The 71735-nt window shown below is 42.6% G+C and overlaps 2 protein-coding genes and 2 long non-coding RNA genes across 4 annotated transcripts in view; 2 read left to right on the top strand and 2 right to left on the bottom strand.

Moving 5' to 3' along the window:
- Positions 1 to 1786: 1786 nt before the first annotated feature.
- Positions 1787 to 7603, bottom strand: LOC148715747 (uncharacterized). Its single transcript, XM_088746527.1, has 5 exons — positions 7479 to 7603; positions 6848 to 6916; positions 4774 to 5459; positions 3745 to 4526; positions 1787 to 3531 (listed from the first exon to the last, which is right to left on the bottom strand). Exons 1-5 carry the CDS (start codon positions 7601 to 7603, stop codon positions 2788 to 2790), a joined length of 2406 nt encoding a protein of 801 aa, XP_088602653.1. The 3' UTR covers positions 1787 to 2787.
- Positions 7604 to 42802: 35199 nt separating this feature from the next.
- On the bottom strand, positions 42803 to 44602 carry LOC148715748 (uncharacterized). Its single transcript, XM_088746537.1, has one exon. The coding sequence runs from the start codon at positions 44512 to 44514 to the stop codon at positions 43804 to 43806; it is 711 nt and encodes a 236-aa protein (XP_088602663.1). The 5' UTR covers positions 44515 to 44602; the 3' UTR covers positions 42803 to 43803.
- A 21057-nt stretch (positions 44603 to 65659) lies between these two features.
- On the top strand, positions 65660 to 70417 carry LOC148715749 (uncharacterized). Its single transcript, XR_015995860.1, has 2 exons — positions 65660 to 65801; positions 70124 to 70417. It is a non-coding gene; the product is annotated as an uncharacterized LOC148715749 (long non-coding RNA).
- A 276-nt stretch (positions 70418 to 70693) lies between these two features.
- The window catches only part of LOC148715750 (uncharacterized), a 5522-nt gene continuing 4480 nt past the window's right edge, over positions 70694 to 71735 (top strand). The window contains exon 1 of the long non-coding RNA XR_015995866.1: positions 70694 to 71735. This exon is cut by the window's right edge and continues 18 nt beyond it. This is a non-coding gene — a long non-coding RNA (uncharacterized LOC148715750).

A 71735-nucleotide genomic window follows, 5' to 3' on the forward strand; every position in this document is an offset into this window, starting at 1 on the left:
GTGAGGGGGGCTTCAAATGCAACTCTCGGCCCGACCGGTTCTAAATGACAAGCAAAACTCGCCTGCGAGAACGGGAGACGAGGAAAAGGTGCTGATGACGCGCTCTTGACCCCGAAACTCCCAAGATGTGATTGTCAAGTGTCCCCTCTAGCTGCCAGACATTTCCTTGTAGACAGGTTATGGGAATTGGGTGCTCGATCGAGGCGACATCATCTACCTGACGAGTTTGAGTATTCTCATTAGCTGTTTGTTGGATCGTGCATGAATATTATAGGGAGAAGTAACAGTTCAATCACTTCTGGCAGTTTAATTAGAGAGGAGGTTGAGATATGCTTGGCCTCCAAGTTCCGTGTTCGATAGAAGATGTATGGTTCGATTACTTTTTAATTTTTATTTTTATTTTTCGGCTGTCCTCCCTCGCGTGGGTTCGGGTAGATTCTTGGGAAATGTGCGCTTGCCCAAAGTCCATCATCTCTCCACCACGAGAGTCCAGCCATGGAAATCCTCCAAATATGGTCAACCATTGTTCCGGCGCAGAATTCTGCGCCAGAACAATGGGACGATAGCTAGACTAGAGAACTGGACCGAGAAAATGGCGGCCAACCAGCCAGGAACCTTTCATTTTTCGCTGAGAATAGCTTTTTTTATTTCTTAACCAGTATGCGACTCCAACTGCAAAGTCGGACGGGCATTCCGAGGAATTTCTGGACTCATTGTTGTACTTGTGGATGAAACGAGGTGTTTCAAGAAAAGCTTGAAAGGTGAGTAACTGCTGGTTCATTGTTGGGCCGGGAAGGCTTTTTGGTAGCATGTCCAGCATGGACATGGTAATGATTTTTGTAGGTACGGCAAAGCCGACAGAGTAGACCTGTTAAGGGATTTTTTCCAATGCCCTATGAAGCAATCTTTTTTTTCCTCGATGTTCAAGAGTGTTTTGCAAGTTTTGCACCTCGAGACAGGGGCACTGGTTTTTAAATCCTTGCAAATGACTTTTAAGGGTAGTGATGATCGATGGTGATGATCTCAGCAATGGCCCCAACAAGTTTAATAATAGTGATGGAAAAAGCGAGGGGAAAAAAAAAAAAAACAAAAACAAAAACAAAACAAAACAAAACAGTCCTTGGACTTTGGAAAGTGCCCACGATGCAGACTAGTACTAATGAGAGCACTATTTGCCACAAAAACACAAACTCGTTTTATTGCCTTTCCACTTACGAGTTATTGTACAGCTGCCACGAAATCTAGAACTTGTTGAGTTAGAAGTCTTTGCCTGACAAAATCACTACCCAAATGTCAACAGTCGATAAAAGAGAGCCAAATTCCTTTTTGCTACCTCTAAGGCCTCTTTTTCCAATTTCTGTCGGTGTGGGAAGAATATTTTCCTCTAATATCAAACATTGCAACTACAGTAAAAACCCGCGTGTAAGAATGTCTGGCAAGACAGGTTCTTAAAATATCTTCAATGAAAATGCCATTAAATAGTTATAGTGTACAAAATCAAAATCTAGAACCTGTTGAGTTAGAAGTCTTAAAATATCTTAAATGAAAGTGCCATTAAATAATTATACAGTACAAAATCCAAATCTAGAACTTGTTGAGTTAGAAGTCTTTGCCTGACAAAAACCCTACCCAAATGTCAACAGTTGATAGAAGAGAGCCAATTTCCTTTTTTGCTTCTTCTAAGACCTCTTTTTCCAATTTCTGTCGGTGTCGGAAAAATATATTTTCCTCTAATATCAAACATTGCAACTACAGTAGAAACCCGCGTGTAAGAATGTCTGGCAAAACAGGTTCTTAAAATATCGTCAATGAAAATGCCATTAAATAATTATACTGTACCATACAATGTGTACTGAACAATGTACTTAATTGTACAGTTTAGAAGTTTACAGCCAGGAGTGCATTTTTTTTTTTTTTTTTTCTTTTTTTAAACTTGCTTTGATACATGACTGGGAGCCATGAATACAGTGGGGGAACTGTATTGTTTTTTACACATGTTTTACAGAAGTATCAGATGTATAGAAAACATTTGTTTTATGGTTAGAGACATATTTTGCTACGACATTGTTGAATCGTTATCCAGAATGACTCTTCTTATAAGAGCCATGCGGGTTTTGCTGAATAAACAGGTTCTGACATTTTTGGGTATCGACATCCAAAATTTCTGCCAAAAAAGGCTCTTAATTACTAGGTTCTTACACGCGGGTTTTAGCTGTATTCCAAAAACACTTGAACTTCAATTGCAGTTTTTTTTTTTTTTTTCTTTCTTTCTTTCTCTTTTTGTGTGTGTCTCTAGTTTTTGTTTGTTTTCAGAACCTTGTGAATTTCGAATCGGCTTTTTTTTTTTCTTTTCTTTTTCCTTTTTTTTTTTTTAAAACCTGAAACGTTTGCACTTGCGAGAGTCATTGCCCGGCAAAAACGCGACTCGAATGTCGGCACTTGACGAGCAAAAGACGCAGCAGAAACGTTCTTGTTTACAGCCTAGCCGCCAAGCGGTCTACAGTTCGCTCCTGTCGGTGTTCGAACGCAGTGTCTTTTTTTACTCTCCGATCAAACCCTTTACACCCTGACGACGACGGTATCCGAATCTCTCTATACGTTTCTTTTGGCACCGGCAAGGAGAGTCGGTTTCCCTAGCAGAGTTAGTTTTCAGGGTTGGCAATCGTTTCCTACCTTCTCGTGATGTTCTGGAATGACTCGGCTCTACCACCTTGGGGAGAAATCGGATGCTCGTCGCTCTCAGGGTTGGAAAGGGTTCGAATGTGCACGGTCTGCTGAGGTCGGCTCTCAGGTGGCAGTCTGCTCAGAAAAGCAGCCAGCGAAGACCTGGGCGAGAATTCTCTGTTGCTCCTCGGGGTCGTCCGGCTGCAAATACCACAACCATCTCTGGTCCTCGCCACGAACACATCTTCGAAGGAGAAAGACGAGGGCGGCCAGCTGGCTCTGGCGGTCCTCGTGGTGACCGATGGCCGTGCCCAGCTTGGACAGGTGACTCCAGACATCTCCCCAGCCTCTCTCGAGTTGCAAGTGCTTCAGCCGCGGACACAGCATGCAGAGGAAACCCGCGTTGGCCACGCTTCGAAGCTTGGTCGAGGAACAGCCAAGAAGCTCGCGCAATGCGTTGACAAGGGACGGCCTTCTCTCCTCGGGGGTTTCGCCAGAGTTCAGCAGACGTGCGATGGAGGGCGCAAGTTCCAGCATGGCAGCCAAGCGCTGGTTGCGCTTCAGGCCGAGTCCCACTAGTGTGGGTCGGTCCAATTTGTTCATGAACTGGCACACGAGGCAGTCCTGGTTTAAGCACTGTTCCGCGACTCGCTCGACGTCCCCGCCTTCCTCGTCGCACAGACAGTACGGGCAGTTTTGATCTTCTTCGCCTTGCGAGGGGCGCACTGCCGGTTCTCCCAGGCATGTGCAGTTTCGTTTCCAAGTGGTCCACAACGAGCAGACTTTGGCTGCGACCATCTGATCGCGTACCTCTCGGTAGCTCTCCTCTGCCATACTCTGCCTCTCCTCCTTGGCGGCTCGTGCGACCTACCACAGGAGAAAGAGAGAAACGAAATGAAAACATGGGTCCATCTAGTCTCCCAGTGACTCGGTCTAGCCACAAACCCCCTCTAGACCCAAGATCTCGCCCATAAATTCTCCTTACTCTCTGACGTACAGTTCCCCATCACGAATTTGGTGTCGTGTGTCATATCATGATTCCTTCAGTGACTCGTTTCTTTTATTCTCATTACAGCTTACCGGTGTGGGGTCACAGGGCTGGTTGGCTCTCAAGAACCGTTCAAGCCTGTCCAGGGATTCCTCACTGGGAAGGCGCGAAGCACGGATTCCTGGCAGGGCTAGCAGGGCTCGTCGAGGATCTCCTGCAGGGGGCGGCGGAGGGCTGGCCTCTCCTGGCTCTTGGCCGCTGACACGCGAGGTGCTCGTCTCCTGGGGAAGCACGGTCCGCCGCCGAGCCGTCGGTCTCCTACTCTGTCGATAGCCGGAGCTGCCGCTCTGCGGGCCCTGCCGGCTCTGCCGGCCTCGCCGGCTCTGCCGCTGCGGCTCTGTTCCTGGCCCTGGCCCAGCCCCGACGCCGAGCTCTTCGATGACAGTGGTGGTAGACACAAAGCGCCGAAGCAGACTCTCCATGTGCTGCCTGACGGCGGTGTCGTGCCCCTCTGTACCCGGTCCGCCCGGCGGCAAGGTCTGCGATTCTCCAGCAGTGTCCCAGCCCACCGACAATTGGGACTCTGTGCCAGAACTGCTTCCTGCCTCGTCTTCCTCTGACGTTGGTGGAGACTGGAGCAGGAGTTGCTGCCAGCGATCTGTGGAGGTCCTCCTCAGGCCTTGTGCCTGCTCAGCCGTCAGTGCTGTTAGGGTCAAGAAGTCTATGCCGAATCGCGTCATCAGATCGACCAGGCGGGCCGGTTTGTCGCGTCTGCCAGCGTGTTTTATCGCACTGGTGCGAGCCAACATCAGTTCGGATGTGGTCAGCCCCAGCCCCTCGATCATCGTTCGCGAAGTGAAGGCAGCTATGTCTCCTGCAAGATTGAAGCAAGAAAAAGAATGAAAAATGAAAATCAAAGCAAGACGCAACGAGACAAGAGAGAGAGAGAGAGAGAGACAGAGACAGAGAGAGAGAGAGAGAGAGAGAGAGAGAGAGAGAGAGAGAGAGAAAACAACAGAAAAAAAAAACAAAAAAAAAAACAGAAAAAATCAGAAAAATCGAAAAAACCGCGGGAAAAACACACAGAAAAACGTAAAAACCACTGTTTTTGTTTGTCTCACCTGTAGACATGCTACGCACTGCCTGATTGGAGATGCGCGCTGCAACCACAACGTTTCCTGGCAGCAGACCCCCGTGAGAGTGGGCTATCAGCCGACGTGGGAAGCCGTGCGTGAATTGCGCGGAGATGTCGCTCCAGTGAGGGGCCCGGAGGTGCATGACGTTGCCGAAATCGTCCACGCGCAGATCTTCCAAATGACGGTCGAACCACTCGTTGCCCGTTCTCATTTTATCGCTCAGGGCACGGCCCGCCTGGTGGAACATGGTCTCTTTGGAGAGCTCGCCCCTCATCTCCTGGCTTCTGTCGGTGGAGCGCGGCTGTTGCTCGCACCATTCTTCTCGGCCTGCCACGTAGCGGGCGCAATAGTCCCGGCACTGGTCTAGGTCTCCGAATTGGACCTGTTCGTCAACATCCTCTGGGAAAAGCCCCCGTGGCAGCCTTAAGCTGTCGAAGAGGAACAGCTGGAAGTTGAATGCCGTGGGTTCTTCTGGAGATACGGCAAGACCAACTGGGAAGTACGGTCCGATCAGCCGGCTGGTAGACGGGCGTTCCTGCCTTGCTCTAATGCTGTTGTCGAGGGCCATGTGGGTGGCCGGTGAATCCCCCTCCACGATCGAACTGTCGTCAAGAAACTCTTGGCTGTGGGTGAGAATAAACAAAATCAGCGCTAGGGTACCCCGCTGGTGACTATTGTTAGTAGATTCTTAGTTGCTTGTCTCGTTTTTGTGTTTCCTTCGGGCTTTTTTAATACGCTGTCGGTCGTTCGCACGCGTAACGAGTCTCTCCTTGTTGAAAATCCATGAACCCTTCCGCTCCCACGATGTCTGTCTGCTCAACAATTCTCACGGCGTCGGCGCGGCCAGCAGAAAATGTCTACTCTTAGATCGATTTTAGAATGACGTGGCTGATCCACAGATTGTTATTAGGAACCGTCACTAGTACTGTTGTTGCTATCACCATCGTCACTGGAGTGAAAGGGTTCATTCTAACTCCAGAAACGCAGTGGGTTTCTGTGAGCGTCAAGTTTATCGAGCCAAGTTAGCCTTCAAATGCCTCGGACATCCCTCGCTAGCAACTAAACGACTGCCTGAATTAGCCCTTGGACTCTCCCAGAGGTGATTTGCATTGAACTTCTCCCTATAGTATCCCATACATTTATCCCGTTAACCCAGCTGGTGAGAATACTGCAATGAATTAAGGTTGGGTTCCCTTGATTGAGCGCCAAATTCTCGTCACCAATTGACAAGGAAATGTGTCGCAGCTAGAGGGGAGAATTAACAATCAGATCTGGAGAGTCCAAGGGTTGGGGTGCATTTCTGCGGTGACAGTTCATAAATAAAAGTTCTGACGTATCACAAACTGAAATACAGTGATGTGAATACTCTAACTTCTAGTGGCGAGTCAAACTGGTCGGCGACAGGACCGACTGACCCGGTGACTAAGGGGCCGACCATTTAACTTCTGAGCTGGGGGGAGATTTTGAAAACAAATTTCCTGCAAGCGCTTGTTGGAATAAAGAAAAAAGACATTTCATGCAGCCCAAATGTAACAGAAAAAACATGTAGCCAAAAATCGGGAAAAAAACAAAACAAAAAAACACTATCCTGCACAGCAGATTGCTTGAAAAAAAGGGGGGAGAAAAAAAACAAAACAAAAATTCTTGATGACCCCGCCCCCCTCAACAGTTAAATGGTCGGCCCCTAAAGGTGTCATGAACGAACAGGGCTGGGTTGTTCAAAGGCGGGTTAAAATAACCAAGGATTAGTTTGAAATTTGATTTCAGATCTGAAAGCTTTAAAAAGAAAACTTCCGTTTAATTCCATTTGTCTACAGTTTGATAATTGAATGCTCTAATAAAATGGGAAAAATCAGCCCGAAACCACTTTTGAACAGAGAAATATAGAAACCTGGATTAAATTTTAAACCTGGGTTAGCACTAATCAGCCTTCGAACAACTGGGCCCAGTTCTTCACCAACGCGTCATTACCGCCAAATTCGCTCCACTGTTGTCGAATGGCGCTTTGTGTCCATGGAATTGCGCATTAAAAAAAATTATTTCAAATGGTAAAATGTACCTTGCTTCTCCCATGACATCATCATCTGGCCCCTCCTTGTCACTATCGCGCCGAGTCGCACGGCCGCTGCTGTAAGAGAAGACAGGAGTGCTGTTTGAGATCGACCTACATCATATTTTGATGTTCCACTCGTCTCCAGTGCCGAATTAAATTTGGTAAGCAAATCAAAGGAGTCGGTGCCGGGAATCAAAAGCGAGAGCCATCGAGTCGTTGAAAAGAAAAACAACACAACAAAACAAAAATGTTTGAAAAATGAGATAAGAAAAAAAAAAAAAAAGAAAAGGTGATTTGGAATTGAAATGCTTTTGATTTCAGTTTTTGCCCTTGCCTCCGCTTCTCCCTTGAGCACAAGTCATCCGAGAATTAAGTTAAGATCGGCACGAACACGCCAATTACCACGGATTAATACAGAACGTTTTAAGAATTGCCATTTGAATGGAATCAGGCTAAGTAACATTCTACATCCTATGTTTTCATTGATTTTATATCATTATTGTAAACGATCTTTACTCTCTGTAACGTTCGTCGTGTATTTTAACGAGCGAACTAAAGACACATCAACATCAACATTACCATTACAATTACAATGACAATTAATGGCACAAGAAGAAAATCGAGGCTCAATCCTAACCTTGTGGCCTCGGTAGCTTCTGTCTGCAGGAAATCGGCGCCGGAGTAGGTGGCTCTTTGGCTTCTTGGAGTCGCAGACGCACTTTCGCCCCTCGATGTCTTTGTCCGTTTGCTTCTTGGGGGCATGTGGAAATCTTCTTGCTCCCTTGGAGCGCACTTGGCAATAGGAACTCTTGATCGCGCAGCTTATTGACCTCACTCGGAGCGTACGATCTCTCGTAGTCGAGAACACAATTATTTGCACTACGCGACAGTGAGCGTGCAAGGTATTTACAGTCCTTCACCTGTCGCGCATAACTGTATCGCGTGTCGAATGACAGGAAACGAGCTCAGATATGCGGAAGGAAGCAAATGCGCTCTTAGCTGGAAAGGAAACACGGTCTCAAAACAAAAGCAAACGCGCCATTGGCACCGGAAGACAGATTCTGCCCCGGTGTTTCTTCCAGTTTCGTTTGTGTTTTCTGCCTGTCTGCCTGCCTGCCTGCCTGTTTTGTTTGTCTGTTTGTTTGTTTGTTTGTTTTGTTGGTTTGTTTTTCTTTCTTTGAAACCCAGGTCTGTTCCCCTCTTTTAATTTCCTTTTAAACGCAGCTTCTTTGGTTGTGTTTACTTCACTTTTGAAACTCGATCCGATTAATTTTAAAACAGGAAGGCCAATATGCGCTCTTGGACAGGCAGGAAGTGAAAAGAAAAATAGCAGGATCTGCATTTCAAAATGAATCTGCCGTATTTACCTAGTTACAAATGTGTTCTTAGTAGCGTAGATGTAGATGTTACGCTCAACTCGAAGCGTCTGTCTAAAAATTGCTGCAGGACATAAACTTCCGCGTACAAACAATTAAACCACAAACAGGAAGCCAATACGGTCTTCAATAGGAAGTGAACGTGGCCGCTTGTTATTCATTCATTTTTTTGTTTTTTGTTTTTTTTTTTTGTTCTCTTCAAAAGGCAACCTTTTCAAGGAGATTTAGGAGGTCAGAGGTCAGGTTTTCTCGTACATTCTCTGTCGAGTTTCGATGAATGTTGGACCTCACGGGATCAAGTTGAAACTTGGACACATCTCTCTGGTTATATTCGGGCTAAAGAAATCATTTCGGTAGTATATTACAAAACTAAGATACTGCGGCATGTAGGAAAAATAAATTCCCATAGCTGCCTTTGAAGCTTTTTTCTTTTTTTTTTTTTTTTTTCCCTTCTCCTTCTTAATCTTCTTCTTCAAGTTCGACACTGGCAAAATTAGAATGCACGATTTCAACAAAAATGCGGGAAACTACATGTATAGTTGATGCTTAAGAATTCATATCTCTCGTTAGCAAGTCAAGGCTAGAGAAGTGATGTTGGTACAATGAAAAAGCTAAAAGAATTCTACCTGTAGAAAAAGATTAATGGAAAAGGCTGCTTTGAAAGGATTCATTTGTTTTTAAGACATCCTTGAAGTTCATGAATGGCAACGCTATTTAATGGAAACGGCGCAGAAACATCATTTATGCTCGATGCAAGAAAACTCACATCTCTCGTTATATCGAGGCTAGAGAAACGATTTCCATATCCTTACAAAGCTAAATTAGTGCTGCACTTAGGAAAAATACATTGCAACGCTCGCGTTGGATCAGTCACATCAAAAACGGGCCATTTCAAAGACCACGGGAGATTTGCAGGCTAGAGTAGGGTCGGGGAGCGGGGAGGAGGTGGGGCGACTGGTAACCAGCCAGACCACCAACCCCTTCACGCTACATGAAGCTGATTGTTAAGTGGTGAGGTTCACCGTGCTTTGCTTGCTCTAAGAAATTTAATTTGCTTCGGGCCAAGGTTAGCGTTCTCTGTCTCCGCTCAAGCTCCCGCATCCAGAACGACCAGGGGGACAAAACACGCACGCACGGTGGAGGAACTCCTCCAGGCCCTCGCGCGGTGGCTGACTTGGTGAGTGCCATTAGATTGCCACTGAAAGCCCCATTAGTGTGATTTAAAGAAAGCCTTGGGCCCCTCTCGCTATATGCGCATTCCATTCCATTCCATTCCATTCCATTCCGTCGTGTATGGAAAGCCATACTGGACAAAAGTGGGCGAGAATAGTTTTGTTGGCCGAGAAATCATTTTGTCACGCGATCAAGAAAAACATTTCAGTGCCCGGTGATCGACCCCATTTAATATGGCCTTTCATAATTATAGTACCTGTCCAATCGATCTACGCACTGCTCGCAAAGAGCAATAGATATAGCTTCCCCCGCGGATTCATGAAAACTACTTTTACAGCAACAAATTAAATACCAAACTGGAGAGCCAACTCGAGAGCCAGTTCAAATCCTGCAAGCCTAGTTACTCTTCATTCAAGGCTCACTGATTCAGAAATTCTCAAAATGCATTGACCAAATCGCTTTTGGCACAACCTCTACTCCAACCAATAAATGTATCGATGAATTGATATATTGTTAACGTTCACTTTATTAGCTGTCATCGTGATTGGTCTCCCCTAGACCTTTCATTTGCATAATTATTATTGATATCATTGTATTTATTCATACAGTCATTTCATGCTAATGTCTTTATTTATGTATTATCTGTATTTATAACCATTTTATATTAGGATATATTTTTAAATGTAAGTGTATTATAGTCTACTAAGTAGATAGCAGGTCCACATCAGCAACTGATGCCATCTACTCAACCTGCTTTAACAAATCAAGAATGTATGTCTGTGTGTAACCAATTTTTTATCATATTTCATTCTCATTGCATTGCTTGCTCACCAACTCCAAATCCTCTTCAGCCCTAATTGAAACCCACAACTCCATCAACAAACTGCATGTCTTATGTGACCATGGCTAGCTGCTAAAGATACTCCTTGTTATACAGCTAGGCTATCCTTAAAAATTCATCCATAAACAGAGCAGTTCTTAACTCCATTCTGCTGCTGACTAACCCATAGCCCAGAAACTATCACAAGGCTTCTCTGGTCAGTGGTCTTAGGCCACAAATAGTCTGCAAGTAGGTCTATTTCCACTGCAAATTCAACCTTTCATCTATAATTATCATCACAGTGACCCTCACTCCTCCTCCATAAATGCTAAAACCAAAGCAATCCTCTAATATTTTGGACGCGCGAGCACAAAGAGCGCCGCCCTGCGATACTCACAAACAGTCTCCGACCTGTCCTCGTGCCTTCTCAGGCGCGTCCTGCCCAAAACCCTCTGCCAACCCCTTACTCTTTCCATCTCTATATTCTTATAAGCAATTCCCACTTCCTCAGGCCTGGGACCAAAGCAATCCTCTAATATTTTGGACGCGCGAGCACAAAGAGCCCCTCCCTGCGATACTCACAAACAGTCTCCGACCTGTCCTCGTGCCTTCTCAGGCCCGTCCTGCCCAAAACCCTCTGCCAACCCTTACTCTTTCCATCTCTATATTCTTATAAGCAATTCCCACTCCCTCAGGCCTGGGACCAAAGCAATCCTCTAATATTTTGGACGCGCGAGCACAAAGAGCCCCTCCCTGCGATACTCACAAACAGTCTCCGACCTGTCCTCGTGCCTTCTCAGGCCCGTCCTGCCCAAAACCCTCTGCCAACCCCTTACTCTTTCCATCTCTATATTCTTATAAGCAATTCCCACTCCCTCAGGCCTGGGACCAAAGCAATCCTCTAATATTTTGGACGCGCGAGCACAAAGAGCGCCGCCCTGCGATACTCACAAACAGTCTCCGACCTGTCCTCGTGCCTTCTCAGGCCCGTCCTGCCCAAAACCCTCTGCCAACCCCTTACTCTTTCCATCTCTATATTCTTATAAGCAATTCCCACTCCCTCAGGCCTGGGACCAAAGCAATCCTCTAATATTTTGGACGCGCGAGCACAAAGAGCGCCGCCCTGCGATACTCACAAACAGTCTCCGACATGTCCTCGTGCCTTCTCAGGCGCGTCCTGCCCAAAACCCTCTGCCAACCCCTTACTCTTTCCATCTCTATATTCTTATAAGCAATTCCCACTCCCTCAGGCCTGGGACCAAAGCAATCCTCTAATATTTTGGACGCGCGAGCACAAAGAGCGCCGCCCTGCGATACTCACAAACAGTCTCCGACCTGTCCTCGTGCCTTCTCAGGCCCGTCCTGCCCAAAACCCTCTGCCAACCCCTTACTCTTTCCATCTCTATATTCTTATAAGCAATTCCCACTCCCTCAGGCCTGGGACCAAAGCAATCCTCTAATATTTTGGACGCGCGAGCACAAAGAGCGCCGCCCTGCGATACTCACAAACAGTCTCCGACCTGTCCTCGTGCCTTCTCAGGCCCGTCCTGCCCAAAACCCTCTGCCAACCCCTTACTCTTTCCATCTCTATATTCTTATAAGCAATTCCCACTCCCTCAGGCCTGGGACCAAAGCAATCCTCTAATATTTTGGACGCGCGAGCACAAAGAGCGCCGCCCTGCGATACTCACAAACAGTCTCCGACATGTCCTCGTGCCTTCTCAGGCGCGTCCTGCCCAAAACCCTCTGCCAACCCCTTACTCTTTCCATCTCTATATTGTTATAAGCAATTCCCACTCTCTCAGGCCTGGGACCAAAGCAATCCTCTAATATTTTGGACGCGCGAGCACAAAGAGCGCCGCCCTGCGATACTCACAAACAGTCTCCGACCTGTCCTCGTGCCTTCTCAGGCCCGTCCTGCCCAAAACCCTCTGCCAACCCCTTACTCTTTCCATCTCTATATTCTTATAAGCAATTCCCACTCCCTCAGGCCTGGGACCAAAGCAATCCTCTAATATTTTGGACGCGCGAGCACAAAGAGCCCCTCCCTGGGATACCTACAGACAGTCTGCGGTATCTCCTGGCATCTCGCCAGATGAGTCCTGGCAAAAAACCTGTATCCTATTCTGTTCTGTCCTAACATACCAAACTGCTACTGTGTCACTGCCGAGATGCCCTTGGTGATTCTCCCTACTCTGTTTATTTTTCATGTAACAATGATTGTTTTTTTTGAATTATGTCAAAGGGTACAAATAAAGTTGTTGGTGCTTGATATTGTAAGGAGGATTTCTGCCTTGGTCGCTTCTGGGAGTTAGAGGGTTCACCATGTTATCACATTCTATATGACATGAATTATCTGGTACATCTTTCATCTTTCATCTTTTTTTGTTTACAGGACTTTATTTCAGAGGACCAGAATCAGAAGTTATTACAAGAGCATGAAGGTATGCATAATACTGAATTAGTGGAATTATATCTCTTGAGTTTTCCCAAAATTCCCAGTAATTCTTAAGCCTTTCACTGCCAAGATCTCATTAGTAATTCTTCTTTCTGTCTGCCATACAATCTTTTTCATGTAAGTTTGGAAAATTTGCTATTGGATCCACTAAAAATCCCCTTGACTTGCCTGCTTCAAATGGACTTGATATCATGAGCAGGAAATTCTGTCTTGGTCACTCATGGCAGTGAAATGGTTGATAAATTTCAGTTTGCGGGATCTACAAGAACACTGAAACAGTATACAGTAACATAAAAATATGCTGCTTGACAAATGACATTTGAATTGTAACACATCCAAAGAAGTTACAACCACATTAAATGAACTCAAAGCCTGACCCTGGAAGGAAAGGCTTAAATACCACTTGTATTATCTTACATCCATGATTAAATGACTCATTGATTGGTATTCATGGCAACACACATAATTCAAGCAAGTCATTGTATTTCATGGAAAAGCCAATTGACAGATTCTATTTACATTTGTGTCAAATCCATTTGGATGATTTATTTGGACTATTTTCAATGAGTGGCCATAATGGAGGATAATTGTTTTAAAGTTTTTTTTCTAGTCAGTCAAAACTATTTGACATGTAAAACTGAGTTGAGCATATAAATCAATTTCACTGACCACTTGAATTCTTAGTTGGGGGTTAGTGATGCCTATATTTATTTCATACTAGTTGCCTCCAAGTTTTCCTAAGCTTCCCAGTCATTGTTAACACTTTCACCAAGATAGCATTAGCAGTTCTCCTTACTGTCTGCCATACAATTCTTCTCTAAGTTGGAGAATTTGGTATTGGATCAACTAAAAATTCTCTTGTGGATATTTTGTAAGGAAAGATTGAAATGACTTATGTGGAACCCGACCTTAATCACTCCATGCCTAAAACTATTTCCTTATTTTTTGGTACAGGGTGAACTCAGGATAATCCCCTAACAGATTTTTCCTTCATTCTCCGCCTCACATGTGTGCTTCATATGGAATTCATCCTGTGAGAAGAGAATTTCCTTGTCACTCATGGCTGTGAAAGGGTTAATTATCTCTCAATATTAACAGCTGCCAAGGCCGCCTGCTGTTTGCATTGCGTTGCCATTGGTTTTTTGTAATCGGATGCTTTGGCGTCTTGGCGTCTTGCTTCGCGTCAACAGATTTCGTGTGGCTTTCAGTTTTGTCCACTTTGCACTAAACCTTGCGTTCAAGCTTCACCGATAGGTAAGTACCTTTTTCTCATTTTGTGTAGGCAGTGTCAGATTTATAGTTAGGGGCGGAAGATTGCCGTGAAGATTATTTCGGCTAAGGCGGTGAACTGATTTATAATAACCTAACTGGAAACGTGCTTAACACTCGAGTGAACGCCCTCCGTTTAGCTTGAAGAGCCTCGAGAACAAACTCTTAGGCTTCAAAGGAGATCGAACGTTTGGAGCAGTTAATTTATTTATCACGAGTATATCTGCGTTACTTTTCTAATGTACATTTTGTCGTTGCATTTCTGTTGTCATGGGGCTGACTGTATAATCGCACCCTTGAGCCAGTGTTTAGGCCGTTTACTTTGAAGAGCCTCGAGGCTGTTCGTCAGCAAGTGAGAAACTATAACTTAGATTTAAAAGGACGTGGCATATAGGCGTACTTTTTTAGCACGTTGTTCTGCTTCATTTTTTTTTATCATTACATGTTGGCGTTGCATTTTTGTAAACATGGGGCTAGCTGGTGTAATCGGAGCCTTGAGCGTCCCTAACGCCACCGCGGTTTAGGCGTTTAGCTGGAAGAGCCGAGAAGCTGTTTGTCAATCGGCTCCTTTTCCTTGAGTGAGAAACTGCGGCACACTGCGTTGGTGGGGGGGTCGTGTGAGGCCGTTGCTATGAAATGAATGCTTTGCTTGGAACGGAGCCTCTAATTGATCTTTCGGGAAAAATAGGGTTTGGAAAAAGAGCGACAGAGTCTAGTTTGGAACCTTTCTCAAGATAATTTTGGCTGCAAATTGCGTAGGAGACGTTAAGTAACATGGTAACCACCATTTTGATGTCCAATTGAGTCATGCGCAAAATGAATAGCTCGTGGACTAGTGTTGATGAACCGAGGCAACCATTTGCGTTCAAAATGTCGGAAACTCAATTTGGCCTTCAAAGCTTTGACGCTTGTGAGTTGACGGGATCTCCTTCAGTTTAGTTTCGCCTTGAATACGGGGTTCAAGAGAGTTGACGAGGCATTTGAAGCCGTCCAAAGAAACTGTTTCCCTAGGTGTAATCGTCCTTTTCATTACACTACTTGACACATACCCTGTTAATGAATGTACTTTCCCACTTAGCTAAAGCACCGCACTGAAGTTCATTTACAAAATGGCAGAGGGTCTTCCAAAGTTCCAGGTTGTTGAGTACGACGCCACGTCAAGTTCAGAGGAACTGCCGTCAGGCAACGAGGCTGGGTGTTCCTATGTCATCTCCTCGCGCCACCTGAGCCCTCCGCGAGTTCCGCAGAGCTACAACAGCGACAAAGGAGGTGCTAACACCGCACTATATCAACGCGCAAGTAGTGGTAGCGACTGGAGGGACAGTTTCTCCTCTGAGAGCGACACCTCCCCTGAGTTGCCGCCACCACCGCCGCCTAGTCTCAACCCGCCAAGACCACCACCAGAAAAGCGACGAAAACTGGTCAAAAAACGTCACCGCCGCGATAGAGGAGAGAGGCCCTCTCCTTCCCGTAAACTAGCAAGGACAAATTATGCGGAAACTGCGGATCAGCCTGCGCCAGTCTGTCAGCAAGAAACACAGCCTCAACGCCCCCCTGATAGGGAAGTGGTCCCGGACGCTCTTGCATGCCAGCCCGGACCTCCGAGTACCGGAAGGTCGCGAAAATATGCAGTGGGCGAATCGGAAATGCCCAACGATCTAAAAGAGTTCCTGCGAAAGGTTGACCATTTTTTCACCCGCAAACACTCACTCGCGCGTCAAGGCATGTACGTGTCAGAAACAACAATGGTGAAAAGCCTTGAAAGGATCTACGGTGAGTTTTATAGTTCGTGAAAACAATACAAACAAACAAACAAGGCAAACAAACGGAGGCCTTTTATTGATGACGGCACTAACCCAAATTTCCCTTAAAATCTTCAGGCTTTCTGGGCTATTGCAAGAGCCGCGGGGAATATCTGTCGCGCAGACTCTTTGAAAAGCGCTCCTTGATCGAGTCATATTTGGACTATCTTAGGGTAGGTGTATGTAGGTGTATGATAAATACTTTGTAGACATAAAGAGCAGCAGAACACCAGGTGAGCTCTCGCACAACAGAAAGAAAAAAATTAGAGAGAGCAAGCACCTGGAAAACAAACTCAGAGCAGCGGTCTCAGCTGTTGCCTTTCCTTTTTCAACAGGATGAGAGAGGTCTTTCGCCAGCAACTATATCTAACCACGCTTCCTCGCTTCTGTACCCGCTGAAGTACATACACCGCCGACAGGCCCCAGATTTCAAAAACGTAGAACTCATTCAACAGCTGCGCAAGATGGCCACTCTTCTTCAGAGACAAGGAGAGCTCGAGCGGCCAAGAACGCAACAGGAACTGGCGGCCCTCAATCGTTGGATTTCATGGTAAGCAAGCGAGTGTCTTTTTTTCTTTTTTTTTTTTTTTTTCCGTGTCTCGCCTGGGGTTGACATCTGTCCTTGTTTTTTTTGCTCGATAGGGAGGATGTTCTTAAGGCGCTCGCCCTTCAGCGCGAGAAATTCGAGGCTTGCCTGGTTAGGAAAGCAAAAGCACGCGAAGCCAGTGACTTGGTATTGTTATCGCTGTACGTCCACATTCCGCCAAGTCGTTGCCTAGAGATACGGACTCTGGAGGTAATGAAACAAGAAGAAATCACAGGCCTATTCCAGGCCGCAAGCTTCAGAGAGCGAAACATTCTCCTCTTGAACACAGACCGCTCAGCGACGCTGCATCTCCAACGCTACAAAACTTGGCGTCACCACGGGCACGAAGAAATTCCAATTCAGGTTAGTGGCGAGTTTCCTCTTTGATAACTTAAGTACCTTTTAAGAATCACGCGAGGCTGCTAAAGTCTTAATTGCCTAAGTTGTATCGACAGACAGACAGACAGACCGATAGACAAGTTGCATGAAGAAAAACATGCGAGGGAGCAGTTCATCTAATGTTCTCCTCTCTTGTTTTCCACCTTAGGCGAACAGCGAATTGGCCAGACTGTTGCACAACTTTGTCAAAGATTTCCGACCATTGCTGTCCGACCCTTCACAGAACAGCACGCTACTCGTGGTGAGTTCACCGCACTGCACTGCTTTATAACTATTCATACCGTAATCGTTTCTCTCTTGTTTCTGTGCTGTTTTTGTCGTTTCAACAATCCTAGGAATGACAGCAGTAACGATAATACCTCTTTGTTGCCTGCAGAATGCCAATGGCCAGCCCTTCACTAGTAGTTCGTATACGTCTCACATCAGAGGACTCTTACAGAGGTTGACTGGCCGTGCGGTCTCAGTCAACGGCCTTCGCTCCGCATTTCTGACCTGGGCGCTCAACCGGGGTGATTGCGATGAGCAAATGAAAGACAGCCTAGCCAAGGCCCTCAGACACACTCGGAGAGAGGCTGAAGAGACGTACGACCGGCGCACTGCTGCCGAAAGGCTGAACTTGGCGCTTGACTTAGCACGTGGGCAGGCGGAGGAGAGCCTCTTGCCAAAAACACTGGAGACTCCACAGGACAGTGAACAGCACGAAGCGGACGACATTCGGCCAGGACAATTTGTAGCACTGGTAGAGCCGGAAAGCACGCTCCAGGCTCCCAGAATACTGCTTGGGAGAGTACAAACCATACTGGAGAATAGAACGGCTTCGTTGCTTTGGTACGAGGCGGATGCTTCGGGTAGTTATTCGCTCGCACTGGACGGGTCGTTCTGGACAGAGAGTCTGCATGCATTGGTGCCTGTCCGGGTCCAGAATTCCAAAAAGCCACAAGCGTATAGACTCAAGGAGACAACGAGGTCCATTCACAAGAAAGTTCATGATTCCTAGCCCGGAAAAAGAAAATAAAAACAAAAATAAGAGACGATAGACGATGCATGTTGTACTAGTTTCTAGTAGTTTGGTTTTTGTTCGCTCTACTCACTCTAATTAGCCCGTTTGACCGGCAGATTGGAAACCTTACCAAGCTAAATCAGCGGTATATCTGTAAGCCAAGCGTGCCGGTTCATGGCAAAATTGAAGATTAATTTGCGGATTAACAGGAGTGTGGCGTTTACAATATACGTTTCTGTTTTTTTTTTTTATGTTGTTGTTGTTGTTTGTTTTCCAATCAATACGCTCAAGAGAGCATTACCGTTACACCATAGATTAGTCATAGCTAGGGGAAACCCCACGCTAAGATGATGAATTTGAGCAAGTTTTGCACACCATCTATTTGGGTAAGCGCAAGTGCTTGGTACTAAGTAATTTTAACATGAACACGCTTTCTAAGAGCACTAAACCGAAAGAGATATCTTAATCTGATCCATTCAGAGGGTTTTAATCGCTTGGTATTCGAGGCAACGTATATAGCTGAAACAAAAGCTAGTTGCTTATATCATGTCCACTCGAATTTTGCCACTTCAAATACAAGTGGAAGTATTGCAGCGGAAATTGCTGACCAATTGCATGTTTTTAGCCTTGTGTACGATCCACATTATAGCCCCATTCCTGATGCAATGGACGTTAGAGATTCTAAAAAGTTTGACGCGATTTCTTTTCCAAATGCGTTAAAGAACGCAAACTGGCTTCCCGTGTAAATAATAATAATGATACAAATGAGAGTGTGTCGAGATTCCTTCGCATTTTCAACAGAATTAGCAATGGGCATGCATCTTTGAAAATTAACAAAACTAAGAAAAAGTCGGCATTTAAACCCTGGGTAACTGGAGGTTTAAGAAAATCAATTAAAATTCGTAATCAGCTTTGTAAGAGAATGAACATGATAAATACAAACTTTATCATCGCAACAAAATAGTGGCCATTAACAAAATATATCGCGCACTTTATGATAATAATAGGTAGTTGAAGATTCCACGAACTCTCAGAAAATGTGCGATAACACGAATGTCACCAAACACAAGTTGCAAGTAAACGACAAAAACTTTGAACGGCCGTTCTCAATATCAAAAGCGATCAAGAAGTACTTCTGCAATGTTTCCGCCGAACTTGCAGCTCAACTTGCTTGCCAAATTAAATCGCCGCTCCCCTTCTTACGAGCACAGGGGAACCCTAACATTGAGACTCGTTCCGCTTTATCAGAGTAAATTAAGCTTAATGCGTATTAGGACGATGAACAATTATATGACTCGGATAAAGACGCTAAATTACTGGACAAGTGGCTAATGCATTAAGGTAATATTGCAAGCCAATGGTACAAAAGCAACGGTATGATTGTCAATCCCAAAAAAAAACCAAACCAGCATAATAGGAAAGTTACATCATGTATCCTCTTTTCCACTACAAAAATCAATTGACTTGTTTGGAATTTCTGTGGATGACACACTTTGCTTTGATGAAAACGTCTTTGGCGCAGTTAACCATTCCATTCTGGCTTTCCAAACGATCTTTCTGGGTGGAATTTTAGTATCCCAACCCTAACCCGGCTTTTGTCAACCTAGGGTTCGGCTTAGGGATGAACCCTTACCCTAAAATCTAAACACTAACGCTTAGAAAAGCTTGCTATATGGAGCGATTCTATCCTAACCGCTCAAAGCTATCAGTGGGATTTTGGTTCAATACTGCACCACCCTTCGTTAATAGAGGTCAGATCTACACGATTTTTTCCGTAAGTTTCTTTTTCATGGACAAAAAGGGCCTGGGAAGAACTTTTAACGTCACGTGACGTGACCTAACTTCATTAGTTCTCTGAATATAGAAATCCAATAGGTTTATTTCAGTGCCTGCCATTGTTTTCGTTGTTTTATGTGTGTGTGTGTGTTCCGCTCTCCTTTTTAACCTTAAGTACTTTCTACCTAAATCACGCCAACAAACCTTTTTTCAGTTGTGTAAAATAGGAGAAGCCTGTAGCTCGCATAAGCCTCTTCGTTTCCCTAAAGGTTCCTCGCCTTATTCTAAATCTCCAGTTATTTACATCAATGTATAATCATTTCATTCATTTTGTCTCTACTGAGGTATCAAATATTACAATACTGGCAGAGACAAAGTACCTTATTATCACTTATTTTCGCGATACTTAATTTTCGTGATTTCAACAAATTCGCGAAATGAAAGTCCCGCGAATGAAAGGTGCCGCGAAAATTAAAGACGCCAAGTTTAGAGACCTTTATTTCAAGCTTTCCGTCTGCTAGGAGTTGGAGGGCTCAAACTTCAATTCAAGGCAAACCCTTCTTCCTCATTATGTGACTAATCTTGCTTGTATTGGCCCCTTAAAAAGATGTTACTAAGTTGCTGACATTGTTGAACACTTCAGCCAGTTGTTTGTTGCGTTTAATGTTTCTATTCCGTTGTGGTTAAATAAAATACAGAAATGGAGGTTTATAAAACCAGCACTAGTTACTTGATTCGCAAAATTTAACTACCTCGAAAAATGATGACTCGTCAAAGTCGCAAATATTAAGTCCGCGAAATATTTTTGTTCCAAATATGCGAAAGTAAAGTGGCGCGAAAATAAGTGATAATAATAAGGCATGCAAGAAGACTTAGAAATCAAATGTATAAAAAACGGCTGACAAGCAAAAAATGTTATTTAACGTAGAGCGCATTCTTGTAATTATTCGTTAGTTTCTAATTTTTTTGCAATGGTTTAAATAGAAAAATTACGAAAACAAGGAAACATGATTGTGTGAACTGCCTTGACATGCGCTTCCCGACAAGGGCAGGAGGCTCGGGATGCTTGGGACTGGCTGGCCTTATGATTGGCAACAATGACGTAAATAAACGATAGCCGAGCGTAGGGGGTCATGGCTGTTAAAAAGCTACCGAAAAAAGCGGTATAAATTACAAAACACGAATGACTAAATGAATGTGGAACCCGACCTTAATCACACCATGCCTAAAAATATTTCCTTGTCAGTTTTTAGCCCCAGAAATATATCCCTCCCTGCCTATTAAATGTATGAAAGCGATCTTTGTATTTGTTTTTGCGCGATATTTGTACTACATAAGGCACCGCTGGATGATAATTCTCGTCACTCTCTGTAGTACAATTCTTGTGATGTTAGTGCAGAGAAGTTGGTAGAGGAAGAACTCAGGATAATCCCCTAACAGATTTTTCCTTCATTCTCCGCGTCACATGTGTGCTCGATATGATATTGATCCTGTGACAAGAGAATTTCCTGGTCGGCTCATGGCTGCGAAAGGGTTAATTATTTCTCAACATTAACGGTTGCCAAGACCGCCTGCTGCTTGCGTTGCGTTGCGTTGCCATTGGTTTTTTTGTAATCGGACGCTGTCACATCCCGACGCTGGTATATGAGCTTTGTTCGCGTCCCCATCGCGTACAGTTGCGGTAGATTTCGTGTGGCTTTCAGTTTCGTCCACTCTGCACTAAACCCTGGGTTCAAGCTTCACCTATAGGTAAGTACCTTTTTCCCATTTTGTGTAGGCAATCTCACAGTTTTCTAGTTAGGGACGGAAGGGTGCCGTGAACGTTAATGTTCTAGGGCGGTGAACTGATTTGTATTAATCTAATTGAAAATGTGCTTCATTAACACTCGAGTGGACGCCTTCCGTTTAGCTTGAAGAGCCTCGAGGAGAAACTCTTTGATTTCAAAGGAGATCGCACGTTTGGCGCAGTTAATTTATTTATCATGAGTCTATCTGCTTTACTTTTCTAATGTACATTTTGCCGTTGCATTTCTACTTTCATGGGGCTTTCTGTACGTGTGTAATCGGAGCCTTGAGCGTCCCTAACGCCAGTGCGGTTGCGGTTGAAGCCGTTTAGCTTGAAGAGCCGAGAGGCTGTTTGTCAATCGGCTTCTTTTTCTTGAGTGAGGAACTCTTACTTTTCAAAAGAGATCGCATGTTTACACATTTTTCCATGCTTGTCCGGTTATTTTGCTTAATTTTTTGATTTCGTTTTCTTTTTTTTTTCAGTTTATCATCATTCAAATAACAACTTTGAACTTCATTCAGACAACATCTTTTAGATTATTGTAAGATATCACATAGCAAGATAAAGATGGCCAAAAGTTTTTCAGAAAATCCGAGGCCTGAGCAACTCCGTAAGTAATTTTTTTTTGGGCAAGAGGTACTTCGCAAAGTATTCGCAAATTTGGTAATGTGAAAACTAACTATTCCAATGTGTTTGATTGTTTAGAAACACGCTGTTTTATCTGTTTGGGTGAGGAAAGTCCTCTACAGCGGACAAGCTGCTGTAAGCAGCTTAGTCACTTTGAAAGCTGCTTGAAGGAATGGTTTAGAAGACAACTGGGAAAAAGAGAAGTCGTTTGTCCACACTGCAAGCAACCAGTCCCAACAGACACCTTACGAAGTCTAAACTTACACCTCAGACCAAGTGGCGCGTCAGGGAGATGGCAATCAGCAGAAAGTTGGGCTCGAGATACTGTGCGACAGTGGGATGAAACTACAGGCTATTGGGAAGACCCAGCGTTTTGTAGCATTATGGCGCACCGCCTTCCTGAGGGCGTGAACTTTTTTAGAGATCCAGAAGATCGTTTTTTTATCAATACCTTTGACATTTTAGAAGGCCGGCAAATTGAAATGTTTCTTGGATCTACGAAAAAAATGGCATTTCAGAGGCTACATTTTGCGTTAAATAATTTGGCAGCAAATTAAATTTAGTTGTATTTGTTACTTAAAAGAACTTGTGTACCGTATTTCTTTCATTTTCTTGGGCGCTCTACATTAGGGAGAGCACAGGTCCCAATCAAAAAAGAAGGTGTTCTTTTCTTTTTATTTTTCTAATAAAATAAGTATTATGTTGTGGGATAATATAATTGTTGATTGATTATTTGAGTGGGCGTGGGTAGTTTTATGTGTGTGTGTGTGTGTGTGTGTGTGTGTGTGTGTGTATGTAAACTCCTCGCAACCATTTTTCCAAAATAGAAAGTAAATAGCGAACTTCGCCGCATGTCAGCTTAGTTTAGTCATCCTTTCACGTCACTATATATATACTTTTTTTAAAGAAAAATTTTACGTTTCGAAGTGGAGATGAGTTCCCGTGACACTTCTGCGGTCTTTCCTTACACTTAGGTGGCACGGAAAGCCGTAAAAATCTTGAACAAAAGCTCATCTTTCAAACCGGCAGTCTAAATCCCACTGGGATCAATGAACGCTTTTCATTCCACTAATTTATTCATGTTTTTCTCGTTGCCATGCACTCACCAATAACGTAGCTCCATTTTCTGCCTTTAAAAGCACACACAACCCACAATTCCTCTATTAGCTCCGACGAAGGGCTAACGCTCGAAACGTCAGCTTTTGTAATCATTACGGTGGCGAATTTACCATTTCAACTTTGTTGATATATCCAAATTATCTCGTTACTCCCACCGACGCAGCCCCAAACAGTTTCTTTCGAAACGATCAGACTTTCTTTTAGACACGAAAGGCACTGACGTGTTATTGCGCAATTTTATTTTTCTGGGGAAAAAAAAAAGAAAAAAAAAAAAAAAGGTATAGGACAAAAACTAGTTGCGTAGATGATGTCCATTCGAATTTTGCGACCTCAAACACAAGTGGAAGTATTGCAGAGGAAATTGTTGACCACTTGCCTCTCTTTAGCCTTGTGTACGATCCACATTGTAGCCCCATTCCTGATGCAATTGACGTTATCAAAATTTCATTCCCTATCGATTGCTTGGCAATAACAAAGAAATTGAACCCTCAACCTAGCCCTAACTTAGCCTTAAGGTTAGACATAGAGTTGGGGTTAGCCGCACAAGTTTCACGGAAGCTTCCGTCGGCCTGACCCTAACCTTAAGGTTAGACACAAGTTTCACAGAAGCTTGCGTGAATAACGAAAACAGCTGAACCATAACCCTAAAATCTAAATAATTCGGATATATCAACAAAGCTGAAATGGTAAATTGGCCACCGTAACGATTACAAAAGCTGACTTTTCGAGCGGTGGCCAATTTACCATTTCAACTTTGTTAATATATCCAAATTATTTCGTTACCCCCACCGACGCAGCCCCTAACAGTTTCTTTAGAAACTACCAGCCTAAAATCTAAACACTAACGCTTACAACGAATTTGTATATGGGGCGATTCTATCCTACCGCTCAAAGCTACCAGTGGGATTTTGGTTCAACACTGCACCATGGTCGTTCCGTGAAGAGAGGACACTCCCTTACGACACCTCCCGTGACTTTTTTCCTGGAGGAAAAGGGCCTGGGAAGAGCTTTTGAGGTCACGCGCCTGGTACTTTTAAATACCAGAGCTGCCATATTTTATAGTATTCGAAGTGTTGGCGTCTTTCCTTCAAGTCTTTTCTTATTTCCTTCGCTTGAAAACAGATCAGATGTGTGGAGAGAAAGAGGTAAGCTCATTTTCTATCTTTAGTTACAAAACACCAGGCAAATGTCGCTTGACCATCCGTTGGTTGGCCACCATCGAACCGCGCGCGCTCGTCGGAAACCATTATTTTTCTCTCGCGGATGGCTTTCCGACGTTCTTCACTCGCAAGAATCCTTCCAATACTCGTCTCTAGGGTGAATTGAGCGGAATATTTGCCCATTGACCGCAACCTGAAGAATGAACTTCTCTTGAGTCGCGGTGTTAACCATAGTTTTCCAAGGGCCTTGCTTATTTTTGGCGAATGTTTTGACTGTGGCGTGGATGATTCCAAATGGCTTGCTGCAGTTTGCGAAACGGAACGAAATGAAAATCTGTGATTTGCAAAAGAGAAATCTGCTAGAAAAAGAAAAATCGTTCACAAGCCTGAAGCTCAAGAAAAATCAAAGCGCTTGGGTCAGTTGCGACATTTTCAACGCGACGCGTAGAATTTTCTGTTCGAATCATTTTTTTGAACTTACATTTCTAAACCATTGCAAGGTTCTTCTGTATTTGTGCGTAGTAAAATTGTTATAAGAAAGAGCTGCATTTTGGAAGAAATGTATGTTATCTGCAAGATGACCTTTGTGTCGATAGGTCCATTGAATGGAATATTAAATTTACCATCATGATAGTTTGTTCGAGTTTTTGGAACATAAATAGTATTCCTAGTTGCACAGCGAGTTTTAACATTATGCTTATCTGAAGTTTTAATAAGGAACGAGTCATAAAGCTTTGTTAATTTGCCGATCAAGAATTGGTGCATGAGGTAAAGAGTTTGAAGTTTGATATGATCCTGAAGTTTTAGAGGCTTAAGTTGAAAAAACAAAGTACTTCTACGAGTATAAAAATCAGAGAAGGTAATCAGACGAACCATTTTCTTTGGTATTCTCTGGACTGGTTTCATATTAGGGTCATAGGTGTTACCCCAGACTATACAACAGTATGAAAAGAAAAAAGGAAGAATGATGGCATGGTGTAATCGAACTAAAGTTAATTTTTGACATGCAGATAATGCCCAATTTTGTAAAGAACAATGCCTCCTAGATAATTTTGTCCAAAGTTGTTAAAATGTTCTTTCTAACTAAGACAGCTGATAGCCTATGAGAATTTCCAAGTACTGAACACTTTTATGCTCATTAATTGCTTTGCCATCTATTTCAATTTTCATAGAGTAATTCAATTTTTTCTGGTAAGGATGGAATATTACAAAATGTGTGTGTGTGTGTGTGTGTTTTTTTTTTCTATCAATATTAAGAGACAGTTTGTTTAAGCACAAAGCCATGTATTAATTTCACCGAGTTGCTTAATGACCATTTCCTCAAGATGCTGTAAATCTTTATCAGAATAAAACAGATTTGAGTCATCTGCGAACAGATGAAAATCACAAGTGGATGAAGAATTTACGAAATCACCGATATACATATCTACTCATTGGTATACTCCAATTATTGTATTTGGGTTTTGTGGGACTGAATTTTCAATAAAAAAAAAAGCACAGAAAAATTCATTTGAGGCAGGTGAATGTGGGGCTACAAAATTCATGGAAGAATCTAGGGAAAATAAGAAAGGTGCATAACAAGATAAGGACACAATTAACAATATTCCAATGAATCGCATGTTGGGTAGTACTCTGAAGTAATGTTACACTAAGACTGCTAATAATTTTTAACCCAATAAGATTCACAATTTGACCTGGAGGTTTGGTGTGACAGAAAGTTCAATTAAGAGACGACAAGTGTCACCAAGATAGGTTTCAGGAAAAGTCATCGGAGACATGACTTAAACAATGTACGGGCACGCGCATGGTGGTATATCCTATAATTTAAAGTAGCGGAATCTGTCAAATTTTCTCATTATGGATGTTGTTGTTTCATGCCAGTGTGTTTCCCAAATTCAAGCTACGTGGAGACATGAAATGAAAAGGTCAACTCCACGCCATCCTGCAAATGGTCGACATGACGTGCTATCAAAATTCGTGCTTCTGCCGAAATCTTACTCGGCAATGAAATTTTGTCAGTGTCTGTCAATGTACCTAAAAACAATTGAAGCTTCTGTTTATTTTGGTCAGCTACTATGTGTATCAATCAGCACAACCTACTTTAATTTGTGTAAATCTGATTGGTTTCTAGTGTGATCTATTGTTGCTGAGCCTACAAGTGGTTTACGTTTGGACTTGATAGGGTAAAGACTTTTGCACTAGGGATGCATGAAAAAGACACCCGGCTGTCTTCCGCCGGTCAAGAGTGTAATTTTTCACGTATGTGCGCGTTATAGTCTGCCCAATAAGGGCCTGGTACACATGTATTGTTGCAAGGTATTTTTATCAGTTACATGTATTGTCTTTCGTGTTTTATCCATCGCTCCTTTTAATTTGTGCGTGACCTTGAGTACGGCTCGTCGGGTAGAGCAGTTCTATCGGAAGCCAAATTGATATTCGCGTAGAATTTCCTTCTTTTTTTTTTTTTTTTTCTAGGAAGGAGTAGAGTTGGTCATGTTCCAAGCTCCAGAGAATACCGATTTCAACCTTTTGTCGTGTGTAAATTTTTAGGACACCTACACTATAACATCAGAAAATAGTAGTGGAGTTACACTGCTTAAAGGCCTTTTTCAAAACTGATGTTTTCAAGTTTACTCTCCTCAATCATATTGTAGACCGAGCTGTGGAATTGTCTACCACTAGATGTCAGAACAATTGAACATTTCTCATCATTTAAAAACAGCGTTAACAAGTTTTCTCTTAATTAACTTGACGTAAACAAGGATAGATTTTTGTAGTTGATCAATGTATCTTTGGTCAATTCCACGTTGTGGATGTGACATTTAGAGGCGAAATTTGAGTATTAAATGTCTCCTAAAGCCAGATCCGAACTATTTGAATTGTAATGAGTCGTGTCATAAAATTACCCCTGAAGTACCTTTTTATTTTGCCGATGTTCAGGAAAGAGCTTTTCATTCACCACTAATAATGTTCAGAGTAATGCCACTGAAGTAAAAATGCTGTTTTTATTGCTTTTATCTGTAAATTGGGAAATAAATAACAAATAACATATAAAACTCTGACGATCTAGCCCATTTTGGGCATCAAAGGGCATTTATACTTTGGAAAATTGTAAAAAAATTGATAGCTTTACATATATCATAATATGTCTATAACTATCATTTGTGTCACTAAATATCCATGTATCTTCTCATGTTTGAAAATTTTATGAGGTTCTCTGGGTTTCTACAAATGTGTCAAGCTGGGGTATCAAAATTATCATAACACTTAACCATAAGAGCAGCATAAATAAGACCTGAAACAGTTGACAACCTAGACAGAAATTAGATAAATGTTGCTCTGAATCATACCCTGGAGGTCGTGTCCGCAACACCTTTTATGTCTTTGTGTCTTTTATGTCTTTGTCTTTTGTCTGAGGCATTAAATGTTTGAGAATTTTTTTCTTTTGCCATTGAAAGGCCCATCCTAGTGAGTAGTTAAGATCTCAAAATCTGATTCATAGCAATCAATTTCTTTGAGATATGGCAATTTAGATATTGGTATGTAAAATGGCTTATTCGGTTAATAAAAAACCCTAAAAAACAATGGCGTCACACACCCTGGGCATGACCAATACTGCCAGTGTAGATTTGGATTCTTATAGAACTATGTATAAGCTTTCATTAGAAATAAGTTTGGCTCTCATATTTTGAATTGGAGAATCTGTCAAATTCTCATGTCTCATATGGAATAGGCCCTTTATGTTTTTTTTTTTTTTTTTTTTTTCTTTTTTCTTTAACGGAGGCAGTGTATTTTAACAAGGAATCATCCTGTCCGCTTTGAACTGGCCTAATCATGGAGAGGTTGCGATTTTTCCTTCTTTTCATTTATCTTAATTGTTCATTTGTCTACAACTTCACTAGGGAGATCTCCTTAAATTGATTCTCCTTACTGTCTGCCATAGAGTTCTCATGATGTCGGTTTGGAGAATTTTGTATTGCATCAACCTGAAACCCCCTGATTGATGATTTCATCTATTCTCAGTACTTCTCTGCTAGCTATTGTAAGGAGAAATTCTGTCTTGGTCACTTACGGGAGTCAAAGGACAAAAATCCAGCCAGGAGAAGATTTCCTGTATTTAAGGGGGTTGCCCACATGATTCCCTAGGGAGCTGGCAAGTGTAGGGCTTACACGTTGAAAATATTGATGAAGCCAGCAGCAATATCCAAAGTTTTTCGTATGGAATTGATTGTCGGGCCGGATTACCCTTTAGTGCTGGGATGAACGAGTGTTCCGATCGATTTCCACATTGATCTCACGTTGACCTATGATTTTCTTGTCCTCTTTACACAGTACACGGTGGAGCATTTGTCGACGGAATGAGGTGGTTGCAAAGCTTGAAAGGTAGTGCGGAGCCAAGAATAGTAGTTTTTTGAGGGAGCAAGAAGAACTAATGACAGTTGTATATGTGTATGTGTGTGTGTGCGTGCGCGCGTAGTAATTTTAGATATGTTTGTATTTATATTTATAAATTTGGCTGTATTTTACTGGGATATACTAGCTCTCTCGAGCTACACTAAATCCAAGTTTAAATAAAGTTATACGTATGCATGCCTACACATATGTGTGGAAGTTTCAGTGTGAGAATTGTCGTTTCGCCGTTGCTGTTTCCTCAGTTACGAGCAGCCCTGATTCAAATTTGCATGGGCCCCTGACCTCCTTTGCAGATCTGTGGTGAATGCATGCGGGAACCATGGCAAATGGGTGTCTGTCGTCTGATCTGGACCCGCTGGTTTGAAAGGCATTTAGCTCTAGTGCAGGATTCAAAGTTGCACTGGTCCTTGATTTCTGTCGAAATGTTTAAGCGCCTATTATAGCGGGGCTTGTGTTTTGCTCGGGTGTTAGAGGAAACTAAGCACGAAGATGTACTCGCTGTGTTCAAACTGCACGCAGAGCTAAATCAAAAATTGTGTTGCCTCCCCCGACCAAGAGAGAATTTCTCCCTACAATGTCGATACATTATTAAAGGGACAAGTGAAGAGAATAACCAAAGGTATTAGTTTAGGGGATTGCTAGTCGCATCCGGCTCCAAATTCTCTGAACTGACATGGTGAGAATTGTATGGCAGACAGTAATCGTAGTCAGGTTGAGGACACGGACACTCTCACGGCAACTCCACCGATGAGAACCTGGCTTGAAATTTCAGTCTAAGTAGGTTGTCGTGTGAGGGGGGCTTCAAATGCAACTCTCGGCCCGACGGGTTCTAAATGACAAGCAAAACTCGCCTGCGAGAACGGGAGACGAGGAAAAGGTGCTGATGATGCGCTCTTGACCCCGAAACTCCCAAGATGTGATTGTCAAGTGTCCCCTCTAGCCGCTAGACATTTCCTTGTAGACAGGTTATGGGAATTGGGTGCTCGATCGAGGCGACATCATCTACCTGACGAGTTTGAGTATTCTCATTAGCTGTTTGTTGGATCGTGCATGAATATTATAGGGAGAAGTAACAGTTCAATCACTTCTGGCAGTTTAATTAGAGAGGAGGTTGAGATATGCTTGGCCTCCAAGTTCCGTGTTCGATAGAAGATGTATGGTTCGATTACTTTTTAATTTTTATTTTTATTTTTCGGCTGTCCTCCCTCGCGTGGGTTCGGGTAGATTCTTGGGAAATGTGCGCTTGCCCGAAGTCCATCATCTCTCCACTACGAGAGTCCAGCCATGGAAATCCTCCAAATATGGTCAACCATTGTTCTGGCGCAGAATTCTGCGCCAGAACAATGGGACGATAACTGGACCAGAGAACTGGACCGAGAAAATGGCGGCCAACCAGCCAGGAACGTTTCACTTCTGGCTGAGAATAGCTTTTTTCATTTCTTAACCAGTATGCGACTCCAACTGCAAAGTCGGACGGACATTCCGAGGAATTTCTGGACTCGCTGGAGTACTTGTGGATGAAACGAGGTGTTTCAAGAAAAGCTTGAAAGGTAAGTAACTGCTGTTTCATTTTTGTGCCGGCAAGGCTCTCTGTTTGGTAGCATTTCCAGCATGGACGTGGTAGTGAGTTTTGTAGGTACTGCAAAGCCAACAGAGTTGACCAGTTAAGGGATTTTCGAATGCCCTATGCAGTTTGTGAAACGGAACGAAATGAAAATCTGTGATTTGCAAAAGAGAAATCTGCTAGAAAAAGAAAAAGAAAATCGTTCACAAGCCTGAAGCTCAAGAAAAATCAAAGCGCTTGGGTCAGTTGCGACATTTTCAACGCGACGCGTAGAATTTTCTGTTCGAATCATTTTTTTGAACTTACATTTCTAAACCATTGCAGGGTTCTTCTGTATTTGTGCGTAGTAAAATTGTTATAAGAAAGAGCTGCATTTTGGAAGAAATGTATGTTATCTGCAAGATGACCTTTGTGTCGATAGGTCCATTGAATGGAATATTAAATTTACCATCATGATAGTTTGTTCGAGTTTTTGGAACATAAATAGTATTCCTAGTTGCACAGCGAGTTTTAACATTATGCTTATCTGAAGTTTTAATAAGGAACGAGTCATAAAGCTTTGTTAATTTGCCGATCAAGAATTGGTGCATGAGGTAAAGAGTTTGAAGTTTGATATGATCCTGAAGTTTTAGAGGCTTAAGTTGAAAAAACAAAGTACTTCTACGAGTATAAAAATCAGAGAAGGTAATCAGACGAACCATTTTCTTTGGTATTCTCTGGACTGGTTTCATATTAGGGTCATAGGTGTTACCCCAGACTATACAACAGTATGAAAAGAAAAAAGGAAGAATGATGGCATGGTGTAATCGAACTAAAGTTAATTTTTGACATGCAGATAATGCCCAATTTTGTAAAGAACAATGCCTCCTAGATAATTTTGTCCAAAGTTGTTAAAATGTTCTTTCTAACTAAGACAGCTGATAGCCTATGAGAATTTCCAAGTACTGAACACTTTTATGCTCATTAATTGCTTTGCCATCTATTTCAATTTTCATAGAGTAATTCAATTTTTTCTGGTAAGGATGGAATATTACAAAATGTGTGTGTGTGTGTGTGTGTTTTTTTTTTCTATCAATATTAAGAGACAGTTTGTTTAAGCACAAAGCCATGTATTAATTTCACCGAGTTGCTTAATGACCATTTCCTCAAGATGCTGTAAATCTTTATCAGAATAAAACAGATTTGAGTCATCTGCGAACAGATGAAAATCACAAGTGGATGAAGAATTTACGAAATCACCGATATACATATCTACTCATTGGTATACTCCAATTATTGTATTTGGGTTTTGTGGGACTGAATTTTCAATAAAAAAAAAAGCACAGAAAAATTCATTTGAGGCAGGTGAATGTGGGGCTACAAAATTCATGGAAGAATCTAGGGAAAATAAGAAAGGTGCATAACAAGATAAGGACACAATTAACAATATTCCAATGAATCGCATGTTGGGTAGTACTCTGAAGTAATGTTACACTAAGACTGCTAATAATTTTTAACCCAATAAGATTCACAATTTGACCTGGAGGTTTGGTGTGACAGAAAGTTCAATTAAGAGACGACAAGTGTCACCAAGATAGGTTTCAGGAAAAGTCATCGGAGACATGACTTAAACAATGTACGGGCACGCGCATGGTGGTATATCCTATAATTTAAAGTAGCGGAATCTGTCAAATTTTCTCATTATGGATGTTGTTGTTTCATGCCAGTGTGTTTCCCAAATTCAAGCTACGTGGAGACATGAAATGAAAAGGTCAACTCCACGCCATCCTGCAAATGGTCGACATGACGTGCTATCAAAATTCGTGCTTCTGCCGAAATCTTACTCGGCAATGAAATTTTGTCAGTGTCTGTCAATGTACCTAAAAACAATTGAAGCTTCTGTTTATTTTGGTCAGCTACTATGTGTATCAATCAGCACAACCTACTTTAATTTGTGTAAATCTGATTGGTTTCTAGTGTGATCTATTGTTGCTGAGCCTACAAGTGGTTTACGTTTGGACTTGATAGGGTAAAGACTTTTGCACTAGGGATGCATGAAAAAGACACCCGGCTGTCTTCCGCCGGTCAAGAGTGTAATTTTTCACGTATGTGCGCGTTATAGTCTGCCCAATAAGGGCCTGGTACACATGTATTGTTGCAAGGTATTTTTATCAGTTACATGTATTGTCTTTCGTGTTTTATCCATCGCTCCTTTTAATTTGTGCGTGACCTTGAGTACGGCTCGTCGGGTAGAGCAGTTCTATCGGAAGCCAAATTGATATTCGCGTAGAATTTCCTTCTTTTTTTTTTTTTTTTTCTAGGAAGGAGTAGAGTTGGTCATGTTCCAAGCTCCAGAGAATACCGATTTCAACCTTTTGTCGTGTGTAAATTTTTAGGACACCTACACTATAACATCAGAAAATAGTAGTGGAGTTACACTGCTTAAAGGCCTTTTTCAAAACTGATGTTTTCAAGTTTACTCTCCTCAATCATATTGTAGACCGAGCTGTGGAATTGTCTACCACTAGATGTCAGAACAATTGAACATTTCTCATCATTTAAAAACAGCGTTAACAAGTTTTCTCTTAATTAACTTGACGTAAACAAGGATAGATTTTTGTAGTTGATCAATGTATCTTTGGTCAATTCCACGTTGTGGATGTGACATTTAGAGGCGAAATTTGAGTATTAAATGTCTCCTAAAGCCAGATCCGAACTATTTGAATTGTAATGAGTCGTGTCATAAAATTACCCCTGAAGTACCTTTTTATTTTGCCGATGTTCAGGAAAGAGCTTTTCATTCACCACTAATAATGTTCAGAGTAATGCCACTGAAGTAAAAATGCTGTTTTTATTGCTTTTATCTGTAAATTGGGAAATAAATAACAAATAACATATAAAACTCTGACGATCTAGCCCATTTTGGGCATCAAAGGGCATTTATACTTTGGAAAATTGTAAAAAAATTGATAGCTTTACATATATCATAATATGTCTATAACTATCATTTGTGTCACTAAATATCCATGTATCTTCTCATGTTTGAAAATTTTATGAGGTTCTCTGGGTTTCTACAAATGTGTCAAGCTGGGGTATCAAAATTATCATAACACTTAACCATAAGAGCAGCATAAATAAGACCTGAAACAGTTGACAACCTAGACAGAAATTAGATAAATGTTGCTCTGAATCATACCCTGGAGGTCGTGTCCGCAACACCTTTTATGTCTTTGTGTCTTTTATGTCTTTGTCTTTTGTCTGAGGCATTAAATGTTTGAGAATTTTTTTCTTTTGCCATTGAAAGGCCCATCCTAGTGAGTAGTTAAGATCTCAAAATCTGATTCATAGCAATCAATTTCTTTGAGATATGGCAATTTAGATATTGGTATGTAAAATGGCTTATTCGGTTAATAAAAAACCCTAAAAAACAATGGCGTCACACACCCTGGGCATGACCAATACTGCCAGTGTAGATTTGGATTCTTATAGAACTATGTATAAGCTTTCATTAGAAATAAGTTTGGCTCTCATATTTTGAATTGGAGAATCTGTCAAATTCTCATGTCTCATATGGAATAGGCCCTTTATGTTTTTTTTTTTTTTTTTTTTTTCTTTTTTCTTTAACGGAGGCAGTGTATTTTAACAAGGAATCATCCTGTCCGCTTTGAACTGGCCTAATCATGGAGAGGTTGCGATTTTTCCTTCTTTTCATTTATCTTAATTGTTCATTTGTCTACAACTTCACTAGGGAGATCTCCTTAAATTGATTCTCCTTACTGTCTGCCATAGAGTTCTCATGATGTCGGTTTGGAGAATTTTGTATTGCATCAACCTGAAACCCCCTGATTGATGATTTCATCTATTCTCAGTACTTCTCTGCTAGCTATTGTAAGGAGAAATTCTGTCTTGGTCACTTACGGGAGTCAAAGGACAAAAATCCAGCCAGGAGAAGATTTCCTGTATTTAAGGGGGTTGCCCACATGATTCCCTAGGGAGCTGGCAAGTGTAGGGCTTACACGTTGAAAATATTGATGAAGCCAGCAGCAATATCCAAAGTTTTTCGTATGGAATTGATTGTCGGGCCGGATTACCCTTTAGTGCTGGGATGAACGAGTGTTCCGATCGATTTCCACATTGATCTCACGTTGACCTATGATTTTCTTGTCCTCTTTACACAGTACACGGTGGAGCATTTGTCGACGGAATGAGGTGGTTGCAAAGCTTGAAAGGTAGTGCGGAGCCAAGAATAGTAGTTTTTTGAGGGAGCAAGAAGAACTAATGACAGTTGTATATGTGTATGTGTGTGTGTGCGTGCGCGCGTAGTAATTTTAGATATGTTTGTATTTATATTTATAAATTTGGCTGTATTTTACTGGGATATACTAGCTCTCTCGAGCTACACTAAATCCAAGTTTAAATAAAGTTATACGTATGCATGCCTACACATATGTGTGGAAGTTTCAGTGTGAGAATTGTCGTTTCGCCGTTGCTGTTTCCTCAGTTACGAGCAGCCCTGATTCAAATTTGCATGGGCCCCTGACCTCCTTTGCAGATCTGTGGTGAATGCATGCGGGAACCATGGCAAATGGGTGTCTGTCGTCTGATCTGGACCCGCTGGTTTGAAAGGCATTTAGCTCTAGTGCAGGATTCAAAGTTGCACTGGTCCTTGATTTCTGTCGAAATGTTTAAGCGCCTATTATAGCGGGGCTTGTGTTTTGCTCGGGTGTTAGAGGAAACTAAGCACGAAGATGTACTCGCTGTGTTCAAACTGCACGCAGAGCTAAATCAAAAATTGTGTTGCCTCCCCCGACCAAGAGAGAATTTCTCCCTACAATGTCGATACATTATTAAAGGGACAAGTGAAGAGAATAACCAAAGGTATTAGTTTAGGGGATTGCTAGTCGCATCCGGCTCCAAATTCTCTGAACTGACATGGTGAGAATTGTATGGCAGACAGTAATCGTAGTCAGGTTGAGGACACGGACACTCTCACGGCAACTCCACCGATGAGAACCTGGCTTGAAATTTCAGTCTAAGTAGGTTGTCGTGTGAGGGGGGCTTCAAATGCAACTCTCGGCCCGACGGGTTCTAAATGACAAGCAAAACTCGCCTGCGAGAACGGGAGACGAGGAAAAGGTGCTGATGATGCGCTCTTGACCCCGAAACTCCCAAGATGTGATTGTCAAGTGTCCCCTCTAGCCGCTAGACATTTCCTTGTAGACAGGTTATGGGAATTGGGTGCTCGATCGAGGCGACATCATCTACCTGACGAGTTTGAGTATTCTCATTAGCTGTTTGTTGGATCGTGCATGAATATTATAGGGAGAAGTAACAGTTCAATCACTTCTGGCAGTTTAATTAGAGAGGAGGTTGAGATATGCTTGGCCTCCAAGTTCCGTGTTCGATAGAAGATGTATGGTTCGATTACTTTTTAATTTTTATTTTTATTTTTCGGCTGTCCTCCCTCGCGTGGGTTCGGGTAGATTCTTGGGAAATGTGCGCTTGCCCGAAGTCCATCATCTCTCCACTACGAGAGTCCAGCCATGGAAATCCTCCAAATATGGTCAACCATTGTTCTGGCGCAGAATTCTGCGCCAGAACAATGGGACGATAACTGGACCAGAGAACTGGACCGAGAAAATGGCGGCCAACCAGCCAGGAACGTTTCACTTCTGGCTGAGAATAGCTTTTTTCATTTCTTAACCAGTATGCGACTCCAACTGCAAAGTCGGACGGACATTCCGAGGAATTTCTGGACTCGCTGGAGTACTTGTGGATGAAACGAGGTGTTTCAAGAAAAGCTTGAAAGGTAAGTAACTGCTGTTTCATTTTTGTGCCGGCAAGGCTCTCTGTTTGGTAGCATTTCCAGCATGGACGTGGTAGTGAGTTTTGTAGGTACTGCAAAGCCAACAGAGTTGACCAGTTAAGGGATTTTCGAATGCCCTATGCAGTTTGTGAAACGGAACGAAATGAAAATCTGTGATTTGCAAAAGAGAAATCTGCTAGAAAAAGAAAAAGAAAATCGTTCACAAGCCTGAAGCTCAAGAAAAATCAAAGCGCTTGGGTCAGTTGCGACATTTTCAACGCGACGCGTAGAATTTTCTGTTCGAATCATTTTTTTGAACTTACATTTCTAAACCATTGCAGGGTTCTTCTGTATTTGTGCGTAGTAAAATTGTTATAAGAAAGAGCTGCATTTTGGAAGAAATGTATGTTATCTGCAAGATGACCTTTGTGTCGATAGGTCCATTGAATGGAATATTAAATTTACCATCATGATAGTTTGTTCGAGTTTTTGGAACATAAATAGTATTCCTAGTTGCACAGCGAGTTTTAACATTATGCTTATCTGAAGTTTTAATAAGGAACGAGTCATAAAGCTTTGTTAATTTGCCGATCAAGAATTGGTGCATGAGGTAAAGAGTTTGAAGTTTGATATGATCCTGAAGTTTTAGAGGCTTAAGTTGAAAAAACAAAGTACTTCTACGAGTATAAAAATCAGAGAAGGTAATCAGACGAACCATTTTCTTTGGTATTCTCTGGACTGGTTTCATATTAGGGTCATAGGTGTTACCCCAGACTATACAACAGTATGAAAAGAAAAAAGGAAGAATGATGGCATGGTGTAATCGAACTAAAGTTAATTTTTGACATGCAGATAATGCCCAATTTTGTAAAGAACAATGCCTCCTAGATAATTTTGTCCAAAGTTGTTAAAATGTTCTTTCTAACTAAGACAGCTGATAGCCTATGAGAATTTCCAAGTACTGAACACTTTTATGCTCATTAATTGCTTTGCCATCTATTTCAATTTTCATAGAGTAATTCAATTTTTTCTGGTAAGGATGGAATATTACAAAATGTGTGTGTGTGTGTGTGTGTTTTTTTTTTCTATCAATATTAAGAGACAGTTTGTTTAAGCACAAAGCCATGTATTAATTTCACCGAGTTGCTTAATGACCATTTCCTCAAGATGCTGTAAATCTTTATCAGAATAAAACAGATTTGAGTCATCTGCGAACAGATGAAAATCACAAGTGGATGAAGAATTTACGAAATCACCGATATACATATCTACTCATTGGTATACTCCAATTATTGTATTTGGGTTTTGTGGGACTGAATTTTCAATAAAAAAAAAAGCACAGAAAAATTCATTTGAGGCAGGTGAATGTGGGGCTACAAAATTCATGGAAGAATCTAGGGAAAATAAGAAAGGTGCATAACAAGATAAGGACACAATTAACAATATTCCAATGAATCGCATGTTGGGTAGTACTCTGAAGTAATGTTACACTAAGACTGCTAATAATTTTTAACCCAATAAGATTCACAATTTGACCTGGAGGTTTGGTGTGACAGAAAGTTCAATTAAGAGACGACAAGTGTCACCAAGATAGGTTTCAGGAAAAGTCATCGGAGACATGACTTAAACAATGTACGGGCACGCGCATGGTGGTATATCCTATAATTTAAAGTAGCGGAATCTGTCAAATTTTCTCATTATGGATGTTGTTGTTTCATGCCAGTGTGTTTCCCAAATTCAAGCTACGTGGAGACATGAAATGAAAAGGTCAACTCCACGCCATCCTGCAAATGGTCGACATGACGTGCTATCAAAACTCGTGCTTCTGCCGAAATCTTACTCGGCAATGAAATTTTGTCAGTGTCTGTCAATGTACCTAAAAACAATTGAAGCTTCTGTTTATTTTGGTCAGCTACTATGTGTATCAATCAGCACAACCTACTTTAATTTGTGTAAATCTGATTGGTTTCTAGTGTGATCTATTGTTGCTGAGCCTACAAGTGGTTTACGTTTGGACTTGATAGGGTAAAGACTTTTGCACTAGGGATGCATGAAAAAGACACCCGGCTGTCTTCCGCCGGTCAAGAGTGTAATTTTTCACGTATGTGCGCGTTATAGTCTGCCCAATAAGGGCCTGGTACACATGTATTGTTGCAAGGTATTTTTATCAGTTACATGTATTGTCTTTCGTGTTTTATCCATCGCTCCTTTTAATTTGTGCGTGACCTTGAGTACGGCTCGTCGGGTAGAGCAGTTCTATCGGAAGCCAAATTGATATTCGCGTAGAATCTCCTTCTTTTTTTTTTTTTTTTTTTCTAGGAAGGAGTAGAGTTGGTCATGTTCCAAGCTCCAGAGAATACCGATTTCAACCTTTTGTCGTGTGTAAATTTTTAGGACACCTACACTATAACATCAGAAAATAGTAGTGGAGTTACACTGCTTAAAGGCCTTTTTCAAAACTGATGTTTTCAAGTTTTCTCTCCTCAATCATATTGTAGACCGAGCTGTGGAATTGCCTACCACTAGATGTCAGAACAATTGAACATTTCTCATCATTTAAAAACAGCATTAACAAGTTTTCTCTTAATTAACTTGACGTAAACAAGGATAGATTTTTGTAGTTGATCAATGTATCTTTGGTCAATTCTACGTTGCGGACGTGACATTTAGAGGCGAAATTTGAGTATTAAATGTCTCCTAAAGCCAGATCCGAACTATTTGAATTGTAATGAGTCGTGTCATAAAATTACCCCTGAAGTACCTTTTTATTTTGCCAATGTTCAGGAAAGAGCTTTTCATTCACCACTAATAATGTTCAGAGTAATGCCACTGAAGTAAAAATGCTGTTTTTATTGCTTTTATCTGTAAATTGGGAAATAAATAACAAATAACGTATAAAAACTCTGACGATCTAGCCCATTTTGGGCATCAAAGGGCATTTATACTTTAGAAAATTGTAAAAAAATTGATAGCCTTACATATATCATAATATGTCTATAACTATCATTTGTGTCACTAAATATCTACGTATCTTCTCATGTTTGAAAAGTTTATGAGGTTTTCTGGGTTTTTACAAATGTGTCAAGCTGGGGTATCAAAATTATCATAATACTCAACCATAAGAGCAGCATAAATAAGACCTGAAACAGTTGACAACCTAGACAGAAATTAGATAAATGTTGCTCTGAATCATACCCTGGAGGTCATGTCCGCAACACCTTTTGTGTCTTTGTGTCTTTTATGTCTTTGTCTTTTGTCTGAGGCATTAAATGTTTGAGAATTTTTTTCTTTTGCCATTGAAAGGCCCATCCTAGTGAGTAGTTAAGATCTCAAAATCTGATTCATAGCAATCAATTTCTTTGAGATATGGCAATTTAGATATTGGTATGTAAAATGGCTTATTCGGTTAATAAAAAACCCTAAAAAACAATGGCGTCACACACCCTGGGCGTGACCAATACTGCCAGTGTAGATTTGGATTCTTATAGAACTATGTATAAGCTTTCATTAGAAATAAGTTTGGCTCTCATATTTTGAATTTGAAAATCTGTCAAATTCTCATGTCTCATATGGAATAGCCCCCTTATGTTTTTTTTTTTGTTTTTTTGTTTTTTTTCTCTTCTATTTTCTTTAACGGAGGCAGTGTATTTTAACAAGGAATCATCCTGTCCGCTTTGAACTGGCCTAATCATGGAGAGGTTGCGATTTTTCCTTCTTTTCATTTATCTTAATTGTTCATTTGTCTACAACTTCACTAGGGAGATCTCCTTAAATTGATTCTCCTCACTGTCTGCCATAGAGTTCTCATGATGTCGGTTTGGAGAATTTTGTATTGCATCAACCTGAAACCCCCTGATTGATGATTTCATCTATTCTCAGTACTTCTCTGCTAGCTATTGTAAGGAGAAATTCTGTCTTGGTCACTTACGGGAGTCAAAGGACAAAAATCCAGCCAGGAGAAGATTTCCTGTATTTAAGGGGGTTGCCCACATGATTCCCTAGGGAGCTGGCAAGTGTAGGGCTTACACGTTGAAAATATTGATGAAGCCAGCGGCAATATCCAAAGTTTTTCGTATGGAATTGATTGTCGGGCCGGATTACCCTTTAGTGGTGGGATGAACGAGTGTTCCGATCGATTTCCACATTGATCTCATGTTGACCTATGATTTTCTTGTCCTCTTTACACAGTACACGGTGGAGCATTTGTCGACGGAATGAGGTGGTTGCAAAGCTTGAAAGGTAGTGCGGAGCCAAGAATAGTAGTTTTTTGAGGGAGCAAGAAGAACTAATGACAGTTGTATATATGTATGTGTGTGTGTGCGTGCGTGCGCGCGAAGTAATTTTAGATATGTTTGTACTTATATTTATAAATTTGGCTGTATTTTACTCGGATATACTAGCTCTCTCGAGCTACACTAAATCCAAGTTTAAATAAAGTGATACATATGCATGCATGCATGTATGTGTGGAAGTTTCAGTGTGAGAATTGTCGTTTCGCCGTTGCTGTTTCCTCAGTTACGAGCAGCCCTGATTCAAATTTGCATGGGCCCCCGACCTTCTTTGCAGGTCTGCGGTGAATGCATGCGGGAACCATGGCAAATGTGCGTCTGTCGTCTGATCTGGACCCGCTGGTTTGAAAGGCATTTAGCCCTAGTGCAGGATTCAAAGTTGCACTGGTCCTTGATTTCTGTCGAAATGTTTAAGCGCCTATTATAGTGGGGCTTGTGTTCTGCTCGGGTGTTAGAGGAAACTAAGCACGAAGATGTACTCGCTGTGTTCAAACTGCACGCAGAGCTAAATCAAAAATTGCGTTGCCTCCCCTGACCAAGAGAGAATTTCTCCCTACAATATCGATACATTATCAAGGGGACAAGTGATGAGAATAAAGGAAGGTATTAGTTTAGGGGATTGCGAGTCGCTTCCAGCTCCACATTCTCTGAACTGACATGGTGAGAATTGTATGGCAGACAGTAATCGTAGTCAGGTTGAGGACACGGACACTCTCACGGCAACTCCACCGATGAGAACCTGGCTTGAAATTTCAGTCTAAGTAGGTTGTCGTGTGAGGGGGGCTTCAAATGCAACTCTCGGCCCGACCGGTTCTAAATGACAAGCAAAACTCGCCTGCGAGAACGGGAGACGAGGAAAAGGTGCTGATGACGCGCTCTTGACCCCGAAACTCCCAAGATGTGATTGTCAAGTGTCCCCTCTAGCTGCCAGACATTTCCTTGTAGACAGGTTATGGGAATTGGGTGCTCGATCGAGGCGACATCATCTACCTGACGAGTTTGAGTATTCTCATTAGCTGTTTGTTGGATCGTGCATGAATATTATAGGGAGAAGTAACAGTTCAATCACTTCTGGCAGTTTAATTAGAGAGGAGGTTGAGATATGCTTGGCCTCCAAGTTCCGTGTTCGATAGAAGATGTATGGTTCGATTACTTTTTAATTTTTATTTTTATTTTTCGGCTGTCCTCCCTCGCGTGGGTTCGGGTAGATTCTTGGGAAATGTGCGCTTGCCCAAAGTCCATCATCTCTCCACCACGAGAGTCCAGCCATGGAAATCCTCCAAATATGGTCAACCATTGTTCCGGCGCAGAATTCTGCGCCAGAACAATGGGACGATAGCTAGACTAGAGAACTGGACCGAGAAAATGGCGGCCAACCAGCCAGGAACCTTTCATTTTTCGCTGAGAATAGCTTTTTTTATTTCTTAACCAGTATGCGACTCCAACTGCAAAGTCGGACGGGCATTCCGAGGAATTTCTGGACTCATTGTTGTACTTGTGGATGAAACGAGGTGTTTCAAGAAAAGCTTGAAAGGTGAGTAACTGCTGGTTCATTGTTGGGCCGGGAAGGCTTTTTGGTAGCATGTCCAGCATGGACATGGTAATGATTTTTGTAGGTACGGCAAAGCCGACAGAGTAGACCTGTTAAGGGATTTTTTCCAATGCCCTATGAAGCAATCTTTTTTTTCCTCGATGTTCAAGAGTGTTTTGCAAGTTTTGCACCTCGAGACAGGGGCACTGGTTTTTAAATCCTTGCAAATGACTTTTAAGGGTAGTGATGATCGATGGTGATGATCTCAGCAATGGCCCCAACAAGTTTAATAATAGTGATGGAAAAAGCGAGGGGAAAAAAAAAAAAAACAAAAACAAAAACAAAACAAAACAAAACAGTCCTTGGACTTTGGAAAGTGCCCACGATGCAGACTAGTACTAATGAGAGCACTATTTGCCACAAAAACACAAACTCGTTTTATTGCCTTTCCACTTACGAGTTATTGTACAGCTGCCACGAAATCTAGAACTTGTTGAGTTAGAAGTCTTTGCCTGACAAAATCACTACCCAAATGTCAACAGTCGATAAAAGAGAGCCAAATTCCTTTTTGCTACCTCTAAGGCCTCTTTTTCCAATTTCTGTCGGTGTGGGAAGAATATTTTCCTCTAATATCAAACATTGCAACTACAGTAAAAACCCGCGTGTAAGAATGTCTGGCAAGACAGGTTCTTAAAATATCTTCAATGAAAATGCCATTAAATAGTTATAGTGTACAAAATCAAAATCTAGAACCTGTTGAGTTAGAAGTCTTAAAATATCTTAAATGAAAGTGCCATTAAATAATTATACAGTACAAAATCCAAATCTAGAACTTGTTGAGTTAGAAGTCTTTGCCTGACAAAAACCCTACCCAAATGTCAACAGTTGATAGAAGAGAGCCAATTTCCTTTTTTGCTTCTTCTAAGACCTCTTTTTCCAATTTCTGTCGGTGTCGGAAAAATATATTTTCCTCTAATATCAAACATTGCAACTACAGTAGAAACCCGCGTGTAAGAATGTCTGGCAAAACAGGTTCTTAAAATATCGTCAATGAAAATGCCATTAAATAATTATACTGTACCATACAATGTGTACTGAACAATGTACTTAATTGTACAGTTTAGAAGTTTACAGCCAGGAGTGCATTTTTTTTTTTTTTTTTTCTTTTTTTAAACTTGCTTTGATACATGACTGGGAGCCATGAATACAGTGGGGGAACTGTATTGTTTTTTACACATGTTTTACAGAAGTATCAGATGTATAGAAAACATTTGTTTTATGGTTAGAGACATATTTTGCTACGACATTGTTGAATCGTTATCCAGAATGACTCTTCTTATAAGAGCCATGCGGGTTTTGCTGAATAAACAGGTTCTGACATTTTTGGGTATCGACATCCAAAATTTCTGCCAAAAAAGGCTCTTAATTACTAGGTTCTTACACGCGGGTTTTAGCTGTATTCCAAAAACACTTGAACTTCAATTGCAGTTTTTTTTTTTTTTTTCTTTCTTTCTTTCTCTTTTTGTGTGTGTCTCTAGTTTTTGTTTGTTTTCAGAACCTTGTGAATTTCGAATCGGCTTTTTTTTTTTCTTTTCTTTTTCCTTTTTTTTTTTTTAAAACCTGAAACGTTTGCACTTGCGAGAGTCATTGCCCGGCAAAAACGCGACTCGAATGTCGGCACTTGACGAGCAAAAGACGCAGCAGAAACGTTCTTGTTTACAGCCTAGCCGCCAAGCGGTCTACAGTTCGCTCCTGTCGGTGTTCGAACGCAGTGTCTTTTTTTACTCTCCGATCAAACCCTTTACACCCTGACGACGACGGTATCCGAATCTCTCTATACGTTTCTTTTGGCACCGGCAAGGAGAGTCGGTTTCCCTAGCAGAGTTAGTTTTCAGGGTTGGCAATCGTTTCCTACCTTCTCGTGATGTTCTGGAATGACTCGGCTCTACCACCTTGGGGAGAAATCGGATGCTCGTCGCTCTCAGGGTTGGAAAGGGTTCGAATGTGCACGGTCTGCTGAGGTCGGCTCTCAGGTGGCAGTCTGCTCAGAAAAGCAGCCAGCGAAGACCTGGGCGAGAATTCTCTGTTGCTCCTCGGGGTCGTCCGGCTGCAAATACCACAACCATCTCTGGTCCTCGCCACGAACACATCTTCGAAGGAGAAAGACGAGGGCGGCCAGCTGGCTCTGGCGGTCCTCGTGGTGACCGATGGCCGTGCCCAGCTTGGACAGGTGACTCCAGACATCTCCCCAGCCTCTCTCGAGTTGCAAGTGCTTCAGCCGCGGACACAGCATGCAGAGGAAACCCGCGTTGGCCACGCTTCGAAGCTTGGTCGAGGAACAGCCAAGAAGCTCGCGCAATGCGTTGACAAGGGACGGCCTTCTCTCCTCGGGGGTTTCGCCAGAGTTCAGCAGACGTGCGATGGAGGGCGCAAGTTCCAGCATGGCAGCCAAGCGCTGGTTGCGCTTCAGGCCGAGTCCCACTAGTGTGGGTCGGTCCAATTTGTTCATGAACTGGCACACGAGGCAGTCCTGGTTTAAGCACTGTTCCGCGACTCGCTCGACGTCCCCGCCTTCCTCGTCGCACAGACAGTACGGGCAGTTTTGATCTTCTTCGCCTTGCGAGGGGCGCACTGCCGGTTCTCCCAGGCATGTGCAGTTTCGTTTCCAAGTGGTCCACAACGAGCAGACTTTGGCTGCGACCATCTGATCGCGTACCTCTCGGTAGCTCTCCTCTGCCATACTCTGCCTCTCCTCCTTGGCGGCTCGTGCGACCTACCACAGGAGAAAGAGAGAAACGAAATGAAAACATGGGTCCATCTAGTCTCCCAGTGACTCGGTCTAGCCACAAACCCCCTCTAGACCCAAGATCTCGCCCATAAATTCTCCTTACTCTCTGACGTACAGTTCCCCATCACGAATTTGGTGTCGTGTGTCATATCATGATTCCTTCAGTGACTCGTTTCTTTTATTCTCATTACAGCTTACCGGTGTGGGGTCACAGGGCTGGTTGGCTCTCAAGAACCGTTCAAGCCTGTCCAGGGATTCCTCACTGGGAAGGCGCGAAGCACGGATTCCTGGCAGGGCTAGCAGGGCTCGTCGAGGATCTCCTGCAGGGGGCGGCGGAGGGCTGGCCTCTCCTGGCTCTTGGCCGCTGACACGCGAGGTGCTCGTCTCCTGGGGAAGCACGGTCCGCCGCCGAGCCGTCGGTCTCCTACTCTGTCGATAGCCGGAGCTGCCGCTCTGCGGGCCCTGCCGGCTCTGCCGGCCTCGCCGGCTCTGCCGCTGCGGCTCTGTTCCTGGCCCTGGCCCAGCCCCGACGCCGAGCTCTTCGATGACAGTGGTGGTAGACACAAAGCGCCGAAGCAGACTCTCCATGTGCTGCCTGACGGCGGTGTCGTGCCCCTCTGTACCCGGTCCGCCCGGCGGCAAGGTCTGCGATTCTCCAGCAGTGTCCCAGCCCACCGACAATTGGGACTCTGTGCCAGAACTGCTTCCTGCCTCGTCTTCCTCTGACGTTGGTGGAGACTGGAGCAGGAGTTGCTGCCAGCGATCTGTGGAGGTCCTCCTCAGGCCTTGTGCCTGCTCAGCCGTCAGTGCTGTTAGGGTCAAGAAGTCTATGCCGAATCGCGTCATCAGATCGACCAGGCGGGCCGGTTTGTCGCGTCTGCCAGCGTGTTTTATCGCACTGGTGCGAGCCAACATCAGTTCGGATGTGGTCAGCCCCAGCCCCTCGATCATCGTTCGCGAAGTGAAGGCAGCTATGTCTCCTGCAAGATTGAAGCAAGAAAAAGAATGAAAAATGAAAATCAAAGCAAGACGCAACGAGACAAGAGAGAGAGAGAGAGAGAGACAGAGACAGAGAGAGAGAGAGAGAGAGAGAGAGAGAGAGAGAGAGAGAGAGAAAACAACAGAAAAAAAAAACAAAAAAAAAAACAGAAAAAATCAGAAAAATCGAAAAAACCGCGGGAAAAACACACAGAAAAACGTAAAAACCACTGTTTTTGTTTGTCTCACCTGTAGACATGCTACGCACTGCCTGATTGGAGATGCGCGCTGCAACCACAACGTTTCCTGGCAGCAGACCCCCGTGAGAGTGGGCTATCAGCCGACGTGGGAAGCCGTGCGTGAATTGCGCGGAGATGTCGCTCCAGTGAGGGGCCCGGAGGTGCATGACGTTGCCGAAATCGTCCACGCGCAGATCTTCCAAATGACGGTCGAACCACTCGTTGCCCGTTCTCATTTTATCGCTCAGGGCACGGCCCGCCTGGTGGAACATGGTCTCTTTGGAGAGCTCGCCCCTCATCTCCTGGCTTCTGTCGGTGGAGCGCGGCTGTTGCTCGCACCATTCTTCTCGGCCTGCCACGTAGCGGGCGCAATAGTCCCGGCACTGGTCTAGGTCTCCGAATTGGACCTGTTCGTCAACATCCTCTGGGAAAAGCCCCCGTGGCAGCCTTAAGCTGTCGAAGAGGAACAGCTGGAAGTTGAATGCCGTGGGTTCTTCTGGAGATACGGCAAGACCAACTGGGAAGTACGGTCCGATCAGCCGGCTGGTAGACGGGCGTTCCTGCCTTGCTCTAATGCTGTTGTCGAGGGCCATGTGGGTGGCCGGTGAATCCCCCTCCACGATCGAACTGTCGTCAAGAAACTCTTGGCTGTGGGTGAGAATAAACAAAATCAGCGCTAGGGTACCCCGCTGGTGACTATTGTTAGTAGATTCTTAGTTGCTTGTCTCGTTTTTGTGTTTCCTTCGGGCTTTTTTAATACGCTGTCGGTCGTTCGCACGCGTAACGAGTCTCTCCTTGTTGAAAATCCATGAACCCTTCCGCTCCCACGATGTCTGTCTGCTCAACAATTCTCACGGCGTCGGCGCGGCCAGCAGAAAATGTCTACTCTTAGATCGATTTTAGAATGACGTGGCTGATCCACAGATTGTTATTAGGAACCGTCACTAGTACTGTTGTTGCTATCACCATCGTCACTGGAGTGAAAGGGTTCATTCTAACTCCAGAAACGCAGTGGGTTTCTGTGAGCGTCAAGTTTATCGAGCCAAGTTAGCCTTCAAATGCCTCGGACATCCCTCGCTAGCAACTAAACGACTGCCTGAATTAGCCCTTGGACTCTCCCAGAGGTGATTTGCATTGAACTTCTCCCTATAGTATCCCATACATTTATCCCGTTAACCCAGCTGGTGAGAATACTGCAATGAATTAAGGTTGGGTTCCCTTGATTGAGCGCCAAATTCTCGTCACCAATTGACAAGGAAATGTGTCGCAGCTAGAGGGGAGAATTAACAATCAGATCTGGAGAGTCCAAGGGTTGGGGTGCATTTCTGCGGTGACAGTTCATAAATAAAAGTTCTGACGTATCACAAACTGAAATACAGTGATGTGAATACTCTAACTTCTAGTGGCGAGTCAAACTGGTCGGCGACAGGACCGACTGACCCGGTGACTAAGGGGCCGACCATTTAACTTCTGAGCTGGGGGGAGATTTTGAAAACAAATTTCCTGCAAGCGCTTGTTGGAATAAAGAAAAAAGACATTTCATGCAGCCCAAATGTAACAGAAAAAACATGTAGCCAAAAATCGGGAAAAAAACAAAACAAAAAAACACTATCCTGCACAGCAGATTGCTTGAAAAAAAGGGGGGAGAAAAAAAACAAAACAAAAATTCTTGATGACCCCGCCCCCCTCAACAGTTAAATGGTCGGCCCCTAAAGGTGTCATGAACGAACAGGGCTGGGTTGTTCAAAGGCGGGTTAAAATAACCAAGGATTAGTTTGAAATTTGATTTCAGATCTGAAAGCTTTAAAAAGAAAACTTCCGTTTAATTCCATTTGTCTACAGTTTGATAATTGAATGCTCTAATAAAATGGGAAAAATCAGCCCGAAACCACTTTTGAACAGAGAAATATAGAAACCTGGATTAAATTTTAAACCTGGGTTAGCACTAATCAGCCTTCGAACAACTGGGCCCAGTTCTTCACCAACGCGTCATTACCGCCAAATTCGCTCCACTGTTGTCGAATGGCGCTTTGTGTCCATGGAATTGCGCATTAAAAAAAATTATTTCAAATGGTAAAATGTACCTTGCTTCTCCCATGACATCATCATCTGGCCCCTCCTTGTCACTATCGCGCCGAGTCGCACGGCCGCTGCTGTAAGAGAAGACAGGAGTGCTGTTTGAGATCGACCTACATCATATTTTGATGTTCCACTCGTCTCCAGTGCCGAATTAAATTTGGTAAGCAAATCAAAGGAGTCGGTGCCGGGAATCAAAAGCGAGAGCCATCGAGTCGTTGAAAAGAAAAACAACACAACAAAACAAAAATGTTTGAAAAATGAGATAAGAAAAAAAAAAAAAAAGAAAAGGTGATTTGGAATTGAAATGCTTTTGATTTCAGTTTTTGCCCTTGCCTCCGCTTCTCCCTTGAGCACAAGTCATCCGAGAATTAAGTTAAGATCGGCACGAACACGCCAATTACCACGGATTAATACAGAACGTTTTAAGAATTGCCATTTGAATGGAATCAGGCTAAGTAACATTCTACATCCTATGTTTTCATTGATTTTATATCATTATTGTAAACGATCTTTACTCTCTGTAACGTTCGTCGTGTATTTTAACGAGCGAACTAAAGACACATCAACATCAACATTACCATTACAATTACAATGACAATTAATGGCACAAGAAGAAAATCGAGGCTCAATCCTAACCTTGTGGCCTCGGTAGCTTCTGTCTGCAGGAAATCGGCGCCGGAGTAGGTGGCTCTTTGGCTTCTTGGAGTCGCAGACGCACTTTCGCCCCTCGATGTCTTTGTCCGTTTGCTTCTTGGGGGCATGTGGAAATCTTCTTGCTCCCTTGGAGCGCACTTGGCAATAGGAACTCTTGATCGCGCAGCTTATTGACCTCACTCGGAGCGTACGATCTCTCGTAGTCGAGAACACAATTATTTGCACTACGCGACAGTGAGCGTGCAAGGTATTTACAGTCCTTCACCTGTCGCGCATAACTGTATCGCGTGTCGAATGACAGGAAACGAGCTCAGATATGCGGAAGGAAGCAAATGCGCTCTTAGCTGGAAAGGAAACACGGTCTCAAAACAAAAGCAAACGCGCCATTGGCACCGGAAGACAGATTCTGCCCCGGTGTTTCTTCCAGTTTCGTTTGTGTTTTCTGCCTGTCTGCCTGCCTGCCTGCCTGTTTTGTTTGTCTGTTTGTTTGTTTGTTTGTTTTGTTGGTTTGTTTTTCTTTCTTTGAAACCCAGGTCTGTTCCCCTCTTTTAATTTCCTTTTAAACGCAGCTTCTTTGGTTGTGTTTACTTCACTTTTGAAACTCGATCCGATTAATTTTAAAACAGGAAGGCCAATATGCGCTCTTGGACAGGCAGGAAGTGAAAAGAAAAATAGCAGGATCTGCATTTCAAAATGAATCTGCCGTATTTACCTAGTTACAAATGTGTTCTTAGTAGCGTAGATGTAGATGTTACGCTCAACTCGAAGCGTCTGTCTAAAAATTGCTGCAGGACATAAACTTCCGCGTACAAACAATTAAACCACAAACAGGAAGCCAATACGGTCTTCAATAGGAAGTGAACGTGGCCGCTTGTTATTCATTCATTTTTTTGTTTTTTGTTTTTTTTTTTTGTTCTCTTCAAAAGGCAACCTTTTCAAGGAGATTTAGGAGGTCAGAGGTCAGGTTTTCTCGTACATTCTCTGTCGAGTTTCGATGAATGTTGGACCTCACGGGATCAAGTTGAAACTTGGACACATCTCTCTGGTTATATTCGGGCTAAAGAAATCATTTCGGTAGTATATTACAAAACTAAGATACTGCGGCATGTAGGAAAAATAAATTCCCATAGCTGCCTTTGAAGCTTTTTTCTTTTTTTTTTTTTTTTTTCCCTTCTCCTTCTTAATCTTCTTCTTCAAGTTCGACACTGGCAAAATTAGAATGCACGATTTCAACAAAAATGCGGGAAACTACATGTATAGTTGATGCTTAAGAATTCATATCTCTCGTTAGCAAGTCAAGGCTAGAGAAGTGATGTTGGTACAATGAAAAAGCTAAAAGAATTCTACCTGTAGAAAAAGATTAATGGAAAAGGCTGCTTTGAAAGGATTCATTTGTTTTTAAGACATCCTTGAAGTTCATGAATGGCAACGCTATTTAATGGAAACGGCGCAGAAACATCATTTATGCTCGATGCAAGAAAACTCACATCTCTCGTTATATCGAGGCTAGAGAAACGATTTCCATATCCTTACAAAGCTAAATTAGTGCTGCACTTAGGAAAAATACATTGCAACGCTCGCGTTGGATCAGTCACATCAAAAACGGGCCATTTCAAAGACCACGGGAGATTTGCAGGCTAGAGTAGGGTCGGGGAGCGGGGAGGAGGTGGGGCGACTGGTAACCAGCCAGACCACCAACCCCTTCACGCTACATGAAGCTGATTGTTAAGTGGTGAGGTTCACCGTGCTTTGCTTGCTCTAAGAAATTTAATTTGCTTCGGGCCAAGGTTAGCGTTCTCTGTCTCCGCTCAAGCTCCCGCATCCAGAACGACCAGGGGGACAAAACACGCACGCACGGTGGAGGAACTCCTCCAGGCCCTCGCGCGGTGGCTGACTTGGTGAGTGCCATTAGATTGCCACTGAAAGCCCCATTAGTGTGATTTAAAGAAAGCCTTGGGCCCCTCTCGCTATATGCGCATTCCATTCCATTCCATTCCATTCCATTCCGTCGTGTATGGAAAGCCATACTGGACAAAAGTGGGCGAGAATAGTTTTGTTGGCCGAGAAATCATTTTGTCACGCGATCAAGAAAAACATTTCAGTGCCCGGTGATCGACCCCATTTAATATGGCCTTTCATAATTATAGTACCTGTCCAATCGATCTACGCACTGCTCGCAAAGAGCAATAGATATAGCTTCCCCCGCGGATTCATGAAAACTACTTTTACAGCAACAAATTAAATACCAAACTGGAGAGCCAACTCGAGAGCCAGTTCAAATCCTGCAAGCCTAGTTACTCTTCATTCAAGGCTCACTGATTCAGAAATTCTCAAAATGCATTGACCAAATCGCTTTTGGCACAACCTCTACTCCAACCAATAAATGTATCGATGAATTGATATATTGTTAACGTTCACTTTATTAGCTGTCATCGTGATTGGTCTCCCCTAGACCTTTCATTTGCATAATTATTATTGATATCATTGTATTTATTCATACAGTCATTTCATGCTAATGTCTTTATTTATGTATTATCTGTATTTATAACCATTTTATATTAGGATATATTTTTAAATGTAAGTGTATTATAGTCTACTAAGTAGATAGCAGGTCCACATCAGCAACTGATGCCATCTACTCAACCTGCTTTAACAAATCAAGAATGTATGTCTGTGTGTAACCAATTTTTTATCATATTTCATTCTCATTGCATTGCTTGCTCACCAACTCCAAATCCTCTTCAGCCCTAATTGAAACCCACAACTCCATCAACAAACTGCATGTCTTATGTGACCATGGCTAGCTGCTAAAGATACTCCTTGTTATACAGCTAGGCTATCCTTAAAAATTCATCCATAAACAGAGCAGTTCTTAACTCCATTCTGCTGCTGACTAACCCATAGCCCAGAAACTATCACAAGGCTTCTCTGGTCAGTGGTCTTAGGCCACAAATAGTCTGCAAGTAGGTCTATTTCCACTGCAAATTCAACCTTTCATCTATAATTATCATCACAGTGACCCTCACTCCTCCTCCATAAATGCTAAAACCAAAGCAATCCTCTAATATTTTGGACGCGCGAGCACAAAGAGCGCCGCCCTGCGATACTCACAAACAGTCTCCGACCTGTCCTCGTGCCTTCTCAGGCGCGTCCTGCCCAAAACCCTCTGCCAACCCCTTACTCTTTCCATCTCTATATTCTTATAAGCAATTCCCACTTCCTCAGGCCTGGGACCAAAGCAATCCTCTAATATTTTGGACGCGCGAGCACAAAGAGCCCCTCCCTGCGATACTCACAAACAGTCTCCGACCTGTCCTCGTGCCTTCTCAGGCCCGTCCTGCCCAAAACCCTCTGCCAACCCTTACTCTTTCCATCTCTATATTCTTATAAGCAATTCCCACTCCCTCAGGCCTGGGACCAAAGCAATCCTCTAATATTTTGGACGCGCGAGCACAAAGAGCCCCTCCCTGCGATACTCACAAACAGTCTCCGACCTGTCCTCGTGCCTTCTCAGGCCCGTCCTGCCCAAAACCCTCTGCCAACCCCTTACTCTTTCCATCTCTATATTCTTATAAGCAATTCCCACTCCCTCAGGCCTGGGACCAAAGCAATCCTCTAATATTTTGGACGCGCGAGCACAAAGAGCGCCGCCCTGCGATACTCACAAACAGTCTCCGACCTGTCCTCGTGCCTTCTCAGGCCCGTCCTGCCCAAAACCCTCTGCCAACCCCTTACTCTTTCCATCTCTATATTCTTATAAGCAATTCCCACTCCCTCAGGCCTGGGACCAAAGCAATCCTCTAATATTTTGGACGCGCGAGCACAAAGAGCGCCGCCCTGCGATACTCACAAACAGTCTCCGACATGTCCTCGTGCCTTCTCAGGCGCGTCCTGCCCAAAACCCTCTGCCAACCCCTTACTCTTTCCATCTCTATATTCTTATAAGCAATTCCCACTCCCTCAGGCCTGGGACCAAAGCAATCCTCTAATATTTTGGACGCGCGAGCACAAAGAGCGCCGCCCTGCGATACTCACAAACAGTCTCCGACCTGTCCTCGTGCCTTCTCAGGCCCGTCCTGCCCAAAACCCTCTGCCAACCCCTTACTCTTTCCATCTCTATATTCTTATAAGCAATTCCCACTCCCTCAGGCCTGGGACCAAAGCAATCCTCTAATATTTTGGACGCGCGAGCACAAAGAGCGCCGCCCTGCGATACTCACAAACAGTCTCCGACCTGTCCTCGTGCCTTCTCAGGCCCGTCCTGCCCAAAACCCTCTGCCAACCCCTTACTCTTTCCATCTCTATATTCTTATAAGCAATTCCCACTCCCTCAGGCCTGGGACCAAAGCAATCCTCTAATATTTTGGACGCGCGAGCACAAAGAGCGCCGCCCTGCGATACTCACAAACAGTCTCCGACATGTCCTCGTGCCTTCTCAGGCGCGTCCTGCCCAAAACCCTCTGCCAACCCCTTACTCTTTCCATCTCTATATTGTTATAAGCAATTCCCACTCTCTCAGGCCTGGGACCAAAGCAATCCTCTAATATTTTGGACGCGCGAGCACAAAGAGCGCCGCCCTGCGATACTCACAAACAGTCTCCGACCTGTCCTCGTGCCTTCTCAGGCCCGTCCTGCCCAAAACCCTCTGCCAACCCCTTACTCTTTCCATCTCTATATTCTTATAAGCAATTCCCACTCCCTCAGGCCTGGGACCAAAGCAATCCTCTAATATTTTGGACGCGCGAGCACAAAGAGCCCCTCCCTGGGATACCTACAGACAGTCTGCGGTATCTCCTGGCATCTCGCCAGATGAGTCCTGGCAAAAAACCTGTATCCTATTCTGTTCTGTCCTAACATACCAAACTGCTACTGTGTCACTGCCGAGATGCCCTTGGTGATTCTCCCTACTCTGTTTATTTTTCATGTAACAATGATTGTTTTTTTTGAATTATGTCAAAGGGTACAAATAAAGTTGTTGGTGCTTGATATTGTAAGGAGGATTTCTGCCTTGGTCGCTTCTGGGAGTTAGAGGGTTCACCATGTTATCACATTCTATATGACATGAATTATCTGGTACATCTTTCATCTTTCATCTTTTTTTGTTTACAGGACTTTATTTCAGAGGACCAGAATCAGAAGTTATTACAAGAGCATGAAGGTATGCATAATACTGAATTAGTGGAATTATATCTCTTGAGTTTTCCCAAAATTCCCAGTAATTCTTAAGCCTTTCACTGCCAAGATCTCATTAGTAATTCTTCTTTCTGTCTGCCATACAATCTTTTTCATGTAAGTTTGGAAAATTTGCTATTGGATCCACTAAAAATCCCCTTGACTTGCCTGCTTCAAATGGACTTGATATCATGAGCAGGAAATTCTGTCTTGGTCACTCATGGCAGTGAAATGGTTGATAAATTTCAGTTTGCGGGATCTACAAGAACACTGAAACAGTATACAGTAACATAAAAATATGCTGCTTGACAAATGACATTTGAATTGTAACACATCCAAAGAAGTTACAACCACATTAAATGAACTCAAAGCCTGACCCTGGAAGGAAAGGCTTAAATACCACTTGTATTATCTTACATCCATGATTAAATGACTCATTGATTGGTATTCATGGCAACACACATAATTCAAGCAAGTCATTGTATTTCATGGAAAAGCCAATTGACAGATTCTATTTACATTTGTGTCAAATCCATTTGGATGATTTATTTGGACTATTTTCAATGAGTGGCCATAATGGAGGATAATTGTTTTAAAGTTTTTTTTCTAGTCAGTCAAAACTATTTGACATGTAAAACTGAGTTGAGCATATAAATCAATTTCACTGACCACTTGAATTCTTAGTTGGGGGTTAGTGATGCCTATATTTATTTCATACTAGTTGCCTCCAAGTTTTCCTAAGCTTCCCAGTCATTGTTAACACTTTCACCAAGATAGCATTAGCAGTTCTCCTTACTGTCTGCCATACAATTCTTCTCTAAGTTGGAGAATTTGGTATTGGATCAACTAAAAATTCTCTTGTGGATATTTTGTAAGGAAAGATTGAAATGACTTATGTGGAACCCGACCTTAATCACTCCATGCCTAAAACTATTTCCTTATTTTTTGGTACAGGGTGAACTCAGGATAATCCCCTAACAGATTTTTCCTTCATTCTCCGCCTCACATGTGTGCTTCATATGGAATTCATCCTGTGAGAAGAGAATTTCCTTGTCACTCATGGCTGTGAAAGGGTTAATTATCTCTCAATATTAACAGCTGCCAAGGCCGCCTGCTGTTTGCATTGCGTTGCCATTGGTTTTTTGTAATCGGATGCTTTGGCGTCTTGGCGTCTTGCTTCGCGTCAACAGATTTCGTGTGGCTTTCAGTTTTGTCCACTTTGCACTAAACCTTGCGTTCAAGCTTCACCGATAGGTAAGTACCTTTTTCTCATTTTGTGTAGGCAGTGTCAGATTTATAGTTAGGGGCGGAAGATTGCCGTGAAGATTATTTCGGCTAAGGCGGTGAACTGATTTATAATAACCTAACTGGAAACGTGCTTAACACTCGAGTGAACGCCCTCCGTTTAGCTTGAAGAGCCTCGAGAACAAACTCTTAGGCTTCAAAGGAGATCGAACGTTTGGAGCAGTTAATTTATTTATCACGAGTATATCTGCGTTACTTTTCTAATGTACATTTTGTCGTTGCATTTCTGTTGTCATGGGGCTGACTGTATAATCGCACCCTTGAGCCAGTGTTTAGGCCGTTTACTTTGAAGAGCCTCGAGGCTGTTCGTCAGCAAGTGAGAAACTATAACTTAGATTTAAAAGGACGTGGCATATAGGCGTACTTTTTTAGCACGTTGTTCTGCTTCATTTTTTTTTATCATTACATGTTGGCGTTGCATTTTTGTAAACATGGGGCTAGCTGGTGTAATCGGAGCCTTGAGCGTCCCTAACGCCACCGCGGTTTAGGCGTTTAGCTGGAAGAGCCGAGAAGCTGTTTGTCAATCGGCTCCTTTTCCTTGAGTGAGAAACTGCGGCACACTGCGTTGGTGGGGGGGTCGTGTGAGGCCGTTGCTATGAAATGAATGCTTTGCTTGGAACGGAGCCTCTAATTGATCTTTCGGGAAAAATAGGGTTTGGAAAAAGAGCGACAGAGTCTAGTTTGGAACCTTTCTCAAGATAATTTTGGCTGCAAATTGCGTAGGAGACGTTAAGTAACATGGTAACCACCATTTTGATGTCCAATTGAGTCATGCGCAAAATGAATAGCTCGTGGACTAGTGTTGATGAACCGAGGCAACCATTTGCGTTCAAAATGTCGGAAACTCAATTTGGCCTTCAAAGCTTTGACGCTTGTGAGTTGACGGGATCTCCTTCAGTTTAGTTTCGCCTTGAATACGGGGTTCAAGAGAGTTGACGAGGCATTTGAAGCCGTCCAAAGAAACTGTTTCCCTAGGTGTAATCGTCCTTTTCATTACACTACTTGACACATACCCTGTTAATGAATGTACTTTCCCACTTAGCTAAAGCACCGCACTGAAGTTCATTTACAAAATGGCAGAGGGTCTTCCAAAGTTCCAGGTTGTTGAGTACGACGCCACGTCAAGTTCAGAGGAACTGCCGTCAGGCAACGAGGCTGGGTGTTCCTATGTCATCTCCTCGCGCCACCTGAGCCCTCCGCGAGTTCCGCAGAGCTACAACAGCGACAAAGGAGGTGCTAACACCGCACTATATCAACGCGCAAGTAGTGGTAGCGACTGGAGGGACAGTTTCTCCTCTGAGAGCGACACCTCCCCTGAGTTGCCGCCACCACCGCCGCCTAGTCTCAACCCGCCAAGACCACCACCAGAAAAGCGACGAAAACTGGTCAAAAAACGTCACCGCCGCGATAGAGGAGAGAGGCCCTCTCCTTCCCGTAAACTAGCAAGGACAAATTATGCGGAAACTGCGGATCAGCCTGCGCCAGTCTGTCAGCAAGAAACACAGCCTCAACGCCCCCCTGATAGGGAAGTGGTCCCGGACGCTCTTGCATGCCAGCCCGGACCTCCGAGTACCGGAAGGTCGCGAAAATATGCAGTGGGCGAATCGGAAATGCCCAACGATCTAAAAGAGTTCCTGCGAAAGGTTGACCATTTTTTCACCCGCAAACACTCACTCGCGCGTCAAGGCATGTACGTGTCAGAAACAACAATGGTGAAAAGCCTTGAAAGGATCTACGGTGAGTTTTATAGTTCGTGAAAACAATACAAACAAACAAACAAGGCAAACAAACGGAGGCCTTTTATTGATGACGGCACTAACCCAAATTTCCCTTAAAATCTTCAGGCTTTCTGGGCTATTGCAAGAGCCGCGGGGAATATCTGTCGCGCAGACTCTTTGAAAAGCGCTCCTTGATCGAGTCATATTTGGACTATCTTAGGGTAGGTGTATGTAGGTGTATGATAAATACTTTGTAGACATAAAGAGCAGCAGAACACCAGGTGAGCTCTCGCACAACAGAAAGAAAAAAATTAGAGAGAGCAAGCACCTGGAAAACAAACTCAGAGCAGCGGTCTCAGCTGTTGCCTTTCCTTTTTCAACAGGATGAGAGAGGTCTTTCGCCAGCAACTATATCTAACCACGCTTCCTCGCTTCTGTACCCGCTGAAGTACATACACCGCCGACAGGCCCCAGATTTCAAAAACGTAGAACTCATTCAACAGCTGCGCAAGATGGCCACTCTTCTTCAGAGACAAGGAGAGCTCGAGCGGCCAAGAACGCAACAGGAACTGGCGGCCCTCAATCGTTGGATTTCATGGTAAGCAAGCGAGTGTCTTTTTTTCTTTTTTTTTTTTTTTTTCCGTGTCTCGCCTGGGGTTGACATCTGTCCTTGTTTTTTTTGCTCGATAGGGAGGATGTTCTTAAGGCGCTCGCCCTTCAGCGCGAGAAATTCGAGGCTTGCCTGGTTAGGAAAGCAAAAGCACGCGAAGCCAGTGACTTGGTATTGTTATCGCTGTACGTCCACATTCCGCCAAGTCGTTGCCTAGAGATACGGACTCTGGAGGTAATGAAACAAGAAGAAATCACAGGCCTATTCCAGGCCGCAAGCTTCAGAGAGCGAAACATTCTCCTCTTGAACACAGACCGCTCAGCGACGCTGCATCTCCAACGCTACAAAACTTGGCGTCACCACGGGCACGAAGAAATTCCAATTCAGGTTAGTGGCGAGTTTCCTCTTTGATAACTTAAGTACCTTTTAAGAATCACGCGAGGCTGCTAAAGTCTTAATTGCCTAAGTTGTATCGACAGACAGACAGACAGACCGATAGACAAGTTGCATGAAGAAAAACATGCGAGGGAGCAGTTCATCTAATGTTCTCCTCTCTTGTTTTCCACCTTAGGCGAACAGCGAATTGGCCAGACTGTTGCACAACTTTGTCAAAGATTTCCGACCATTGCTGTCCGACCCTTCACAGAACAGCACGCTACTCGTGGTGAGTTCACCGCACTGCACTGCTTTATAACTATTCATACCGTAATCGTTTCTCTCTTGTTTCTGTGCTGTTTTTGTCGTTTCAACAATCCTAGGAATGACAGCAGTAACGATAATACCTCTTTGTTGCCTGCAGAATGCCAATGGCCAGCCCTTCACTAGTAGTTCGTATACGTCTCACATCAGAGGACTCTTACAGAGGTTGACTGGCCGTGCGGTCTCAGTCAACGGCCTTCGCTCCGCATTTCTGACCTGGGCGCTCAACCGGGGTGATTGCGATGAGCAAATGAAAGACAGCCTAGCCAAGGCCCTCAGACACACTCGGAGAGAGGCTGAAGAGACGTACGACCGGCGCACTGCTGCCGAAAGGCTGAACTTGGCGCTTGACTTAGCACGTGGGCAGGCGGAGGAGAGCCTCTTGCCAAAAACACTGGAGACTCCACAGGACAGTGAACAGCACGAAGCGGACGACATTCGGCCAGGACAATTTGTAGCACTGGTAGAGCCGGAAAGCACGCTCCAGGCTCCCAGAATACTGCTTGGGAGAGTACAAACCATACTGGAGAATAGAACGGCTTCGTTGCTTTGGTACGAGGCGGATGCTTCGGGTAGTTATTCGCTCGCACTGGACGGGTCGTTCTGGACAGAGAGTCTGCATGCATTGGTGCCTGTCCGGGTCCAGAATTCCAAAAAGCCACAAGCGTATAGACTCAAGGAGACAACGAGGTCCATTCACAAGAAAGTTCATGATTCCTAGCCCGGAAAAAGAAAATAAAAACAAAAATAAGAGACGATAGACGATGCATGTTGTACTAGTTTCTAGTAGTTTGGTTTTTGTTCGCTCTACTCACTCTAATTAGCCCGTTTGACCGGCAGATTGGAAACCTTACCAAGCTAAATCAGCGGTATATCTGTAAGCCAAGCGTGCCGGTTCATGGCAAAATTGAAGATTAATTTGCGGATTAACAGGAGTGTGGCGTTTACAATATACGTTTCTGTTTTTTTTTTTTATGTTGTTGTTGTTGTTTGTTTTCCAATCAATACGCTCAAGAGAGCATTACCGTTACACCATAGATTAGTCATAGCTAGGGGAAACCCCACGCTAAGATGATGAATTTGAGCAAGTTTTGCACACCATCTATTTGGGTAAGCGCAAGTGCTTGGTACTAAGTAATTTTAACATGAACACGCTTTCTAAGAGCACTAAACCGAAAGAGATATCTTAATCTGATCCATTCAGAGGGTTTTAATCGCTTGGTATTCGAGGCAACGTATATAGCTGAAACAAAAGCTAGTTGCTTATATCATGTCCACTCGAATTTTGCCACTTCAAATACAAGTGGAAGTATTGCAGCGGAAATTGCTGACCAATTGCATGTTTTTAGCCTTGTGTACGATCCACATTATAGCCCCATTCCTGATGCAATGGACGTTAGAGATTCTAAAAAGTTTGACGCGATTTCTTTTCCAAATGCGTTAAAGAACGCAAACTGGCTTCCCGTGTAAATAATAATAATGATACAAATGAGAGTGTGTCGAGATTCCTTCGCATTTTCAACAGAATTAGCAATGGGCATGCATCTTTGAAAATTAACAAAACTAAGAAAAAGTCGGCATTTAAACCCTGGGTAACTGGAGGTTTAAGAAAATCAATTAAAATTCGTAATCAGCTTTGTAAGAGAATGAACATGATAAATACAAACTTTATCATCGCAACAAAATAGTGGCCATTAACAAAATATATCGCGCACTTTATGATAATAATAGGTAGTTGAAGATTCCACGAACTCTCAGAAAATGTGCGATAACACGAATGTCACCAAACACAAGTTGCAAGTAAACGACAAAAACTTTGAACGGCCGTTCTCAATATCAAAAGCGATCAAGAAGTACTTCTGCAATGTTTCCGCCGAACTTGCAGCTCAACTTGCTTGCCAAATTAAATCGCCGCTCCCCTTCTTACGAGCACAGGGGAACCCTAACATTGAGACTCGTTCCGCTTTATCAGAGTAAATTAAGCTTAATGCGTATTAGGACGATGAACAATTATATGACTCGGATAAAGACGCTAAATTACTGGACAAGTGGCTAATGCATTAAGGTAATATTGCAAGCCAATGGTACAAAAGCAACGGTATGATTGTCAATCCCAAAAAAAAACCAAACCAGCATAATAGGAAAGTTACATCATGTATCCTCTTTTCCACTACAAAAATCAATTGACTTGTTTGGAATTTCTGTGGATGACACACTTTGCTTTGATGAAAACGTCTTTGGCGCAGTTAACCATTCCATTCTGGCTTTCCAAACGATCTTTCTGGGTGGAATTTTAGTATCCCAACCCTAACCCGGCTTTTGTCAACCTAGGGTTCGGCTTAGGGATGAACCCTTACCCTAAAATCTAAACACTAACGCTTAGAAAAGCTTGCTATATGGAGCGATTCTATCCTAACCGCTCAAAGCTATCAGTGGGATTTTGGTTCAATACTGCACCACCCTTCGTTAATAGAGGTCAGATCTACACGATTTTTTCCGTAAGTTTCTTTTTCATGGACAAAAAGGGCCTGGGAAGAACTTTTAACGTCACGTGACGTGACCTAACTTCATTAGTTCTCTGAATATAGAAATCCAATAGGTTTATTTCAGTGCCTGCCATTGTTTTCGTTGTTTTATGTGTGTGTGTGTGTTCCGCTCTCCTTTTTAACCTTAAGTACTTTCTACCTAAATCACGCCAACAAACCTTTTTTCAGTTGTGTAAAATAGGAGAAGCCTGTAGCTCGCATAAGCCTCTTCGTTTCCCTAAAGGTTCCTCGCCTTATTCTAAATCTCCAGTTATTTACATCAATGTATAATCATTTCATTCATTTTGTCTCTACTGAGGTATCAAATATTACAATACTGGCAGAGACAAAGTACCTTATTATCACTTATTTTCGCGATACTTAATTTTCGTGATTTCAACAAATTCGCGAAATGAAAGTCCCGCGAATGAAAGGTGCCGCGAAAATTAAAGACGCCAAGTTTAGAGACCTTTATTTCAAGCTTTCCGTCTGCTAGGAGTTGGAGGGCTCAAACTTCAATTCAAGGCAAACCCTTCTTCCTCATTATGTGACTAATCTTGCTTGTATTGGCCCCTTAAAAAGATGTTACTAAGTTGCTGACATTGTTGAACACTTCAGCCAGTTGTTTGTTGCGTTTAATGTTTCTATTCCGTTGTGGTTAAATAAAATACAGAAATGGAGGTTTATAAAACCAGCACTAGTTACTTGATTCGCAAAATTTAACTACCTCGAAAAATGATGACTCGTCAAAGTCGCAAATATTAAGTCCGCGAAATATTTTTGTTCCAAATATGCGAAAGTAAAGTGGCGCGAAAATAAGTGATAATAATAAGGCATGCAAGAAGACTTAGAAATCAAATGTATAAAAAACGGCTGACAAGCAAAAAATGTTATTTAACGTAGAGCGCATTCTTGTAATTATTCGTTAGTTTCTAATTTTTTTGCAATGGTTTAAATAGAAAAATTACGAAAACAAGGAAACATGATTGTGTGAACTGCCTTGACATGCGCTTCCCGACAAGGGCAGGAGGCTCGGGATGCTTGGGACTGGCTGGCCTTATGATTGGCAACAATGACGTAAATAAACGATAGCCGAGCGTAGGGGGTCATGGCTGTTAAAAAGCTACCGAAAAAAGCGGTATAAATTACAAAACACGAATGACTAAATGAATGTGGAACCCGACCTTAATCACACCATGCCTAAAAATATTTCCTTGTCAGTTTTTAGCCCCAGAAATATATCCCTCCCTGCCTATTAAATGTATGAAAGCGATCTTTGTATTTGTTTTTGCGCGATATTTGTACTACATAAGGCACCGCTGGATGATAATTCTCGTCACTCTCTGTAGTACAATTCTTGTGATGTTAGTGCAGAGAAGTTGGTAGAGGAAGAACTCAGGATAATCCCCTAACAGATTTTTCCTTCATTCTCCGCGTCACATGTGTGCTCGATATGATATTGATCCTGTGACAAGAGAATTTCCTGGTCGGCTCATGGCTGCGAAAGGGTTAATTATTTCTCAACATTAACGGTTGCCAAGACCGCCTGCTGCTTGCGTTGCGTTGCGTTGCCATTGGTTTTTTTGTAATCGGACGCTGTCACATCCCGACGCTGGTATATGAGCTTTGTTCGCGTCCCCATCGCGTACAGTTGCGGTAGATTTCGTGTGGCTTTCAGTTTCGTCCACTCTGCACTAAACCCTGGGTTCAAGCTTCACCTATAGGTAAGTACCTTTTTCCCATTTTGTGTAGGCAATCTCACAGTTTTCTAGTTAGGGACGGAAGGGTGCCGTGAACGTTAATGTTCTAGGGCGGTGAACTGATTTGTATTAATCTAATTGAAAATGTGCTTCATTAACACTCGAGTGGACGCCTTCCGTTTAGCTTGAAGAGCCTCGAGGAGAAACTCTTTGATTTCAAAGGAGATCGCACGTTTGGCGCAGTTAATTTATTTATCATGAGTCTATCTGCTTTACTTTTCTAATGTACATTTTGCCGTTGCATTTCTACTTTCATGGGGCTTTCTGTACGTGTGTAATCGGAGCCTTGAGCGTCCCTAACGCCAGTGCGGTTGCGGTTGAAGCCGTTTAGCTTGAAGAGCCGAGAGGCTGTTTGTCAATCGGCTTCTTTTTCTTGAGTGAGGAACTCTTACTTTTCAAAAGAGATCGCATGTTTACACATTTTTCCATGCTTGTCCGGTTATTTTGCTTAATTTTTTGATTTCGTTTTCTTTTTTTTTTCAGTTTATCATCATTCAAATAACAACTTTGAACTTCATTCAGACAACATCTTTTAGATTATTGTAAGATATCACATAGCAAGATAAAGATGGCCAAAAGTTTTTCAGAAAATCCGAGGCCTGAGCAACTCCGTAAGTAATTTTTTTTTGGGCAAGAGGTACTTCGCAAAGTATTCGCAAATTTGGTAATGTGAAAACTAACTATTCCAATGTGTTTGATTGTTTAGAAACACGCTGTTTTATCTGTTTGGGTGAGGAAAGTCCTCTACAGCGGACAAGCTGCTGTAAGCAGCTTAGTCACTTTGAAAGCTGCTTGAAGGAATGGTTTAGAAGACAACTGGGAAAAAGAGAAGTCGTTTGTCCACACTGCAAGCAACCAGTCCCAACAGACACCTTACGAAGTCTAAACTTACACCTCAGACCAAGTGGCGCGTCAGGGAGATGGCAATCAGCAGAAAGTTGGGCTCGAGATACTGTGCGACAGTGGGATGAAACTACAGGCTATTGGGAAGACCCAGCGTTTTGTAGCATTATGGCGCACCGCCTTCCTGAGGGCGTGAACTTTTTTAGAGATCCAGAAGATCGTTTTTTTATCAATACCTTTGACATTTTAGAAGGCCGGCAAATTGAAATGTTTCTTGGATCTAGGAAAAAAATGGCATTTCAGAGGCTACATTTTGCGTTAAATAATTTGGCAGCAAATTAAATTTAGTTGTATTTGTTACTTAAAAGAACTTGTGTACCGTATTTCTTTCATTTTCTTGGGCGCTCTACATTAGGGAGAGCACAGGTCCCAATCAAAAAAGAAGGTGTTCTTTTCTTTTTATTTTTCTAATAAAATAAGTATTATGTTGTGGGATAATATAATTGTTGATTGATTATTTGAGTGGGCGTGGGTAGTTTTATGTGTGTGTGTGTGTGTGTGTGTGTGTGTGTATGTAAACTCCTCGCAACCATTTTTCCAAAATAGAAAGTAAATAGCGAACTTCGCCGCATGTCAGCTTAGTTTAGTCATCCTTTCACGTCACTATATATATACTTTTTTTAAAGAAAAATTTTACGTTTCGAAGTGGAGATGAGTTCCCGTGACACTTCTGCGGTCTTTCCTTACACTTAGGTGGCACGGAAAGCCGTAAAAATCTTGAACAAAAGCTCATCTTTCAAACCGGCAGTCTAAATCCCACTGGGATCAATGAACGCTTTTCATTCCACTAATTTATTCATGTTTTTCTCGTTGCCATGCACTCACCAATAACGTAGCTCCATTTTCTGCCTTTAAAAGCACACACAACCCACAATTCCTCTATTAGCTCCGACGAAGGGCTAACGCTCGAAACGTCAGCTTTTGTAATCATTACGGTGGCGAATTTACCATTTCAACTTTGTTGATATATCCAAATTATCTCGTTACTCCCACCGACGCAGCCCCAAACAGTTTCTTTCGAAACGATCAGACTTTCTTTTAGACACGAAAGGCACTGACGTGTTATTGCGCAATTTTATTTTTCTGGGGAAAAAAAAAAGAAAAAAAAAAAAAAAGGTATAGGACAAAAACTAGTTGCGTAGATGATGTCCATTCGAATTTTGCGACCTCAAACACAAGTGGAAGTATTGCAGAGGAAATTGTTGACCACTTGCCTCTCTTTAGCCTTGTGTACGATCCACATTGTAGCCCCATTCCTGATGCAATTGACGTTATCAAAATTTCATTCCCTATCGATTGCTTGGCAATAACAAAGAAATTGAACCCTCAACCTAGCCCTAACTTAGCCTTAAGGTTAGACATAGAGTTGGGGTTAGCCGCACAAGTTTCACGGAAGCTTCCGTCGGCCTGACCCTAACCTTAAGGTTAGACACAAGTTTCACAGAAGCTTGCGTGAATAACGAAAACAGCTGAACCATAACCCTAAAATCTAAATAATTCGGATATATCAACAAAGCTGAAATGGTAAATTGGCCACCGTAACGATTACAAAAGCTGACTTTTCGAGCGGTGGCCAATTTACCATTTCAACTTTGTTGATATATCCAAATTATCTCGTTACTCCCACCGACGCAGCCCCAAACAGTTTCTTTCGAAACGATCAGACTTTCTTTTAGACACGAAAGGCACTGACGTGTTATTGCGCAATTTTATTTTTCTGGGAAAAAAGAAACAGGTATAGGACAAAAACTAGTTGCGTAGATGATGTCCATTCGAATTTTGCGACCTCAAATACAAGTGGAAGTATTGCAGAGGAAATTGTTGACCACTTGCCTCTCTTTAGCCTTGTGTACGATCCACATTGTAGCCCCATTCCTGATGCAATTGACGTTATCAAAATTTCATTCCCTATCGATTGCTTGGCAATAACAAAGAAATTAAACCCTCAACCTAGCCCTAACTTAGCCTTAAGGTTAGACATAGAGTTGGGGTTAGCCGCACAAGTTTCACGGAAGCTTCCGTCGGCCTGACCCTAACCTTAAGGTTAGACACAAGTTTCACAGAAGCTTGCGTGAATAACGAAAACAGCTGAACCATAACCCTAAAATCTAAATAATTCGGATATATCAACAAAGCTGAAATGGTAAATTGGCCACCGTAACGATTACAAAAGCTGACTTTTCGAGCGGTGGCCAATTTACCATTTCAACTTTGTTAATATATCCAAATTATTTCGTTACCCCCACCGACGCAGCCCCTAACAGTTTCTTTAGAAACTACCAGCCTAAAATCTAAACACTAACGCTTACAACGAATTTGTATATGGGGCGATTCTACCGCTCAAAGCTACCAGTGGGATTTTGGTTCAACACTGCACCATGGTCGTTCCGTGAAGAGAGGACACTCCATTACGACACCTCCCGTGACTTTTTTCCTAGAGGAAAAGGGCCTGGGAAGAGCTTTTGAGGTCACGCGCCTGGTACTTTTAAATACCAGAGCTGCCATATTTTATAGTATTCGAAGTGTTGGCGTCTTTCCTTCAAGTCTTTTCTTATTTCCTTCGCTTGAAAACAGATCAGATGTGTGGAGAGAAAGAGGTAAGCTCATTTTCTATCTTTAGTTACAAAACACCAGGCAAATGTCGCTTGACCATCCGTTGGTTGGCCACCATCGAACCGCGCGCGCTCGTCGGAAACCATTATTTTTCTCTCGCGGATGGCTTTCCGACGTTCTTCACTTGCAAGAATCCTTCCAATACTCGTCTCTAGGGTGAATTGAGCGGAATATTTGCCCATTGACCGCAACCTGAAGAATGAACTTCTCTTGAGTCGCGGTGTTAACCATAGTTTTCCAAGTGCCTTGCTTATTTTTGGCGAATGTTTTGACTGTGGCGTGGATGATTCCAAATGGCTTGCTGCAGTTTGCGAAACGGAACGAAATGAAAATCTGTGATTTGCAAAAGAGAAATCTGCTAAAAAAAGAAAAAGAAAATCGTACACAAGCCTGAAGCTCAAGAGAATCAAAGCGCTTGGGTCAGTTGCGACATTTTCAACGCGACGCGTAGAATTTTCTGTTCGAATCATTTTTTTGAACTTACATTTCTAAACCATTGCAAGGTTCTTCTGTATTTCTGCGTAGTAAAATTGTTATAAGAAAGAGCTGCATTTTGGAAGAAATGTATGTTATCTGCAAGATGACCTTTGTGTCGATAGGTCCATTGAATGGAATATTAAATTTACCATCATGATAGTTTGTTCGAGTTTTTGGAACATAAATAGTATTCCTAGCTGCACAGCGAGTTTTAACATTATGCTTATCTGAAGTTTTAATAAGAAACGCGTCAAAAACCTTTGTTAATTCGCCGATCAAGAATTGATGCATGAGGTAAAGAGTTTGAAGTTTGATATGATCCTGAAGTTTTAGAAGCTTAAGTTGAAAAAGGTAATCAGACCAACCACTTTCTTTGGTATTCTTTGGAGTGGTTTCATATTAGGATCATAGGTGTTACCCCAGACTATACAACAGTATGAAAAGAAAAAAGGAAGAATGATGGCATGGTGCAATTGAACTAAGGTTAATTTTTGACATGCAGATAGTGCCTAATTTTGTAAAGAACAATGCCTCGTAGATAATTTTGGCCAAAGTTGTTAAAATGTTCTTTCTAACTAAGACATCTGACAGCCTATGAGAATTTCCAAGTACTGAACACTTTTATGTTCATTAATTGCTCTGCCATCGATTTCAATTTTCATAGAGTAATTCAATTTTTTCTGGCAAGGATGGAATATTACAAAATGTGTGTGTGTGTGTGTGTGTGTGTGTGTGTGTTTTTTTCTATCAATATTAAGAGATAGTTTGTTTAAGCACAAAGCCATGTATTAATTTCACCGAGTTGCTTAATGACCGTTTCCTCAAGATGCTGTAAATCTTTATCAGAATAAAACAGATTTGAGTCGTCTGCGAACAGATGAAAATCACAAGTGGATGAAGAATTTACGAAATCACTGATATACATATCTACTCATTGGTATACTCCAATTATTGTATTTGGGTTTTGTGGGACTGAATTTTCAATAAAAAAAAAAAGCACAGAAAAATTCATTTGAGGCAGGTGAATGTGGGGCTACAAAATTCATGGAAGAATCTAGGGAAAATAAGAAAGGTGCATAACAAGATAAGGACACAATTAACAATATTCCAATAAATCGCATGTTGGGTAGTACTCTGAAGTAACGTTACACTAAGACTGCTAATAATTTTTAACCCAATAAGATTCACAATTTGACCTGGAGGTTTGGTCTGACAGAAAGTTCAATTAAGAGACGACAAGTGTCACCAAGATAGGTTTCAGGAAAAGTCATCGGAGACATGACTTAAACAATGTACGGGCAAGCGCATGGTGGTATATCCTATAATTTAAAGTAGCGGAATCTGTCAAATTTTCTCATTATGGATGTTGTTGTTTCATGCCAGTGTGTTTCCCAAATTCAAGCTACGTGGAGACATGAAATGAAAAGGTCAACTCCACGCCATCCTGCAAATGGTCGACGTGACGTGCTATCAAAATTCGTCCTTCTGCCGAAATCTTACTCAGCAATGAAATTTTGTCAGTGTCTGTCAATGTACCTAAAAACAATTGAAGCTTCTGTTTATTTTGGTCAGCTACTATGTGTATCAATCAGCACAACCTACTTTAATTTGTGTAAATCTGATTGGTTTCTAGTGTGATCTATTGTTGCTGAGCCTACAAGTGGTTTACATTTGGACTTGATAGGGTAAAGACTTTTGCACTAGGGATGCATGAAAAAGACACCCGGCTGTCTTCCGCCGGTCAAGAGTGTAATTTTTCACGTATGTGCGCGTTATAGTCTGCCCAATAAGGGCCTGGTACACATGTATTGTTGCAAGGTATTTTTATCAGTTACATGTATTGTCTTTCGTGTTTTATCCATCGCTCCTTTTAATTTGTCCGTGACCTTGAGTACGGCTCGTCGGGTAGAGCAGTTCTATCGGAAGCCAAATTGATATTCGCGTAGAATTTCCTTTTTTTTTTTTTTTTCTAGGAAGGAATAGAGTTGGTCATGTTCCAAGCTCCAGAGAATACCGATTTCAACCTTTTGTCGTGTGTAAATTTTTAGGACACCTACACTATAACATCAGAAAATAGTAGTGGAGTTACACTGCTTAAAGGCCTTTTTCAAAACTGATGTTTTCAAGTTTTCTCTCCTCAATCATATTGTAGGCCGAGCTGTGGAATTGCCTACCACTAGATGTCAGAACAATTGAACATTTCTCATCGTTTAAAAACAGCATTAACAAGTTTTCTCTTAATTAACTTGATGTAAACAAGGATAGATTTTTGTAGTTGATCAATGTATCTTTGGTCAATTCCACGTTGCGGACGTGACATTTAGAGGCGAAATTTGAGTATTAAATGTCTCCTAAAGCCAGATCCGAACTATTTGAATTGTAATGAGTCGTGTCATAAAATTACCCCTGAAGTACCTTTTTATTTTGCCAATGTTCAGGAAAGAGCTTTTCATTCACCACTAATAATGTTCAGAGTAATGCCACTGAAGTAAAAATGCTGTTTTTATTGCTTTTATCTGTAAATTGGGAAATAAATAACAAATAACATATAAAAACTCTGACGATCTAGCCCATTTTGGGCATCAAAGGGCATTTTTACTTTGGAAAATTGTAAAAAAATTGATAGCCTTACATATATCATAATATGTCTATAACTATCATTTGTGTCACTAAATATCCACGTATCTTCTCATGTTTGAAAAGTTTATGAGGTTTTCTGGGTTTTTACAAATGTGTCAAGCTGGGGTATCAAAATTATCATAACACTTAACCATAAGAGCAGCATAAATAAGACCTGAAACAGTTGACAACCTAGACAGAAATTAAATAAATGTTGCTCTGAATCATACCCTGGAGGTCGTGTCCGCAACACCTTTTATGTCTTTGTGTCTTTTATGTCTTTGTCTTTTGTCTGAGGCATCAAATGTTTGATAATTTTTTTCTTTTGCCATTGAAAGGCCCATCCTAGTGAGTAGTTAAGATCTCAAAATCTGATTCATAGCAATCAATTTCTTTGAGATATGGCAATTTAGATATTGGTATGTAAAATGGCTTATTCGGTTAATAAAAAACCCTAAAAAACAATGGCGTCACACACCCTGGGCGTGACCAATACTGCCAGGGTAGATTTGGATTCTTATAGAACTATGTATAAGCTTTCATTAGAAATAAGTTTGGCTCTCATATTTTGAATTGGAAAATCTGTCAAATTCTCATGTCTCATATGGAATAGCCCCTTTGTTTTTTTGTTTTGTTTTGTTTTCTTTTTTCTTTAACCAAGGCAGTGTATTTTAACAAGGAATCATCCTGTCCGCTTTGAACTGGCCTAATCATGGAGAGGTTGCGATTTTTCCTTCTTTTCATTTATCTTAATTGTTCATTTGTCTACAACTTCACTAGGGAGATCTCCTTAAATTGATTCTCCTTACTGTCTGCCATAGAGTTCTCATGATGTCGGTTTGGAGAATTTTGTATTGCATCAACCTGAAACCCCCTGATTGATGATTTCATCTATTCTCAGTACTTCTCTGCTAGCTATTGTAAGGAGAAATTCTGTCTTGGTCACTTACGGGAGTCAAAGGACAAAAATCCAGCCAGGAGAAGATTTCCTGTATTTAAGGGGGTTGCCCACATGATTCCCTAGGGAGCTGGCAAGTGTAGGGCTTACACGTTGAAAATATTGATGAAGCCAGCAGCAATATCCAAAGTTTTTCGTATGGAATTGATTGTCGGGCCGGACTACCCTTTAGTGCTGGGATGAACGAGTGTTGCGATCGATTTCCACATTGATCTCATGTTGACCTATGATTTTCTTGTCCTCTTTACACAGTACACGGTGGAGCATTTGTCGACGGAATGAGGTGGTTGCAAAGCTTGAAAGGTAGTGCGGAGCCAAGAATAGTATTTTTTTGAGGGAGCAAGAAGAACTAATGACAGTTGTATATGTGTATGTGTGTGTGTGCGTGCGCGCATAGTAATTTTAGATATGTTTGTATTTATATTTATAAATTTGGCTGTATTTTACTCGGATATACTAGCTCTCTCGAGCTACACTAAATCCAAGTTTAAATAAAGTGATACGTATGCATGCATGCATGTATGTGTGGAAGTTTCAGTGTGAGAATTGTCGTTTCGCCGTTGCTGTTTCCTCAGTTACGAGCAGCCCTGATTCAAATTTGCATGGGCCCCTGACCTTCTTTGCAGATCTGCGGTGAATGCATGCGGGAACCATGGCAAATGTGCGCCTGTCGTCTGATCTGGACCCGCTGGTTTGAAAGGCATTTAGCCCTAGTGCAGGATTCAAAGTTGCACTGGTCCTTGATTTCTGTCGAAATGTTTAAGCGCCTATTATAGTGGGGCTTGTGTTTTGCTCGGGTGTTAGAGGAAACTAAGCACGAAGATGTACTCCCTGTGTTCAAACTGCACGCAGAGCTAAATCAAAAATTGTGTTGCCTCCCCTGACCAAGAGAGAATTTCTCCCTACAATATCGATACGTTATCAAGGGGACAAGTGATGAGAATAACGAAAGGTATTAGTTTAGGGGATTGCTAGTCGCTTCCAGCTCCAAATTCTCGGAACTGACATGGCGAGAATTGTATGGCAGACAGTAATCGTAGTCAGGTTGAGGACACGGACACTCTCACGGCAACTCCACCGATGAGAACCTGACTTGAAATTTCAGTCTAAGTAGGTTGTCGTGTGAGGGGGGCTTCAAATGCAACTCTCGGCCCGACGGGTTCTAAATGACAAGCAAAACTCGCCTGCGAGAACGGGAGACGAGGAAAAGGTGCTGATGATGCGCTCTTGACCCCGAAACTCCCAAGATGTGATTGTCAAGTGTCCCCTCTAGCCGCTAGACATTTCCTTGTAGACAGGTTATGGGAATTGGGTGCCCGATCGAGGCGACATCATCTACCTGACGAGTTTGAGTATTCTCATTAGCTGTTTGTTGGATCGTGCATGAATATTATAGGGAGAAGTAACAGTTCAATCACTTCTGGCAGTTTAATTAGAGAGGAGGTTGAGATATGCTTAGCCTCCAAGTTCCGTGTCGATAGGAGATGTATGGTTCGATTACTTTTTAATTTTAATTTTTATTTTTCGGCTGTCCTCCCTCGCGTGGGTTCGGGTAGATTCTTGGGAAATGTGCGCTTGCCCAAAGTCCATCATCTCTCCACTACGAGAGTCCAGCCATGGAAATCCTCCAAATATGGTCAACCATTGTTCTGGCGCAGAATTCTGCGCCAGAACAATGGGACGATAGCTGGACCAGAGAACTGGACCGAGAAAATGGCGGCCAACCAGCCAGGAACGTTTCACTTCTGGCCGAGAATAGCTTTTTTTATTTCTTAACCAGTATGCGACTCCAACTGCAAAGTCGGACGGACATTCCGAGGAATTTCTGGACTCACTGGAGTACTTGTGGATGAAACGAGGTGTT

This window comes from Stylophora pistillata, unplaced genomic scaffold (genome assembly GCF_964205215.1).
Source record: "Stylophora pistillata unplaced genomic scaffold, jaStyPist1.2 SCAFFOLD_93, whole genome shotgun sequence".
NCBI lineage: Eukaryota > Metazoa > Cnidaria > Anthozoa > Scleractinia > Pocilloporidae > Stylophora > Stylophora pistillata.

Excerpts from the sequence above, each read along its gene's own strand:
- LOC148715747 (XM_088746527.1), bottom strand. The coding sequence starts at position 7,603 with ATGCCCCCAAGAAGCAAACGGACAAAGACATCGAGGGGCGAAAGTGCG. Across the intron at positions 4,527-4,773 it reads AGTGCGTAGCATGTCTACAG|GAGACATAGCTGCCTTCACT; the intron begins GTGAGACAAACA and ends TCAATCTTGCAG. Across the intron at positions 3,532-3,744 it reads AGCCCTGTGACCCCACACCG|GTCGCACGAGCCGCCAAGGA; the intron begins GTAAGCTGTAAT and ends CTCCTGTGGTAG.
- LOC148715748 (XM_088746537.1), bottom strand. The coding sequence starts at position 44,514 with ATGGCAGAGGAGAGCTACCGAGAGGTACGCGATCAGATGGTCGCAGCC.